The 57360-nt window shown below is 41.7% G+C and overlaps 2 protein-coding genes and 1 long non-coding RNA gene across 3 annotated transcripts; 1 reads left to right on the top strand and 2 right to left on the bottom strand.

Annotated features, from left to right (window-relative positions):
- Positions 1–1256: 1256 nt before the first annotated feature.
- On the bottom strand, positions 1257–3044 carry LOC135488513 (uncharacterized). The gene has a single exon (XM_064773150.1). The coding sequence runs from the start codon at positions 3042–3044 to the stop codon at positions 1257–1259; it is 1788 nt and encodes a 595-aa protein (XP_064629220.1).
- Positions 3045–3439: 395 nt separating this feature from the next.
- On the top strand, positions 3440–56445 carry LOC135488512 (uncharacterized). The gene is made up of 3 exons (XM_064773149.1): positions 3440–3845; positions 28986–29192; positions 51326–56445. Exons 1-3 carry the CDS (start codon positions 3440–3442, stop codon positions 52000–52002), a joined length of 1290 nt encoding a protein of 429 aa, XP_064629219.1. The 3' UTR covers positions 52003–56445.
- LOC135488645 (uncharacterized) lies at positions 23428–25362 on the bottom strand. The gene is made up of 3 exons (XR_010447004.1): positions 25220–25362; positions 24615–24696; positions 23428–23807 (listed from the first exon to the last, which is right to left on the bottom strand). It is a non-coding gene; the product is annotated as an uncharacterized LOC135488645 (long non-coding RNA).
- Positions 56446–57360: the final 915 nt, after the last annotated feature.

The raw sequence follows: 57360 nt of genomic DNA, 5'->3' as shown, positions 1-57360 counted from the left end.
GGCGACACAGTCACACCTTCATCAGTCAAAACATGACCAGTGTAATCTACCTCTGGCTGCGCGAACATGCACTTACTCAACCTGAACGTCAAGTCGTTTTCACGTGCTGTCTCTAGTGTTTTCCTCAGTACTTTACAATGGTGCTCAATGTCACCTGTGTGCAACAAAATATCATCGAAGATATTGGCGAAGTTTTCCATCCCAGCGAACATTTCTTCTATAGCCCGCTGGTATATCTCTGGAGCAGACTTGACACCCATAGGAAGACGTTTGTACATGTAGCGCCCCCAAGGGGTAGAGAAGCAAGTAAGCAGTTGACTCTCATAGTCCAACTGTAGCTGGAAGAAACCTTGATTAGCATCAAGTACTGAAAAGGGCCTAGTGCACTGACGTTAGGCCTAACGTTAATCCCTGGACCAGAATGTTAAAGGCTGCTGGTTTTTCACCCGTATGGCACTCTATGATCAGATTGTTTTAACTTGTTTTGCACCAAACTTCATTTTTAAAATTCATTGCTCGCAACAATTTGTATTATTTGTCCCTGGAAAATTCGTCCCTGGAGAATTCGTCCCCGAGGATAATTCGTCCCTGGAAAATTCGTCCCCGAGGAAAATTTCATCCCCGGAAAATATGTCCACTAGGATAATTCATCCCTGGGAAATTCGTCCTCGAAGATAATTCGTCCTCGGAAAATTAAACAAAAGTTGAAAGTTTCTGACATTAGTTTCTAGTAATAACTACTACTTACTACTTTCGACTTTTCTCATTCATTATATCTCTCTTTACTACCCTACTAGCTAGTTACCTACTCCACTCTTTTCATAGTAGGTAGAGGTAGGCAGGCGAAATAATTTTTTTTTTCAAATAAGTATTTTTACTGGTCAGAATGAAAGAAAAGCTCTAAATTCTCAATAAAATATTTCGCCTGCCTACTTCCACCTACTATAAAAATAGTGGGGTAGGTAACTGGCTAGTATGGTAGTAAAGAGGGATGTTACACTGAATGAGAAAAATCGAAAGTATTAGTTATTACTACAGTCCATTCGACAAGACTTAAGAGTCCTAGAAAGTAAAGTCAGAAACTTTCAACTTTGTTAAATATTCTGGGGACGAATTATCCTCGGGGACGAACTTTCCAGGGACGAATTATCCTCGGGGACAAATTTTCCGGGGACGAATTATCCTCGGGGACGAATTATCCTCGGGGACGAATTTTCCGGGGACGAATTTGCGGGGACGAATTTTCCGGGGACGAATTATCCGGGGACGAATTTTCCTGTAACCCTAATAGGATGGGTCTCTCTGAGCAAAGCCTTATTCAAGAACTTTGGATCTATACACACGCGTACTGACTTGCCATCCTTCTTATGCACTACATGCAGTTGACTACACCAGGGTGTTGGGACACCGGGTGGTACCTTGGAAATAATGTCATTACTCTCTAGGAAATCTATTTGTTTCTTGGTCATATCTCTCAGAGCTGCTGGTATAGGTCTACTACCATATGACACTGGACCATCTTTGTACTCTGGATCAATGGACAGATGAAACTCACCAGGTAGCTTGCCAACCCTTTCATCAGGAAACCTGTCTGGAAAGTCCCTAAGTACCTTCAAGATAGGTTCTGGTACTTTCTCAACATTTGAAATGCGCTTCAGGAATTTGTCATCAAACAATGGCTGGTCTCTGACATGGAATACACGCTTCACTAGGCCTAACCTTTCACTATCCTTTGCACCAAGAAGATTTGGCACATTGCCAGGTACAACCTCACACTCAATTGAGTGTGTTTCACCCTTCATGATGACATCAAATGTTGTTTTGCCAACAGGCACTACAGTAGTGTTACCAAAGGCAGTGATGGTAGATGCTGTGGACTTGAGCTGCAGGTGACCATGCTGTTGCATTCTGTCAAAAGAGGTTTTGGACATGGTGTTGCAATGAGCCTGTGTATCTATTTTCATTCTAATGGCACCACGTCCATTTTCATAGGGAGTATGCAGCAGTACAGTCCAAGTATCACCAGCACTGTCTCTAGTAGTTGATCTAGTCTTGATAGAGTATATGTGGAGGGAGTCCATCTCCTCAGTGGGCTCATAATCATATGACCATGACTGTTCTTCATCATAGTCACATTCACCATCGATGAAACACACGTTCTTTTTCAAGCACTTTCTCTCGAAATGACCATACATGTGGCAATGTCTACACTGTTGATCATAGGCTGGACACTGTCTAGGGGCATGTTGACGACCACACTTTTGGCATGACCCATGATACTGATTTTGGCTGTGGCTGCGACGTCCACGACCATACCCGCGTTGCTGAGCTACTCTTGGGGTTGAGCGTCCACGTCCATGATGTTGACTCGCAGTGGCACCTCCACGGGGATAGTTTGTGTACCCGCGACCCCGTGATCTAGATCGACTACCACCACGCCAACGATAGGCTGCGTTCACTTCCTTATCACCAGCAGTGTTGTTATGCTTTTTAAACAACCCTGCACTTTCAGCACGTAGTTCGAATGTCTGGCACTTTTCAATCGTTTGCTGCAACGTCAGATCCTCGTCCCACAGCTTCTTCCTTAATAGTACTTCGTCTTTGACACCGTTAGAAATCTGAACAGACATCATTCGGTCCTCTTTGTCACCGAATTCACACAATTTCGCTAGGCGACGCAGGTCAGTGATATAATCTGAAATTGTCTCATTGCTGGCCTGCATCCGCTTTTGAAACTTGGTAATGTGGCTTTTAACCAGTTTCTTTGGTTCAAAGTACTTATCAAACGCTGAGCAGACCTTGTCGTACTTGTCCTTGTCAGCGTCTGCTTCGAACACCAGTTCATTTTGAAACACTTTCATGTACTGCTTCCCCATTTGATACAGCAAGAGGGACACCTTCTGTTTCTGTGCTGCTGTTCCTTGCCCACTAGCAAGGAAATATAGATCTAGTTCGTCCCTGTATTCTCTCCATGAAGTGGCGAGCACTCCCATGTCGTGAGAGGCGGGGGTGAACTTAGGGGGAAGTATTCCCTGAACGGCCATTTTGGATTCTGCTGTGGTGAATATTCAAATGCACTACGAATGTACAACGATGTTCTCGGGCACTGATCTTGCCTCGACTAAAATCAGGCGGCACGCATAAATGTCAATAGGGGAAATCGAGTTTCTCACTTCTATTGATTCACCGATACTCTGCCTTTCTTTTCATGTCCTTGATTTGCGAATCCCACTTCTAGGACACCATGTAACGACCTCTGAAGTTAGGACGACGATAAATAATGGCCAACATAAGACACGAGTTGCGACTGACTCCGGAACTACTTTATTATAATGATGTATCAATACGCAATACACTACAGGTAGGCCCGGCCATTGCACTGGCTAGTGAGACCTGAGACCGAAGTCTGGTTGGGTGCGAGGCTGCTCTCGAGGTAGTAATGGCGGCGATCGGTGCTTCGCGTTCTAGAACGCAGCAAAAACATGAACAGATTGAGAAAATACCGATCTCAAACGCCACGAAAGTTGATGTAATGAACTTTTTAGATAGGATGTCGGGTAAAGTGGTGGGAGGAGGAAATCGTGGGGATTTTTTCTACACGAATTTCGTGGCTGTCAATGATGTTCGTTGCCCATTATCTGAGTGCTCTGAACGCGATCTACTGCCCGAGTTCTTTGCGGCACAAGATGTTAACGAGGGGGAATTGGCCTGGGACGTCTTCAAAAACTCTATTACTAAGTTACATATGGCATGTGAGGATGGCTATTATACAAGAGTGGACAAACGTCTGGCTGCTATCTTCGACTATATGGATCACTACAATGAAGTAGTAGACGAAGGAAAATGTAAGTACTACCCTCGCCCTCTCACCATTAGGGTGTTCAGGTCAAAATAAACCAACCCCCCCAAACCCCCTGGTTGGGACCCTGCTATAGTTCCTTCCGCCAATTTTTTGTTTTGATAGACATTTTTCTCCGTGTATCGCATTAGCAGTAACTCAACTCCATCGTCATAATAGCCGGCAAAGAAATGGAAAATGTCCCCCCCCCCGAAAGGTGTCCAGACTATCGTAGTCTGGGACTCTGGCAGATTCTAATGTAAAGTGCAAGCTCTATTGAACTCGCGCAACTGTCGCCATGGAGAGCCCCTCCCCCCCCCCAAGCCCCGTCCCTCTGACATGTTTTAGCCAGTGCATTGGGGGGAAGGCCCCCCCAAACCCCCTATTGGCCTCTCAATAAGTCCTTCCGAGCTGCTTACCCTGGGGCGCTCGAGTGGAACCCCCAAACCTTCATGATGGTGCAGTCCTTTGACAGAGCGAGGAAGAGGTACTCCTTGATGGTACCCTAACTGCAACCCTCAACCATCATTACCCTTCCTTTTCACTGGCATGATATTGGCAAGACTCCCACGAGGTCGTACTGGTGGCTTCCTTGAGGCAATTGCTTGTGGTTGTACCTGGGCAACCAATTCAAGGGGTCAGGGATCTAGGGATCAGGTTTTTCCCCCACCAACATGTTGCCGAATGGTTAATGCATAAAAAATTGGTTGGAAAGGGTTTTTGCTGGCCAAGAGACTTGAAGACACTTTACTCTTGAGGAACACCAGACTGATGAACAAAGAACTCAAGGAACATAGAACCCTCTTCATACCTGGGAGCATAAAAAGCCTGCTAGCGAATATTGATTATTCTTTAGAAAAAAACAGAAGATCTGCAAAACCAATGGTACCCCATAAAAACATGCATTCCTCCTTAAGGTGTCTTCGGATCCCACCACGGCCCATGTGGAATTCGTTCAAAAGGTTTATTGAAATCTCAAAATAACATTTTTTTTTCGGAACGCCTGCCCGTCTTTTGCTTCATTATTTCGGGATTATATCCATTTTAAGCATCTTTTGGATATCATTACTAAAGTCTCAAAAATCAAAACACATATGTCGGAGGGTAAACCCCCAGAAATTGAAGTTTGATTAAAAAACAGTGAGAATAATCGTTTGGCTCTCTCTCGGAGCTCAGAATAGTCGAGTTACTACTTTCGCGCGTTTATCTCTTCTGGCGGCCATTTTAAGTCAAATTTAAGCCATTTGAAACGAATCCATGGACTTGAGAAACATTGTTTACATTGGATGACGTCGTATGCACGTTAACCATAGTAGCGCTTCGCAGAAAAGCCTTCGGCTTTTCTGCTGCGCGCTTATAATTATTATTGCAGGCTATAATTCAAGTATCAGCTATTATGAGCATTATGGCTTTTACAGAATGGAAAAATTCCTGTTCAGTCCAAAGTTATAGGCATTTGAACTTGGCAAGATTGGGACATTTTGACCAGGTCGGGTCGAACTCGAGAACCCAGGTGCACTCTCAATATCGAGTGTAAGGTACCAAGATGCAATTCGTGAAAAATGCTCGGAAAAGCAAGTGTACTCGCTTTCTCGAGTGTTATATCCCGTGAGTCACTGCGCCGATCGCACTTGATATACCAGGTATACTCGCGTTATCGAGTTGTTATTAAAGAACACCTGCGGTGCTACCGTGCACTCGACTGATCGAGTTTGGAAAACCTTGCGAATTCGAGTATTTTATCCCACCATGCTTTGCAAGAGATAGTTACTTCCGCTCGATTCTCTTAGCAGACGACAAGCTCCGGTTAATTGGCGTGCCAACACGAACAGTGACTGGGGCCTGATGAGACGTTTTTAAGTTTCCGTTTCGAGTGTTTTTAATGCCTCAAACGTCTCAGGAGTTTGTTTTTTTTCAATCAAAGACAACTTTTGAACAACAATGTGTAACTTAATCTATTCATTTACTTGTATCATATATCTATACAGGATAAGTTATATTGTTAACCTGCTCCTCACCGGACTTCATCTCATTCAGTATCAACCAGTCATTACCGACTGCCCATTGTCTCGGCACCTGAAAGAAATAAACAACTGACTGAGACTCGAACCCGAAAATGCCTGAACATACATTTATTTCTGTACCGGTATGACACCATTTGTTTTCTGATGATTGCATGTGAAACACAGACTTAATTTTCAGCCTGCGAGTAATTCTATGTGACATATTGGAAACGTACTTTACTTCCTGTTCTTGATGGATAAATTATACGTTTTACACAAGTTGACATCGTGATTCGAGAATCATCAAAGGAATAGTCAATTATGGTGCCGACAAAATGCACAGGGAATGCACGTCAGTGCATAATGCAATATCACATGTCCTTTGATGTCCGAATACGGTGCAAAAACAAACCACGTATCAAAATCTTCAACAAAGCCCACTCAAAACACTTTGTCCTTCTACTTTATACACACACAATGATTCGTATGCTAATAGACAACTTATTTGATATACTTTGTAGCCGTAAAAACTCCTAAATATGGCGAAAAAACACGTTCTTCAAAGCAAAATATCTCTAGATTCCCACCGTCAATCCGAAATTCCCACGATCAAAAGTTCGCGTTCTGCATCTTCTTTGCGCAGGTGGAAGAACGTCATCGGCGAGTAAACCAATGGAAAGGGGGCTCACAAAGAAGATTCGGCGGCAAAAACTTGCAAACCCAAGTGCAAATAATGAAACTGCGCATGCGCGAACTCGGAAAGTCGAGTTTAGATGGCGCCACCGCACAAAACCTGGGTTCTCGAGTTCGACCCGGCCTGTTGACCAAGGGCTCCAAAGGGAAAATGCCTTACAAACAGGGTCAAAGGTCAAATGGCATCCAACATGGCTGCCGGGGTGAGAAAATGATCAGTATTTTAGCTGTAGGAATCTTATTTATGAATATTTTTCAGCAAAATTTATAGAACGGAGTCATATTATGATGACCGTCCTAACAAATCCAAAATGGCCGCCAAAATCCAAGATGGCTACCAATAATCCAAGATGGCCACCAAAACTATGCAACTTCGCAACCTTTTCTGTAGCTCCGACTCCCATTGCAAGCCAAAGGAGTAGTAAAACTTGATGATTATGGATCTTCGGGTTGGAATTCAATATGGCGGCATTCCAAGATGGCCGCCAAGGACAAATATTGGAATATGGCTGCTGGTAATAAGGATGTTGGCAGATATCATTTCTTAAACTAAGACACTGGTATGATATGCAGCTCGAGGTCAGTCAATCTTTATCCACTTTCATGCAACTGCCATCAGGCGGCCATGTTGAAACCAATATGGCCACCATTGAAACCAAGATGGCCGTCAAACTCTGCCAACACCATTAATATTCTAACCAGGCTTGTAGTAATATATCAAAATGATCGGATGAGAGTAAGGACGCCAATCGACTGTTTAAAATGTGGCTAATAACAGACACAGAAAGACTAGAAGCGTTATAAATCAAGTTCATACATTATTATTCAACTCATTTGCAAATTACAGATGAAGATAACCGATAATACATCTCAAGTACCATCGAATGTATTCGCTGCTGGACAACCACAATCCCTCGCTCTGCTGATAACAGACACAGAAAGACTAGAAGCGTTATAAATCAAGTTCATACATTATTATTCAACTCATTTGCAAATTACAGATGAAAATAACCGATAATACATCTCAAGTACCATCGAATGTATTCGCTACTGGACAACCACAATCCCTCACTCTGCTGAATCTGCCTCAATTCTCTTCATCCAGCCAGATCTGAAGATAAAGAATAATACCTCAAAATAAAGAATATTTTAATACCTCAAAATAAAGAATAATATCTTAGTCGGTATTGGTACTTTCAATTATATCATTTATGTCAATGAGACATCTCCCCCAAGGCTTTATTGGTTCAGAGTTACAGATGGTGCTATAGTACACACAGCTATAGCCAAACATGGCCTGGTCACTCACAGAACACTGCCACACTGTCACTAAAACCATGCAATGCTGAATGCATGAACCAGGAAATGAAAAGAAAAACATTGATATTTTCACCAAACTACCCAACAAAACCTTTAAATTTAGAGCATTCGAGTCTCAGGACTGTCAAGAACAACATTAGTCAACTGTCACGAGATAACAAGAATGAAAACATTGTCAAAATATACAATAAACCTACCCAAACTGACTGAAATCAGTTGATTTTCTGATGCTAATTTAATTGGAAAAGTGCCCGGATGTTACGAAAATTGGGCATGCGCCACCATCGGCCAAGTTGGAACTACAAAATAAATTATAAACTCTTGATTCCGCTGGAGATGTCAAATCATTTTCATCAAAACGGAGGTTTATACTTACAATTACCACTAAATCCCTTTAATTATCATTTCTATGAAATTTCAGAAGGGATAATTAGTTGTTGTTTAGGAGTGTCAAATCTTGAAAATGCCTAAAATCGGTAAATATTGACGGAATTTCATCCAGTTTTGGACGAACAGCAAGAGTTTCAGCAGTAGAGTTCATTTCCGGATAGATAATTTACATAGGTCATATGCCCTTTTGCGGAAAAGGCGCCAAAGATTTGACGAGCAAGTGACAGTTGGCCACGCCCCCGTGCCGTCCTCATTAGCATAACGTTATGGCGGACGTGATGATCGCCACAGCGGCCCAAGTTGTGCGTAATTTCTAATTTCTCCCCAAATACTCGATGAATTTCATTGAAATTTGAGAAAATGAAAGATTAGATACCTGTTTTCCTTGGGTCTTCCTGGTTTCTTCATACATCATCGATAAGACACCGAAATTAACCGATCTTCAAGAGGTGTGAAAAGTTTTTTTCGTCATTATTTTATGTGCGTGACGCGAAAATGCGCTTACGGAACGTTGAAAGTCACGTGACCTGAACACCCTATCACCATGCTCCCTGCTCTGGACTCCACCATGTCCACCACACATTCACAGGCCTCTCATGGCGTTGTTTTTGACAGGCCCTGTATACACCTTACTCCGAACTCAGGTGCTATTTTTAGCCCAATGCTAAATGCATTAGAACCAGAAGTTGTACATTGACAAGCCGATAAGGTGGCAGCACCATCAACCGCTGTCTCAGCCAATCAGCACAGAGAAATTGAGGTCAATCTGGGGTCAACCTGAGTTCGGAGTAAGGTGTATTGATTCCAGGATCTCTGTAATAGATCGAGTGCACCAGCGCTACGCAACGTCAGTTGCTATGTATTCGCCAGGAAATCAGATGCGCACGCACTTTGCTGAGTGGCAAACGGCGACGTGACGTGACGTGACGCATTTTGTGTAGGCTACATTTGTTGACACACATAATAGGCTATGTGTACATTCTGCCACTCGGCAAACTACGCATGCGCAGCCATTTCCTGGCTCTTCCTGGCATGGCTGGCATACTCGATCTCAACTTGGTACCCTCGGGTTCACCTTTTGGCCACCAGGGCGGCGGAGAGACCATCGGTTTTGGTTGGCGGCCATCTTGCTTATCTTCGCAGGGGGGCGGGCAGAAATCTGGGTGTCGCGGTCTTTGGGACTGATAATTCTATTAATAATTCTAAAAATACTAACCAAGACATACATCAAAAATATCGTTCAAATGGCATTTTTCAAAACATACATTTGATAAACAATATATTCATCATATAAGAAAAAGATTATTTGGCGTATTTTGAAGCAGTAGTTTGAACAGAACTTGCGCCATCAGAGATTCATCAATTCGGTGAGACCAGAAAAAATTTGAATATATGAATATTCATGAGCAATGGCGCCCAAGCAGAGCCAAGGTCTTGTCCGCCACCTAGCGGCAAGGCCGAGGGTACCAAGTTGACTCGATCTATACACATCCAGAAGGGGATGTAATGTATGTAGGGGCCTACAGCGACAAAAATCAACAATTTTCGTCCAAATTCATCGGCCGATTTCCCGGGCCGATTTCGCACCGATTCCAGGCCTACGTGAACATTAGATCCTTACGAAGACTTTGGATGCCCAGAATCCTTTTGAAAAGTGACCTTTGTCCGTATAAAGCGGAGTTTAATGACAAAAGTTTTCGACGGGAGTCATAGGCCTACCCAGAAAGCAGCGAGAGGGCGATTTTCAGCCAAGTGTGCAATAGCAAGAAAGACACTTTTCAAAAATCAAACCAATTTTTTCCTGATCATTTGGTTTCCAATGGCTTATTCAATGAATTAGTAAGTATTTTACAAGCCTGCAATGCGAATTGCAAGGTTATCTCTAAATTCTGAGAAAATCAATTTTCAAATGTTGAGGGTCTGTCTTTCTTGTTACCAGGGTCGTCTTTCTTGTTACCACCGTAACTCAAGTCAAAGGACTCGCATAGTATATCTATTCATTATAAAATGTAGTTAGTTGTCTTTTGATGATTGTTTAAAAAAATACAAAACTGCATCATGGTTAATGGGTTAATTCGAAGACTTTTATAACCCCAATATCTTTTCTGTTACCGCCTGTCTTTCTTGTTACCTTGATTTTACCCTGATTCTACCCACAATGCATCATAATAGTAACATGAAAGACAGTTTTTGGTAACAAGAAAGACACATAATGGAGCATTACTTGGAACCCTACAGACAGGTGCACTAAATTCTGCCCCTTAAATTGGAGCCAACATGGCCCATTACACCAATTTAAGTTCTCTTCTTCAGTTTCTTGATAAAATCACCACTATTTTGCGGTAACAAGAAAGACATGCAATTTGCATTGACACATTAGGAAGTCCATTTTTCCTCTGAAAACAACACTAAGATTTCATAATTGACTCCAAAATAGCTTCCTTAGGTCCTGGTCATTCACATACATACAAATACATACAAATAGCATTTATATAGCGCAAAATCCAATTAGAAAAATTGCTCAGCTGCGCTTAACAAAAACACTGTTCAAATAGTTTGGTTTTTAATCTTCTTTTGAACTCGCTGACGGTGGAGCTGTTGCGGGTGTTAGTGTCCAGCGAGTTCCATAATTTGCTGGCATAAACTGTAAAGCTTCTGCCACCAAATGTCTCAAGGCGATACCTGGGAGTCACCAACAACTCTTGGTTATCCGATCCCAGGGATCGCCCTGGGACATACGATGGCAGGATGTCCGAGATATATGATGGAGCCATGTTGTTTTTGGCTTTGAACACCATGAGTAAAACCTTGAAATCGATACGATATGGTATCGGAAGCCAGTGGAGAGTTCTCAATACGGGTGTTATGTGCTCACGTAGTGGAGTCCTTGTAATTATTCTTGCTGCACGGCTCTGCACTAGTTGTAATTTGTGCAGGAGTTGCTCATTAACCCCAGCTAACAGACTATTTCCGTAGTCCAAACGAGACATCACCAGTGAGTGCACTAGCTCTTTCGTTGCTGCAGTTGTAAGGAGCTTGCGAGCGCGACCAATATTGCGCAAGTGGTAAGTTGCAGATTTGACGATGTAGTTTATGTGTGATGCCATAGAAAGAGTTTGATCAAAATACACTCCGAGGTTCCGCACAGGGCCACTGGACGGAGTGACCTGGACGCCAGCGACTACAAGTGATTTAACGTTCAGTGAATCGATTACTCTCTGTGAGCCAAAGAGTTCGATCTCTGTTTTAGAAGGATTTCCTTTGAGCTTGTTAACAGTAAGCCAGTCATGAATATCAACGAGACAGATCTCGAGGTCGATGATCCTTGAAGCGGCCTGAGTGACAGGAAGTGCTACATACAACTGATTGGTCGCATGTCACAAACTGGGGCTCGATTGTGTTGCGTGCTAAAAAAAAAATATGTGGGAAACTTTTTATATGTTGTAGCCTTATATATTTTCTACATAAATATACCATCCAAACCCCAGGGTCATGTTTAGTTACCGCTCAATTCATGAGTTAGTACACCAGTGAGGCATTCCATATGAAATCAACCTATTTAAGAAAATCTTCCCAGGTCATAGTCTCAGAATTGGCTAATTTTTACATATTTTGTAGGTTATACATGTTATAGGGCCAATATGAAAAGTCCAAAATATTTTTGTCATATTCCTGACGGTTAGCCCCCCAGGAGGGTCCAAAAAAGGGGGCGTGGCACCTTTTGGGGGGCAGCCGCCTATTTCCTAGCCATCTTTGAATGGCTATATCTCAGAAAGTATTAGAGATACCCTTTTGATTCTTTCAGGGTGTTTTCTTCTTGGCCCAAGGACTGCTTTAAACCCATTAATTATATACTGAGACCTTTAGGATGAAAATTTATGGGGTTTCAATATTAGGTGATTTTTGACAAAAATTGCGTTTTTGGGGGCTCTACCACCCACACTATAACAGGGTGGGGACAAATGAATGGTTGTTTTGGAAGTATCCTGTAATGACATTGTCTTGGTGTAAAAGAAACATCCTGAAAGATTCAGAAGTGTCTGAAAAGTGGTCCTGAAGTTGGTCCCACCTCCAAAATGCCACATTTTGAGGGTCCAAAATGGCCAGGTAGGAATGGGTTAATGATGAAAAAAATAATTTTCCTCAAGAGACCTTGGTACCCTCTACTTGTGAGTAAAAAATCTTTTTCAAACCAGCACTCCTTCTAGTGGAAATAAATAGTTTCCCTAGTCAAGACTGGTATGCCACTCGTCCCTATATAACATGTACATTAATGTACATAAATGTACATAAAAACAATTTTTCCATATAATACTTTATTTATAACAGTAGGAACAACAGCTACAGTAGGTATTTGAATAGCCCTGGAAACACTGGATTGTCCTTAGCATTCTTCTAAGAACCATAGAACAATAAGTCCCATCTAATATACTACAGTTTGGTCTACATGTAGATCACAAAAGTCAGTGCATGAACCGCTGATAGCCTGCTTTTATTCTTGTTTCATCAGCTGAGGAAATGAAATAACTGCGTTCTAGACCACAAGTTGTTGGGGCATCGATTATGGCCAGGATGTGCTCTAACGGTACCCAGCAAACATCTTTTGGAGTTGGCCATATGATATTTGAAGCTTGACTCTGAGGAAGCATGAATGACACTTGTATATCACTATGTTCCTCAGAGCAGTCGGAGATGTTCCCAATCCACCATGCCCACCACTTTTTTATTCTCTTTGGAAATTTAGTAGTAGGAGTAATGACATAACAAAAATGTGTTGTATCATTTTCAAAATCATTTCCTTCATCATTTAAGCCTGACTTAAGGGGTGAAAGTGTCACCCCAAGGTTAAGCGCCTTGCCCATGGTCACAGTTGAACTTGAGTAGCACGAAGTATCAAAATCATTAACATGGCATTTATTTAGGGATGACTTTGATACTCATAATAAATTGTTTCAGTCCCTTTTCTGGCACAAAAGACAGCTTTATTGCATCAAATTTCGCACAAGGTAACGCCCGTCACATACTTGTAACATCCGTCACAGTGATTTGAACCCTTAGTGCCCGAGTAGCATCCACTTGGTCAAAGTGGTGTTAGCTGAAGGAAGCATGGCCGTAACGCCCGTCACGGAGCACTTTTTGTAACACCCGTCACGGCTTTTATGGGTTAACTACCAGAGGCAGGCAACTCAATGTGGTTTATTTCTATACCTAATGGTACACTAACTTAGGATTTGCATTGGCATAATATTCTGCCTTGGCTTGTGTGAGAAATCAAACTTTATTGTCAAAATCGTGACGGGCGTTACACGACCATTTCTGAATGCGGTGTCAAAAAGATGACATATTCTACCAAAAATAAGAAATAAGTTGTGGAAAACTGGTATGACCCATGGTAATATATGTCTTCCACTAACAAATCATCTGAAAAGATTATCTGTACCATTTGTTATACCTGAGTACCAGGGCAGCAGTTCAAAAAATAGAAATTTTGCTGACTGAAAATGACAAAAATTTGACAAATAGGCTTGTCAGTTGTCACGGTTACTAAGAAGTTTTGAATGGCGGTATCAAAAAAATTGTCATGGTTTTTGATAACCCATATAATATACCTTCAAAATAGGCAACTACTTTTATGAAAATACCTAAATGGATTTTGGCCTGCCATGTCCCTATTTAGATGGAATTGGCCTGGCTTAAGTCATCCTCCACCTCCTCCTCCTCCTCCTCACTCCTCCTCAATGGGAGTCCGCCCCTGCCAAAATGGCATCTCTTGCCTCCCCCTGCCACCAGCAAAATCTTGATGAAATTAAATTTCACCTATCTTAAAGAAGACATCATAAGGAAGAAATAGACACCTCATTGAAAAGCATAGGCCAATTTTTAGATATGAAAATCATGTGTTGAATCTGAAAATTGCAGTTGCAATGCAACGAGTCCATCAAATTCTTATGCCCAGTTTGTGACATGCGACCAAATATTAATATTTGCTATCTTTTTGACAACAAGTTAGCTATTTTCCCTCTTTGGAATGATGGTAACAAGAAAGACGAGGACCGATCCAAATTTGGAACGCAGCTATTTTTACTTTTATTTCCTGAAAGAAACCCAGGAAATAAAAAGAAAATATATCTTATTTGTGATCTAAGATATAGAAACATGAATAAGTTTTGAAAGTGATAAGCTTATTCAAGTTCGAAGAAAAATTTGTAATTTACTGAAAGTGACCTCACTAAAGACGGGTATCAAAAAAGACATTTGTGCCACAAAAGTCCCCGTATTTTGTCTAAAAATCACATAAAAGTATGCCAAACAATTTTTTGGAGCCCCAAAAATCATTTTCCAATTTACCGGTATATCAAATTGCTTCCTGGGCCAAATTTCATGATTAAAATGGGTTTTATGAGATGAGACATTTTTTATCCCCAATTTGCACACTTGGCTGAAAATCGCCCGAGAAAGCAGTTGTCGTCTATTATTATCCCAAACTCGACCCAGTGGCGTTTGCGACGGGACATTGGGACGTGGCGGCAGACACCACTGGAGGAGGTGGGTTTTTTCTGCCATTTTGAATCGAAAAAGTAGCGCCTCGATTATACCCATCAAAAACACATTTCGATTCCGCAACTATATTTGCCTTCTAAAGTCATTGCTTGTAATGCATGTAATGTCGCCAGTTCTGAGGACGTAGCTTTTAATGTCTCCACATTCGCCGTGACGTTATTTCTACTTTCCCTGACGTGGCGACATTAAAAGCGACGTCCTCAGAACTGGCGACATTAATCAATGACGTTACAATTACATGTTTATAGATATCAATTATGAAGAAAGGGTGAAGAAAAGAGTGAAGAAAGAGTGATCATAAACAGTTTGTGTGACTAGCTTTTTGGCTCACCTGTGGTGAGCCTTTACCATGACGCGGCGTCGTCGTCCGTCCGTCCGTCGTCGTTAAACAATAGTGGCACGTTTGGTAACCGCTAAAGCTATTGAACTCAAACTTGGTACACATGTGTCCCTAGGTGACCGCTACTCATATGATTCATGGTTTGGCCACCAGGGGGCCAAAGGTAAAACATGAAAATATGCATTTTCTCCCTTATTCCTGGTCCGAAAAATTTGAAAAAAATATGGTAGGTACTCCTACCAATGGGACATCACATATCCTACGGGTTTTTGATTTGACCTAATTTTCAGGGTCACAAAGGTCATAGTGTGTCGGCAGCACCATAGTAAGTCAATGGTGGCACGTTTTGTAACCGCTTCAGCCAGAGATCCCAAACTTTGCACAAATGTACCTCTGGTTGGCCCCTACTCATACACCAAATTGTGGCTTCATACATTTCACGGTTTGGTCAATAGGGGGCCAAATGTCGAAAGTGAAAATATGCGATTGCTCGCTTATTCCTGGTCCGAAAAATTTGAAAAAAATATGGTAGGTACCAATGGGACATCACATGTACTCCGGGCTTTTGATTTGACCTTATTTTCAAGGTCACAGAGGTCAAAGTGTGTTGGCGGCACTGCAGTTAGTCAACGGTGGCACGTTTTGTAACCGCTTTAGCCAGAGATCCCAAACTAAACTTAGTATGAATGTACCTCTTGGTGGCCCCTACTTAGACACCAAATCGTGATGTCATACATTTCACGGCTCGGCCAATAGGGGGCAAAATGTCGAAAGACAAAATATGCTTGCTTGATACTGCTCCTCTCTTATGGCCTTTACAGGTGAGCACATGGTCCCTGGACCATTTCATTAACGGTATTTACGGATCTACTTTGTGCGCGTATGCATCCGACCGATTTACAAAACAACGTTTAGTGACCATTTGTGAAGCGGTTTCAAGATGGCGGAGAGCCACCTGCGCTAGGGATTATTTGTGACGACCTCGATCCAGGACTGTGAGCAATAATTCCTAGGGTCAAGGTTGCTATATTATCCATCCAGAAAGTCAGTGTCCCAGATTGTTTCAACTTGTTTTGCACCAAACTTCATCATTTATTGCTCGCTACAAATTCTGGATTTTCAGACAAATTATCAGTTAAAAGATTTCTTTCAGTAATTCTAGTTAATTCAATGCACTGCGCTAATACCTTACGTCATGCGCAACGTATGACGCCATGTCGGCGTAATGCATTGAAATTTAGTGGAATTATTGAAAGAAACTTTTTAAATGATAATTTGTCAGAAAATCCAGAATAATACAAATTGTTGCGAGCAGTGAATTTTAAAAATGAAGTTTGGTGCAAAACAAGTTAAAACAATCTGATCATAGAGTGCCATACGGGTGAAAAACCAGCAGCCTTTAACATTCTGGTCCAGGGATTAACGTTAGGCCTAACGTCAGTGCACTAGGCCCTTGAGGAGTCGGATACAGGGGTAGAGGGCCTAAAAGAATGGGATAATCACAGTAAAAAGAGGAGAAAAGGAAAGAAACCACCAGGACATCCCACTGTTTTTGTGGCGCTACTGTATTTTAATTCAGAGTCCACCAAGAATCTTGGATTGGATGGTCGTTTGGTAGTTTGTACCTTTTTAGCTCAGCTGACAAAGTCAGCGGAGCTAGTAGTATAGCTGTTCAAATGGTGTCCGTCCTGCAATCCATCCATCTAGGGACCCATCTGTGGACAAAATTGGACATTTCTGACCGGGAAGGCCTAGCCACTTCGTTGACGGTGCTAAATTAGGAGTTGCCCAAGGTGAACTCAAAAAACGAAAAATCGGCGCGATCCGACCTGTATTAAGAGAATGAGGTCATTTCGCGTTTAGATTTCTTTCCCTTTTTACCTCGGTCCACAGAGCAAATATTGTTTTCAAATGTGGCTGAATATTTTTAAATATTTTTTCATTTTTTACTTTTAATGGAATTAATATAGTTTTCACCGCCAGTTGGCGCTGCAGGCACATTGCCTGAATTTTGGCGATTTCAAATTTGGCGGTGGCTTAACTTTTTAGCTCACCTCTTAGCAGAGGTGAGCTTATCCCATACCGTGGCGTCCGTCGTCCGTCGTCGTCGTCGTCGTCGTCGTCGTCGTCGTCGTCGTCGTCGTCGTCCGTCGTCCGTTAGCAGGGCACGTTTCATAACTGTCAGAGCTATTGAGTTGAAACTTGGTACACATGTACCCTTATGTAATGACACCTTGGAAACCAAGTTTGGTCCGATTCGTTTCATGGTTTGGCCACCAGGGGGCCAAATGTTAAAAGTGAAAATATGCAATATCTCCCTTAATAGTAGTCGGGAAATTTTGAAAAAAATATGGTAGGTACTTCTAGCAAAGGTGCATCATATATCCTCCGGGTTTTTGATTTGACCTCCTTTTCAAGGTCACAGAGGTCAAATGGTGTAAATTGGCCGTTAGGATGTAACGATGGCACGTTTCTAAACTGCAATGACTATTGATACCAAATTTGGTACACATTTACCCCTTAGTCAGGTGATCTCAGGGACCGAAGTTTGGTCCAATATGATTCACCACTTGACCACCAGGGGGCAAAATCCAAAAACCTTAAAAATGTGATTATTCCTTAACTTCTTGCCCGATTGCCACCAATTTGATATCATGGGTACATCTAACCACAATACAGTATATGTCACACAGGTTTTTAATTTGACCTTCTTGTCAAGGTCACAGAGGTCAAATGGCGTAAATTCGCCGTCAGGCCGTAACTATGGCACGTTTCTTAACTGCAATGACTATTGATCACAAATTAAGTACACATGTACCCCTTGGTCAGGTGATCTCAGGTACCGAAGTTTGGTGCGATCTGATTTGCCGTTTGGCCTCCAGGGAGGGGGCCAAATCCTTAATTCTTCAAAATGCCATTATTCCTAGTAATGACTTGCCCGATTGGCACCAATTTTATATCATAGGTACATCTAATTCTAACAACCATTCAATGTGTCACCCGGGTCTTCTTTGATTTGACCTACTTTTCAAGGTCACAGAGGTCGAATGTTATGTAAATTGGCCATTTTGGGGAAATTGTAATTGCTTGGACCTACATCAAACCTAACACTACATGACACAATACCATGCTCTTTATCCATCTTTCCTCCACATGAGGTGAGCACAATGGCCCTGGCCATTTCATTTGCAAGCAGTGCCGCTGATTGGCCGATCGATAGAAGAGATGCCACCATTAAAAATGGCGGTAGTCGCTGCTTCAATGAAGGTGAGTGAACTGTCTCATGTTCAATCGGTTGATACTCTTTTAATCAACATGACCATGTACCTGAAATTTGTTTAGGTACTGAAAAGAGTCTATATAATTCAGATTTATCAATAGTTTTTTATAATATTCCGGAAATTTTGTGCACAAATCAGCGGAAGTTGGTGCTCGTCTCATGTCATTTTAGAGCGAAAAATTTGTTTCCGTCGATCTCTACCACTGAAAAATCGCTTGCATAGCTTCGAATTTTTGTGAAAATAAGTATCTGAACTTGGTTTCAAATAGTCTAGAGAGTTACCTTTGTGGTGATACATATGGTATGTGATAAATATTTGTGGAATTTGTGAAATTCGGTTTTCAAACGTGCCGATGATGCAAGCGATCTCGGGTGAATTTTGCAAGTCCTGATATGTCGACCGGGTGTCAAAAATCACTCGCCTAAATTCAATTCAAAAGATCGAAAATGACATCTGAACTTAGTTTCAAATAGCCTACGCAATTATCATTTCGGTGATATATAATGCATGCATGTAATAATTGATTAATCTACCTAAAACGCGCAATTAAAACGGCGAAAGATCGTGATAAACACTCTGGTGGCGGTCGCACTAAATAACGACCGGTAGGGCCCGGCGTGTGGCGGAGAAAAAAAGGTAGCGCCCGGAGGTTGAAACGGGATTTTTATGCACTTTTAACTGTATATATATGTTGTTTAGATGTATTTCTAACAGTTCTGTAACTTTTATGACCAAGCTTGCACCCAAAGTTGGTAAAATTGATGCTTGTTTATGGACTGCGCTAGCGACCGGAGAATTCGCCGTCAGCCATTTTGGGACGGTCAACAAATCTCGCCATTTACGTTTTTAGAGCGAAAAATTTGTTTCCGTCGATCTCTACCACTGAAAAATCGCTTGCATAGCTTCGAATTTTTGTGAAAATAAGTATCTGAACTTGGTTTCAAATAGTCTAGAGAGTTACCTTTGTGGTGATACATATGGTATGTGATAAATATTTGTGGAATTTGTGAAATTCGGTTTTCAAACGTGCCGATGATGCAAGCGATCTCGCGTGAATTTTGCAAGTCCTGATATGTCGACCGGGTGTCAAAAATCACTCGCCTAAATTCAATTCAAAGATCGAAAATGACATCTGAACTTAGTTTCAAATAGCCTACGCAATTATCATTTCGGTGATATATAATGCATGCATGTAATAATTGATTAATCTACCTTAAACGCGCATTCTAAAAGGCCTTAGTCACAGTATATCATTGTTTCTAATACAAAATACATTACGCCTCGTTTTGATCGGAGCGGTCTTGGTATCGTAACCAATGACCGCCTGGGTAGGTATAAAATTCTGAATTTTAGCAGACGAATTATTTTCACCAAGAAGCAACGACTCAGCCCCACAAAACAATGTCAAGAACACGAGATTTTGAAGTATTCCCCGATATATTGGGATTTGTGAAGTAGGGAGGATACCCGAGGACTCTTTCGAGGTCGTCAGTCAGGATTCAGAAGAGGTCAAAGACGAGGAAATGGTAGAAATCGAGCTAGCAGACTGGGAATTCCCTTGCTGCGTGACGTCATCTTCACAAGCAACAATATGGCGGAGTTCCGGACACCAGGCTGGATCATTCTTTGACGAAAACGGAACATACCTTTCAAATCGTATTTAATTTGTTTAATTTTGAAACCTTTTAGAATAGAAATTAATACCTCGCTGTCGGTCATTGGTTGTATAATCAAGACCGCTCGGGTGGACCTCAAATTACGTCCAAAACCCTCGGCGAAGCGCCTCGGGTTTTGGACTGCATTTTCGGTCTACCCGAGCGGTCTTGATTATACAACCAATGACCGCCAGCTCGGTATTAATTCCTTAAATTAAAACGGCGAAAGATCGTGATAAACACTCTGGTGGCGGTCGCACTAAATAACGACCGGTAGGGTCCGGCGTGTGGCGGAGAAAAAAGGTAGCGCCCGGAGGTTGAAACGGGATTTTTATGCACTTTTAACTGTATATATATGTTGTTTAGATGTATTTCTAACAGTTCTGTAACTTTTATGACCAAGCTTGCACCCAAAGTTGGTAAAATTGATGCTTGTTTATGGACTGCGCTAGCGACCGGAGAATTCGCCGTCGGCCATTTTGGGACGGTCAACAAATCTCGCCATTTACGTTTGTTTACAATTATTTTGAAAGTCACATTAGGCCTATGACATCGTAGTATGAATTCCACTGCAGTTTCCTTACGCAGCAATGCTCATGTTTTTGGTTGGCAATCCTGTACTGTCTGTACACTGCGCTGTGCAGGCTTAGAGTATAACTCAGTCAACAGGCCCTCATGATTCATTTGATGGACACCTTATTTGATAGTAGGCCTACCTCATCATTAAGTCCACTAGATCCTGTTCTGTTACATGATAGACAATTTTCAAAATGTAGTACACCACTCGCTCACGGCTCACATCATGTGGGCACGGTTGGCTGTTGAGTGTTATGGTTCAGTCTGTGAGACTAATTCAAAGAGGTTACACTTTTATTTTGAATTGGAAAACAACCCCCAGGACTGACTTTTCACTGAGTGATAAGTGTGCCCTTCGAAGGTTAAGTCTCTTTCTGGATTTGCTTCCATAGATGCCTTGTTCAGGATATCATCTGACCGATGCCTGATCAAGCACAGACTGTATCCGGTGGTGTACATTTCCCCGTCTATGTCACCCTTTTTTAGCTCAGCTGACTAAGTCAGCCGAGCTTGTCAAATAAGTTGTTCAGTGGCGTCCGTCTGTCCATCCATCCATCCATCCATCCATCCATCCATCCATCCATCCGTCCGTTAAACCCATGGTGCACATTTTGTAACCGTAAGACCTAGAGACTTCAATTTTGCATTTCTGGATACTTCTGGTCAAACATTACTTTCAAAACAAAATTTGTCGCCATTCGACCTACTTCCTGCGAGCGAGAGTGCATGAAGGAAACTGGCCTATATCGGCCTAGGAGCAGCAGAATTAGTCGAAATATGCTCTAATATTAAGATAAAATTCTTAAAAATCTATTTTATTGAGAAAAAGTTCAAAATTTTAACAGGAGAGGGCGCTACCTGCCTTTTAATTATTTCTGCCGATTCAAATTCCCGCCCGATGACGTCAGCTATCAATGAAGTCTCCTATTTGCCAGTTCACAAAACATCATGGCAGCTACACAACAAAAGCAGTAGCTCCAGGAATAAATCACTGTTCACTTCAGCTTCGTAATCGATTGTACCCCCACTTTATTGTGTTTTGTGAGGTGTTCCTATTCAATCAACGATGTAAGGCCTTATTATGTTGGTTTTAATTGAGAAGGTGCATTATAAGCGGCGTACGAAATACCGAAGCGGAGACAAAATGGCGGCATGTTGTTTACGCTATGTGCAATAATCTTGGAGCTCAATGACACTCAAGTACCCAATTTTCTGCTTAAAAAGTAGTCTGGTAGGCGATATTATCACTAGTTCGTTTCAGTGGTAGTCATAAGGTCTTTAGGGACTCAATTCAGAAATTAGTTCTTGAATATTTGGCGACATTTCTGTGAAAACGATATCGGAAGTGCATGCTCTGTTCGCGATGACATCGCCGATGTATTTTGAAGTGGAGAATTCCCACAGTATGTGCAGTGAATCGGCATGATTCTGTTCGCCTATTATGTTTTAGTTCTACGATTCTTTCATGAGTAAAAAGTAGACATTCTAAGCAATAAAATAATGTCACTCCCATAAAAATTGATTGGAAATTGAGGGAGCTACGGCATTCTCTTCGGCAACTGGCAGCGCTGAAAAAATACATTGCATACTGTACAATACCAAATGGCACATTTTAAAAAGCGCTCATTGGACAACGTAGGGAATCACCAGAAATGACGTCATCGCTGGTCTAAATAGAAAACTACGGTGGCGCAGTAGGCCAGAGTCCTCTATTAAACCTTGTGTACATTACATGTACATTGTTGTGCATATGTTTTGGTAAAAAAAGTACACCTTGGACCAATCAATCTGCACAAAATTTTATACATGTCAAGAAGAACCCTTTGCCAATAGCATAATAAAGTTTAAAAAAATTCCAATACCGATTGCCTGAGAAAAAAAGATTTCCGTACACCATATCCATCAAAACGTCACTGGTGCATTGATATGGCCCTGTCAAAGTACAAGTTCTAAACTGACCAGTGAGACCACATTTTCTTAAATATATTATCAAAAAGCATGTTTCTGTGATGGCCTGACTCTGTAGATTTAGAATCAACCACAGATTGAGAATTAATTCCACTTTGGTCCATCCCAGCCATGTATTTACCACAACTTGACATTTTGATAAGCTCTATGTGACTGTGCCACACTTCCGGTCGCGGATGAATACAGGTCTCTGCCCTAGTAGAGAGCCAGTAATGGCCCCAGGTCAAATGTTCTGCTGTTTTCAGATTCCCCTAGATGTTCACATTACTGTGCAAAAGGAATTTTTGAATTATATTGAATAGTAAAATTTTTATTCGAGTTCATCTTCTTGCTATGTCCGGCATCAAATTCTATGTTGAAGTGATGTGGGCGTGGCAAATTCTTAAATACCCAACATGTAATATTTCTGTTAAAAATTATTAAATCCCTCTAAGCACTGTTAGTTTGAAATAAAGGATATATACATTATTAGAAATAAGAGTTTTTGAGTTCATATGGTCATTGCTGGATGTCCCAGGGCCAGGTTTCTAAGTTTGGGCAGTTACCATGACAACGGAATATAGAAATTGTAGAATCTCTACAACACTGAGTCTGAATTTTCAAAAAGTCACAATTCCAGATTACTTCAGATTCACACTTGCCTACCTATCAAGTTTAAACTTCATATGACCAGCAAAGAGCTTGTGTGGCCAATTCAAAGTGAACCCCTTTGACCCCGAGAAACCTCATTTACTCACATTCTCAACTTGAAAGATCAAAGGACACATGTGTATCACATGTTTGTTTTTCATTAGGATATGACTTCTGTTATGGCTAAGGTATTTGTTTATCTTAGCAGCTCATCAATTCAGAGAAGCACAATGATGATGAACCATCCCAATATCCTCAAGTGTCAACTAGGTATGCTCTGGGGGTCACTTTACATGTGGACTCCACAGAGTAAACTTCAACTCAAGATGCCTAAGCTAAGCAAAAAGCCAAGCCGTGGATTTCAAGTTGGTCACTCTTACCACTCGCCCTACAGCAGGACAATGCCTCCAGAGAAAACCAATGGTAGCTGGTCGCGTTTCAGTAATGATGATTATGACAATGTTGTGCGTGAGCGTTCGGATGGCATAATCTATGCACCGACGGTCGAGAACACAGTCAGCCCACTGAAGATACTTCGCCGGGGACAGGATGCTGCAAAGGACAATACGTATGTTATACCAACTGAAGATACTAATATTGTTGCCAGCAAATTTAAAATTCTTGAAATGCTGAATGGGTGTTCAGAGCTCCATTTCAACTTTATTGGTCATTGTGACATTCCAAAGTTTGAGATAGAACATGACATCAAGAAGGGTGCTAGTGCTCGCTGGGCACTGAGGTGTGCAAATTGTAATTTTGCTTGTGGGAAGCATTATTTTAAACTTTATAATGAAATAGAGAAGCAAGGTCGTGGTGCAAAGCAGGCTGAAATAAATGTTGCATTGGCACTGGCTTCTCAGGAAATTGGTAGTCAATCAAAGACTAAGACATTACTGTCAATCGCAAATGTTCCACCAATGTCAAAATCAAGTTTACAAAACAATGTCAATAGGGTTGGGATGGAAACTGTTGAACTCAACAAGGATGACTTGAAGAGACAACAGAATTATCTAAAAGAGGTGAAAAGAATGAGATGTGATCAATCAGGTGTCAGTGTTCAAATGGACACAGTCTATAATAGTTTTACTATTGCCAGACGAAGTAGGCCCGGTCAAGCCGCGACTCAAGCGGTGGGATTAGTTCGTGAAAATGAGACACCGTCCCACAAAATCATTGCAGTAGGTATACTTGACAAACTGTGTTATAAGGGGGCATGGCTTTTAGGAAGAGGGTTCCAACCAAAGTGTGGCACAGATGAAGCACATGATGGATGCAAGGCGAATCTTCCAGATTATCAAGTTCTCAGGGAATATGACATTGGTAATATGGTTGGGTTAGAGTTGGCAGCTAATCACTTACTTGTTCATTGCTGTACAACCGACGGTGACGGTAAATGTAGTGCTGGCATGGAGGATGCTTTCAGCACCTTTCTTGGGAAGGCCTTAAAAGTAGAAAGAATGTCGGATACATATCATTTGGGCCAAGCCCAATTTCGTAAAGGCATGAGAGCCCAATTTTCAAAGGGAATGTTTGTTGGTATGAAGGCACCTGATGCAGCAGAGGCGAAGAAATGTCTCTCCAGTGATATTGCAATCCGTGCATCCACAATTTTCGATACCCTGTTTAAAAAGTATCATGGGGACACTGACCAAATTGGTGAAAACTTAGCCACAATAGTGGACAATCTGATCGCTTGTTTCGACGGTGACTGCAGCCAGTGTTCAATCGAAACAACCGTATGCGATGGCCAAGGTTCTTGGTGGAGTGCATGCAAACTAAGCAACTTGGAGTTGTCAGCCAAGGACCTCAACATGAGTGATGCTGACAAGCTTCTTGTGAGAAGCATACTGGAGATGAAGTTGAGTAAAACATGTCTAAAAAAGATACGTCATGCGACAAATACACAGGCCTGTGAGAGTGCCAATCGGCAATTGAATTTGATTGCGCCAAAAAACGTGACTCACCTTAAAAACTATCGCAGTCGTGTTCATGCAGCAATCCACACCATGAACAATACACGGGGAAAGTCCATTCCACTGAAGCTCAAGAGACTTGGTGCCCGAGTTTCAGCAGCAGCAATGAATTGTCTGAAAGAAATGGACAATAGGAAGTGGTACTATAAGAAATGGGAAAGCGAGCTGAAAACTAGGATTAGACGACGAGTTGTAAGGACAATTCGAACGCGTGCATTCTATCAAGCAAAGAGAAGGGGGGTAGTTAAAGACATTGACTACCATAAGGACAGGCTAGAACTAGAGGGGGGGGAGGAGGAGGGTGGATTAAAGGAGAGAGCTAAGAGACTAGCAAGAGATTACAACCACCACTTTCGACAATACACAGCAATTTCATCCAGCTCAGAAACAATTTAAGATATCACTAGCTTCACTTTATACCCACTATTATACTATTTACCTCAAAACAAGCAGTCTTTTTTATCTAAGTGCCCAAAGCATTTCTTTTCAGCCAGGCAAGTCTTCCTCTGGTTGTTAATACCCCTAGCTTCTAAACTCAAGTGGTCAACATTGACACACAGCGCATTGTGGCATCTGTGAGAGACATCAAGTCCAAAAGGCAAGGGGCCACCATAATATGCAATATAAGCAAGCCTATGGGCCCTGTGCTTTTTGCTGCACCCGTCCCAAGGTAGTTTAAACCGTGTCTCCCCATAACGACGACTATACCCAGTCCATAATATACAGTTTACACAATTCGACTTCAGATCAGCTTCGCTGTTCCGGTTTATTTTAACTTTTAAGGTCTGAATCCATGATTGCTGCTGAAAAGGGTTAATATGTACAATAATGCCATAAATATTGGTTCAACTACAAGAAAAAGGACTGGAAAGGACGTGCAGAATAGAGAAAATAAGATAAAATGTGCGTGCAAGTGTCAAATTTTTCATACTTGGTCAACCATTTTGACTACTAGGCCAGAGTCCTCTATTAAACCTTGTGTACATTACATGTACATTGTTGTGCATATGTTTTGGTAAAAAAAGTACACCTTGGACCAATCAATCTGCACAAAATTTTATACATGTCAAGAAGAACCCTTTGCCAATAGCATAATAAAGTTTAAAAAAATTCCAATACCGATTGCCTGAGAAAAAAAGATTTCCGTACACCATATCCATCAAAACGTCACTGGTGCATTGATATGGCCCTGTCAAAGTACAAGTTCTAAACTGACCAGTGAGACCACATTTTCTTAAATATATTATCAAAAAGCATGTTTCTGTGATGGCCTGACTCTGTAGATTTAGAATCAACCACAGATTGAGAATTAATTCCACTTTGGTCCATCCCAGCCATGTATTTACCACAACTTGACATTTTGATAAGCTCTATGTGACTGTGCCACACTTCCGGTCGCGGATGAATACAGGTCTCTGCCCTAGTAGAGCACAAGAAAAGGTTTAGCATTAACTTCGTCATGCAAGCTTCAGCAACAAAACGATTTCTCATGAATGATTTATTTGATCATCATCAGCTTGTTTCCCCTGATAGATAAAAAAATGATTTACAATTTCCATCAAAGTTTCCTATTTTGTGTATAGTCACATGTTATTTAACTGGCAAGGAGCCAAGCAGTTTTGAATATTCGCGGGAAAATACTTCGTACTTGTAAACGAGGCTATGACAATGAGTATCCTCATTCATGGCATAAACTTCATGTTTCGGTAAATATTTTCATACAATGATTTTACCTGAATTATGGTCAGGATTGAGGAATGAACAGTGGCATAATTATGTCAACCAAAAACATTGGTACCGTAGTGAACGCAAAAGGATATCAAATACCATGGAGCATGCCATTTTCATGCATAATGAACTAAACACCGGGAAGATATTAATGATATTAACTCAGCTGAGCGCCAGGCCCTTGGGCCTCTTGTTATTCAGTCAGTGTTAATTTCTCTTCTCTTTTTTTACAGATTAACTGTTGTTGGTTATTGCAAGAGGAGTCGTTGGCACATTTCAAGTCCAGGAAAGCACTTGCTGTTCCCACATTCAGAGTAAGGTGTGCTAACTCGTTTTACTGCTTTCCATTCCTGGAGAGCGTTTTCAAATATCTGCCGCAAGGCAACAAATATCTGCCGCAAGGCGCTTCAATATCTGCCGAAAGACATCAAATATCTGCCGCACCAATAAAGTTCATTTTGTTAACCAACTCTTTATCTTCTTCGTTGCCTCATAATAACGGTACCGACACACACTTGACCCTTGCCTTCACCTATCCATTTCAGCTGAGCGCCAGGCCCTTGGGCCTCTTGTTAGTTTGCCGTAGCGTGTCACTGTGGGTTTTTGGCTCACCTGTGGTGAGCCTTTACCATGACGCGGCGTCGTCGTCGTCGTCCGTCGTCGTTAAACAATAGTGGCATGTTTTGTAACCGCTAAAACTATTGAACTCAAACTTGGTACACTTGTGTCCCTAGGTAACCGCTACTCAGAGACCAAATCGCGGCCTCGTATGATTCATGGTCTGGCCACCAAGGGGCCAAAGGTAAAAAATGAAAATATGCATTTTCTCCCTTATTCCTGGTCCGAAAAATTTGAAAAAATATGGTAGGTACTCCTACCAATGGGACATCACATATCCTCCGGGTTTTTGATTTGACCTAATTTTCAGGGTCACAGAGGTCATAGTGTGTTGGCGGCACCGCAGTTAGTCAACGGTGGCACGTTTTGTAACCGCTTTAGCCAGAGATCCCAAACTTAGTATGAATGTACCTCTTGGTGGCCCCTACTCAGACACCAAATCGTGATGTCATACATTTCACGGTTCGGCCAATAGGGGGCCAAATGTTGAAAGTCAAAATATGCTTGCTTGATACTGCTCCTCTCTTATGTCCTTTGATACAGGTGAGCACATGGTCCCTGGACCATTTCATTTATCTATGCAGTTCAGCTTTTAAGGAATGTCCTACTATGACCCCTGCTTCTGGCCTCATGTAGTCTCAGTAATCGCCTGAAGATGGCACTGCAATAGGCCTCAATGGTTAAGTCAAACAAAGGGTTAATCCAGCTGAAACCCAATTGAATCTTTATAGGAAATGTAGGAGACACATCAGGCGGAAAGGAAGTGTTTGCATTTAATTTTGATGAGGGCACATTTTGTTACACCCCCTCCAGGCCTTTCAATTACGTGGAGACCTCTACACCCTGTATTTTTTTAGCCTATTTTTGGGGACATGTTTTTTTGCTTTTTAGCTTAATTTGGGGACATTTCATTGTGCCAATTTGCCTCAACATTGACGTCATAAAACAAAGTTAGAGACCGATATCGTCTACACTGTTATACGGTGTAGGAATCATGTAATTGAGAGGCCTGCCCTCAAAACCCCCAAAATGGACATTTCATCCAGCTTTAGCGCCACCTACTGTTGCGCCCTCATTATCCCAGGTCAATTTCAATGGTGTAGATTGTGGACATCCTAGTGGATTGCTATCATGCATAAAGTAGCATGGGCTGTTGAGGGCGCAGTCCACAAATGCCTCAGATGTAGGTGTCAAATTCAGAAATTGTTGTGTTTTGAAGCACCTCCTTTAAGTGGCGCCCTCATCAGCCCATCGGCATCACAAGCTCACCATTCCAAAAATTTCAGTGGTGGAGGCATAAAACGACATGAGCATAAAAATTTTCTGTGAGTCAACGGTCGGTTGTTAGGGCACTGAAAAGGTTGTTGGAACGGATGCCATTTTGTAAACATTATTATTTTATTTGTTTCAGCAAATGGAGATGTGTACCAAATTAAGAAGAATATTGAAGATCCTAAATGCGTCTATGAAAGTGAAATGGCCACACTACTTGTCAACCATGTGCTGAAGCAGCTTGCACCTGATTGTCCATGTTATCTCGATGACCAGACTTCCCATAAGTTGACCGAGTGCTTCTGCGGCTGTGGAACCAGTATGAATTATATTAACACTAGTATTGGTGAGTGCTATACCAATTATTTGAGAGTCAATATCTCCTCAGATAAAACAGGGGATTGGATTATGTTGTAAAACAGGGTCTGGAACACCTCCGCACACAAAAGCGAGGCAACGTCATCTGCTCGAGGTAGATAACAAAAGATTTATGCAAACCCCATGACCCGCACATTTCGTCGCCCAAGGCCTGAGCTGAAACCCCTCCGCAAGAGAACAATAGCAATATTGCCGTCATGGCAAATATTGCTGAATTTTTGCCGTGCATTTGGCCCCATTTCAACCCCTTAAACTGAGTTTTCATGAAGAGATCAAGAGTGTGACGCAAAGGCCACCTAACTAAGTTCACTGTATTGCCCAAATGCATAAGATAGGCCCAGTTTTTGGCTCAGCTGTGGTGAGCCTTTACCATGACGCAGTGTCAGTCGTCGTCTGTCGTCGTTAGACATAGGTGCCACGTTTTGTAACTGCTAAAGCTATTGAACTCAAACTTGGTACACATGTACCCCTTGGTAACCGTTACTCAGAGACCAAATTCCGGCCTTATATGTTTCATGGTTTGGCCACCAGGGGGCCAAAGGTCAAAAATGAAAAAATGCATTTTCTCCCTTATTACTGGTCCGAAAAATTGGAAAAAAATATGGTAGGTACTTCTACTAATGGGACATCACATATCCTCCGGGTTTTTGATTTGACCTAATTTTCAAGGTCACAGAGGTCAAAGTTCGCCGACGGCACCGCCATTAGTCAATGGTGGCACGTTTTGTAACCGCTGAAGCTATTGAACTCAAACTTGGTACACATGTACCCCTGGGTGACCGTTACTCAGAGACCAGATCCCGGCCTTATATGTTTCTCGGTTTGGCCACCAGGGGGCCTAAGGTCAAAAATGAAAAAATGCATTTTCTCCCTTAAATTACTGGTCCGGAAAATTTGAAAAAAATATGGTAGGTACTTCTACTAATGTGACATGGTCATATGTCAGGAACTGGTCAGGCCAATAAAGTGGTGCTGTTGCAAACGCAATAATTTCCCTCGCTTCTTTTTTAATTTTCTTCACTATCTGACCAGGTATTGTAGCAAACAAGGTGTCATTCTTTTCCTTAGAATGTTAGCTTTCTAATGGTATCAGTGGCATTCATTTGCTGGCAACAGTTTGAGAGCAAAGATGAAAAAATCAGAAAATGGCAGGGGTGGTGCTGGAGGCGGAGGTGGAGGTGGAGGTGCCACAATGTTGAAAAAACTCATTTTGTCAGTCCATGGATAGACCATGCAAAATCTGCAAAAAGTGATAAGGTGGGGGGTCAGCGAATCTTGCTCAAGTTTTTATGACCTTTAGGCCTTGGGGTAGGCTGATACCTGGTAAAAGCTTTTTGAGAATAATCACACTGTTAATCAATAGGAGGCATTAACACTTTCAATGCATTATCCCTAAATGTTGTTATGACAGTTAATCATGAAAAATGATATCTTTTAAAAAGGAGACAAAAGGTTTTCTAACTCCACTATACATACGTCCCGAAATGATGAAGAGATCCATCTCTGTTCCTCAACCCCAACCACCATTCCCCCCTTCGCCCCTCCCCTCGCCCCCCCCCCCCCGATGCTACCGGCAGCCCTGGAATCGATGTCACTAGTTTACCACAGGAAACAAACAAACATGGCGGAGGAACAACATGGTCAGGGCCTGCAGCAGGCCATAAAATGTGGATTTTCAGAATTTTCCCCTCAATTTACTTGTGGTTTGATGAGGCAGTATCCAAACGACGACAGCGTGGTCTCATTGAAACAGTGCACCAAGGACATTCAGCCACATCTGAAGCGTGTGAAGGTACCTAAAGGTGATGTAGGTACTGAGTGCCAGAGTGGGAACTGATAGCTCTACGTGCAGGTCGCTTTGACAAAGGTGGTCAGGATCTGAACACCAAAACTATCTGCCCTGTCCACAGGTACAAGTTGGGCTTGTCTTGGCTTCCATCCCGTAAATGTCAACACCCTCTTCACGCACCTACATCGAAAATGAAGCCGCGGAAGGATCGAGCGGTCAGAGAGGCTGTTTCAAAGGAGACTTTCACAATCTGGAAAGTTCTTTTGCCAGTTGGATCAGGTGAGTGCAATCAATGTTTATCAGCCAACTATTTTGTCACTGCTTAGAATCATGCCCATGGCATGACTGGAATGCAGACTAGTTCTGGTAGGCCTAGTGGCCATTGCATTGCTCACGCTTGCGATCAATAAAACTCATTTACTTTGCCTTGTCATCTGGCCATCTTGGCCTGTTGTAATTTAGTGCTGTAGCTAACATTTGTCAGCTTTATATACAGGACCCCTTATTTTCAGGTATATGTAGGCTCTGCGAAGAAAAGCACAGGGAGGAAGTTGGAAGAGAAACCCCTGCATCCAGTGAAATGAGATCAGTTCCGACGATGGAGCCTCAGGTAAGCAATGCATGATGATTCCATTTCCTGTTTGGAAAGGGACTGCCTAAATACTGCATGAAAGGAGGTCTTTGCAGACTGTTAGTGCAAGTCTCTATTTATTCTTTCAGCCTGGTACATCTTCAATGATCCCAGAGTCCTCGGCACTGCCAGAGTCAACTGGAGGCGTTTTAGGGAGCTCTGACTCGGAGAATGCAGAGGTAAGTTCAAAAACTTCATGTACACGGACATTGAAAGCTTTGAAATGCTTGTAACCATAACAAATTTGTGCTAATTTCTGCACTGATCATTTACTTTCAGTCTGTGGCCTCTCCTAAGTCAGATGATAATGGCCAAGCAACTGGTGATAATGGGTCTTCTTCCGAGTTGTCATCTATCATAGAGGTGAGGATTTATTTCAACTCTTGTGTGAACATTTGAACTCTCTATGGGAGGACAATGTACTGGTACGGTACTAATTAACACAATTCTCAGGGCAACAAACCTACCAATGGTAAAGGAAGTCTTCCTCCGGTCTGATAATGCGGGGTGCTATCACAACGCATCCCTGCTGCTTGGTCTGCCTTGTCTCACAAAGGAAACGGGCATCAGGATTACAAGATATGACTTCTCAGAGGCTCAAGCAGGTAAAGATATCTGTGATCGTAAGATCGCCCCTATGAAGTCGCACATTCAGCGCTACATTAACGAGGGCCATGATGTAATGAATGCCTCCCAGATGCATGCGGCACTGGATTCCTATGGGGGAGTACGTGGATGCCAGGCGGCTGTCCTGACTTTAGATACACAATCTGTCGGTGAGAAGCGCTCCTGGCCAGGAATAACGGCATACACCAACTTTCAAATTGAGGAAAATGGAATTCGTGCCTGGAAAGGGTATAAAATTGGTGAAGGTACCCTCTTCCTTTACACCAACTTGATCGGCAAACAGCGGCCCCAGGGTCCTTCTAATGTGCAGGTTGGAGTTTACTCCAAGCCAGCAGTGGATACCGGTGTAATTGGAGCTTCAGCTAGGCAGCATGGTGTTGAAGAACCATGCCCAAAAGTTGGCTGCACTGAGGTGTTCAGGTCATATGAAGTACTCACAAAGCACATGGCAGTTGGTCGTCATGGCAACCAGCCACTTAGAGAGACAAAATTTGACGAGATTAAGAGAAAATGGGCAGGCAAGTTTTCAGTAATTGCAAAGCCAGGTGTGACCGGTGCCTGTGTAGCCATTGCTTCAAAAGAGATAGCTGTGTTGCAAGTGAACCCAGGATGGGCCCTTCGTGTGCAGAAAGGACACCGCAGGTATTCACCAGATGTCTGTGCCTTCCTCCACCAGGAGTTCATGAAAGGAGTGAACACCGGCATAAAGGAGAATCCTTCCGACACATCAAGGAAGCTGAAGGCGGTATTCACCAAGGATCATTGGTTATCTATTCAGCAGGTGACCTCATACTTTAGCAGACTGTCATCCAGGCAGAAATGTGGCCGTCTGCCAACAACCACAGCAACAAGTGTCATGGATGAGGACACTGATGTACTAGAAGTTGCTGTCCAGGATGCGCTGTCAAGGTACAGCTTAAGAAAAAGAGAGCAGAAAGAAGTTGGGTACTGACAGGCCAATGTAGATGTGGTTACAGAATGTGTACCGGTCTGAATGTATTGACAGTTCAACTGATATATTATGTGTTGTTTTTTTTAAAACAAGTTCTGCTTTAAATCAGCCAGTCAAATGTTTTGTGACCTTGAGTACATGGTGTCTGAATATTATGGTTTATTAGAGAGTGGGCGAGAGTTTCACTCACTCTTATTTTCAATCTGTTTGTTTGCCCCAATGACGTGGTAATGGCATGCCGGAATGCGTATTTTTCAAGAAATGTCAAAAGGGCTCGTTGGTATTGATTTTCACCGACAGGTTTGTTACCGAGGGTGATGTTGGGGGGGGGGGGGCGCGTGTTACAATTTGTGTTCCAAGTAATCAAGAACTCAGATTTTTCTACCTATTTTGCTACATGAAACCATTTTTATTGATTTGGTGCTGATATTTACTAATAAAATATTCAATTGCTCCTTTACTCAGTGGTTCATGGTTTTTCCTTTTTCCGCCAGTTCATGGTCAAGGTCGTCACAACCACACATACACAAATGAAAATGGAGAACTCTCATCAGGACCATGGCTAAATCAAGATGTCTTATTCATGTTATGAAGTGGCTTGGAGTTCACTCTGACGAATTACCCACTGACTAAGGGAATTGCTTAGCCCCATGGGAAATTGAAGTCATTCCTACTTTAACTAGGCCCTAGTGAATAATTCACCCCACCCCTCTACCGGGGTTTATGTTTCAACATCCAATACAAGTTACTATTTGGTATGAATTTCCTTTATCACAGTGGATCACAACCAGACTTGATTTTGTGAAGTTCTGGCAAAATACAGTTGCTAGTTCCAGCAACTACCAACAGGTGGCAGCACTAACATTTGGTGAAAATGCCGTTTATTCATTTGAATGCTACTCTCACCCCACAAGAGTTGACAAAAAAATTGTTTTTGATAATTCAAGTACAGGTCATAAGCTACAATTTAAGCCAAGTTTGGTGATCCAACTCCCTGCAAAGGGTGAGTTATTCGGGTCAGAACCTCCCTATGTCCAGATTCATGTTTGGGGGTAGGGGTACCCCAAAGCTGATTTCTTCCAAACTAAGCAATATATTCAAGTCATATTCAAGGTTCAGAGAAATAGAGCCTTATACTAGCTCCATGTAAAATATCAAATTTGTTGGGCCACTTATGGGCGGCAAAAAAAGAAACGCCTTGGAATTCACAGTAAAAGAACCGAAATTTACCAAAATTCAAGTTATGTTGATTACTCCGGAACCAGTGAATGGATAAGCCTAATATTTGGCACTTTTTCATAACTTGGTAGAAGGATCCTACACACCAAATTTCATTGAAATCGGTTGACCCCCACCTTATCACCTTTTGCATGGTCTATCCATGGACTGACACTTAACCTGTGCTACTACCTCAGTTAGGTTATTTCTGTCTATGCACTGTGACACTGTATTGATTTAAGACAAAGGGACTCCATTTGGGACAAGAAAAGAGTGCCTGGTGCAGATTTTGATGTAGCAACTTGGTGGCTTATATAATGAATATATAATCGCAAAACCTCTCACAGACATTAGCCTTGGAAAATATAAAGTTGACAGTGCTGCAGGATTCATAGAAACTAGAGGCCTGGTGAACTTTGTAAGAAGTATTGAGCTTAGTATTCATAATGCTTGATATTTGTATGCATTGCTCCCTCAAACCTGGGTACTCCTTCTAGTTTGCATAGTATTTGGCTCTACGTGCTGGGGGATATTGCCATGTAAGTCTAGTCAAAGTTCAAGGTGATGTCATGAACTGATGCATGAAGGGGTTAAAACAGCAATACATGATCAAAAGCAATCTTAGCGTCCTTCAGGGGTGAAGAAAAGTGAAAACTAGGCCCACCTTGCTAACATCATTGGTTGAAATCGGCAAGGACAATGAGGGGGGGGGCTGTTGATACCATGAGGATATGGGCGATTTTCAGCCAAGTGTGCAAATTGGGGGTAAAAAATATCTCATCTCATAAAACCCATTTAAGAGCCTCTGTCTGAAAAAGTAGCACTGGTTGTGGAAATGACCCCCCTAGAATTAGACAAAAATTTGTGTGTGGGTACATATACATGTTTCATGGAAAACCCCCAAATATTTGGGCCAGGGAAGGCTTAGTTTTGTCGCAGCGCCCCCTGGAAGAGGGTGAGGGAGGCCTAAAACGGGCTAAAACTGCAAAATGCATGTGTTTTTTGATGGAATATTGTGTGAGCAGTGTTCAAAGTGCCAGGCTATCTTTGATTGGTATGAATAACAAGATGGTAGAACTTTTATGAAAATCAGTCGCCACCTGGTGGGCACTTGGAGATCTTTTTTATTATGGCTCAAAGTTGGGAGAAAATTGTTAGGGTGCCAAAAATTTGGGGCTTCATTATAAAAATACTCCCAAGTTAATGCCATGGAAATTTCTACTATAAGGGAATGGCCCATGTTCACACAGTTAAAAAATGTAAAAATATTTGCGGCACTATTCCGGAGTGTCTGTATATTTGGCCCCAAAAGGCGTATGGCTATTCGGGGCCTACTTTGGGGTCAAATAAAAAAATACTCCAAAGAGATATTGGACTTTCAGACACACTGATTCATACCTTCTACCTCATACGAACATATGCAACAAAAAGTTCCATGGCACTCGGAGGGGTTTTCATGGTGGCCTCCGGCGAAGTTATCGCGACCCCACGAAATGGGCTATCTGTGACCACTTTTAGGGGCTGATAAAATTTTACTCCAGATAGCCAGACACTTGAAACTCCCAGGATCATCAGTTTCTGTCTTATCACAGAACAAGTGGAATCACTATGGCACTATGTACGGTTTTTGCATTATTTCATATAGTATCCTGGCCGAAACTGCCACCAGGGGGCTCTGAAGTCAATACCTCAATTTCCAGCATCTCCAAGGATGTGCCATGGTAAAACCTCTGCAAATGTTGTTCATTCACATAGCACATGGGAAAAAATTAAAAATCATGGCGGCACAATGATGGAGTTTTGTGCTATCCCTGCAGGGGGCGCCCCCACAGGGTAGGGTAGAAATAAAAATACTCCAGAGAGATGCCACGAGAAAAACTTCATGAATGTCACTGGTGACATCCATGGACCTCATAAAAGTTAACTTCACCATGGCACCTTTCTGGAGTATTATGACAATGCGTGTGTGAGGTGGGGTCTAGGTCCGTTGGCGGCCATCTTGGATTTTCCATGAAAACATGTCCTGACAAAACTGTAATTGATCTTAAAGGATTCCTGAGGCCCAAAATAATTTATCTGGACTCAAAAATTGTTGGAAATCTCTAACATACACATTTTCATGGCTAAAAACCAATATTCTATCACTCTTAGGGCAATTCCACGGTAACTCACATTACGGTTTGAGAGTTTCCTCAACCTTTACCCTGCCCTTATTTAGCCACTAATCGTCTAAGACAAAAGTTATTCTGTACATTGTTAGATACCATCCATATGCATGAATTGACAGGAAAGAAAAAGTGCTGCTTGGGTGGAGGGATGGGCGGGGCCAACAGCTCGGTAACTCACATTACGCCAAAAAGACATGAAAAAAGAGACTTATTTTCCCTTCAACAGTTTACAAAAGTTAGAAAAGATACAAAACTAGCAGTCTTATGATAAATGACAAACATATCATAGATTCATTTGCGGGTGTAATTGACAGTGCCCAATGCAGGTCCTTCTGCTGAGGACAAAATATGCCAACCATGGTTGGTAACTCACATTACGGTAACTCACATTACCGTAAGCTCAAAGGCATAAAACACCCACCATATATGGTCTGAATTGTACAGAAAGTGTGTTTTTTTGGTTTTATATTGTTTTTCTAATAAACCATTCAGAATAGGATCTCCTGGAGGGGGTTGGGCCTGGGGGGGGGGGGGTCCAGTGAAAGAAGGCACTTTTTATCGAGAAATGGATACTGTGCGAAGAATTCGCATACAAAAGTTATCCTTCAACAAAATAACATAGTCGTTGGATGCTGGCTAAGATTTTTATGAGTATTTTTTTTTTTAAAGTTGATACCAAAACTGGCCACCAGATGGCCCTTTTCAGCCACTATGGGACCACAACAGGAAAACTAGGGGTGGCAACTTGTCTAAACATGCTGAATATGATGTAGTACGAATAGTATTTCAATGTTTAATGTCAATGATGCTGCGCTGAAGGAAACATTGACTATTGGTAATGGGTGTACTAGGAGCCAAATTTCTTATAAAATGGACAACACCAGAAATTGCCACCAGGGGGCGATTTTTGGCCACTAGGTGGCACATTTTGTGTGAAATATTTTTGTGTAAGATTGGAGATGCAGTGCCCTCAGTAATGTCAGTGTTATGCTGTTGATTAAATCAAGAACTATCATGATTTTATGGTAAAACAATGAGATTAGAGGGGCTTAAACTTGGTAACTCGCATTACATTTTGGGCTGTGGTAACTCACGTTACAGCTTTCAGGGGCTCTGTTTTCACTTATCCTTGGCTTTTTGAATACATTTCTTGCAATGATTATTAGTGGTATGGATAAATGTTACCTTCACTTAAGGGGAAGATTTAAGTCATAGAGATGTTCAGTGGAGATTAAAATATTGATGTTTTTGGTAACTCACATTACATTTCCCGCTGCAATATTGGGTGGCAGCTCAGGCCGAAATGGTGAAAGCTCAACGAGATCGAATGTCATTTTCAGATTGGCGGGGCATTGGACTACAAAAAAGTATTTTGTTTTGTTGGCATTTCACAATTGCCAAGGGGTTTAGCTCTGCCCAAACTACACCTTTTTAGCCCTTTTACTGAAGCAGAAAACATCGTGAATGTGAAGTGGTTCAGTGCTAGTAGTGTTCCAGCAGTACAAAGAAAGCAATATTGGTTTTTGAGCCTCTGATGTCATACCTTGACCTCAAATTGGACAGAAATGCCATCAGTTCAATTTGATTTCATAGGTGCTGTGTCTCCATTCTCATGGAATTGCCCTGTAAATTTTGTGTACATTTTACACAGGGGGATATAGAAATTGGTAAGAGGCATAAATCATGGATGTTTTAGAGACAAAATGAATGTTTTGATGTCTAGAATTGGGTTTTTGGGCCCTAAGAATCTTTCAAGAAGGGTTTCTGTGTTTTCAGGATATGCGTTCTTGGAAAATTCAAGATGGCTGCTCTGTGCTAAGCCCCCCCCACACACTCCAAACACTCATCCTATGGATACTCCAGAAAGATGCCATAGTGAAGTTGACTTTTTGAGGTCCATGGATGTCAGCAGTGACATTCATGAAGTTTTTCTCGCGGCATCTCTCTGGAGTATTTTTATTTTAACCCAACCCTGTGGGGGCGCCCCCTGCAGGGCTAGCACAAAACTCTATCATTGTGCTGCCATGATTTTAATTTTGTTCCCATGTGCTATGTGAATGAACAACATTTGCAGAGGTTTTACCATGACACATCCTTGGAGATGCTGGAAATTGAGGTATTGACTTCAGAGCCCCCTGGTGGCCGTTTCGGCCAGGATACTACATGAAATATCGCAAAAACGGTACATAGTGCCATAGTGATTCCACTTGTTCTGTGATGTACAAGACAGAGACTGATGATTCTGGGAGTTTCAAGTGTCTGGCTATCTGGAGTAAAATTTTATCAGCCCCTAAAAGTGGTCACAGATAGCCCATTTCGTGGGGTCGCGATAACTTTGCCGGAGGCCACCATGAAAGCCCCTCCGAGTGCCATGGAACTTTTTATTGCATATGTTCGTATGAGGTAGAAGGTATGTGTCAGTGTGTCTGAATGTCCAATATCTCTTTGGAGTATTTTTTTATTTGACCCCAAAGTAGGCCCCAAATAGCCATATTACGCCTTTTGGGGCCAAATATACAGACACTCCGGAAGAGTGCCGCAAATATTTTTACATTTTTGAACCGTGTGAACATGGGCCATTCCCTTATAGTAGAAATTTCCATGGCATTAACTTGGAGTATTTTTATAATGAAGCCCCAAATTTTTGGCACCCTAACAATTTTCTCCCAACTTTGAGCCATAATAAAAAAATCTCCAAGTGCCCACCAGGTGGCGACTGATTTACATAAAAGTTCTACCATCTTGTTCTTCATACCAATCAAAGATAGCCTGGCACTTTGAACACTGCTCACACAATATTCCATCAAAGAACACATGCATTTTACAGTTTTAGCCAATTTTAGGCCTACCTCACCCTCTTCCAGGGGGCGCTGCGACCAAACTCAGCCTTCCCTGGCCCAAATATTTGGGGGTTTTCCATGAAACATGTATATGTACCCACACACAAATTTTTGTCCAATTCTAGGGGGGTCATTTCCACAAAGTATCCCAAAAGTGCTATTCTCTCAGACAGGGGCTCTTAATCATGAAATTTGGCCCAGGAAGCAATTTGATATATTGGAAAATGATTTTTGGGGCTCCAAAAATTTTTTTGGCATACTTTTATGTGATTTTAAGACAAAATACGAGGACTTTTGTGGGTCAAATGTCTTTTTTGTTACCTGTCTCTAGTGAGGTCACTTTCAGTAAACTACTTTTTTTTTCTTGCAACTTGAATAACCTTATCACTCATGTTTCTATATCTGAGATCACAAATAAGATATATTTTCTTTTTATTTCCTGGGTTTCTTTCAGGAAATAAAAGTGAAAATAGCTGCGTTCCAAATTTGGAACGGTCTTCGTCTTTCTTGTTACCATCATTCTTGTTACCATCAATAGCTAACTTGTTGTCAAAAAGATAACAGATATTAATATTTATGTGTATGACAAGGATCTAAGGAAGCTATTTTGGAGTCAATTATGAAATCTTACTGTTGTTTTTAGAGGAAAAATTGACATTTACTAATGTGTCAATGCAAGGTGTCACACCAATTGCATGTCTTTCTTGTTACCGCAAAATAGTGGTGATTCTATCAAGAAACTGAAGAAATGAACTTAAATTGGTGTAATGGGCCATGTTGGCTCCAATTGAAGGTGCAAAATTTAGTGCAACTGTCTGTAGGATTCCAAGTAATGCTCTATTATGTGTTTTCTTGTTACCAAAAACTGTCTTTCATGTTACTATTATGATGCATTGTGGGTAGAATCAGGGTAAAATCAGGGTAACAAGAAAGACAGGCGGTATCAAATAAGATATTGGGGTTAAAAAAGTCTTCGAATTAACCCATTAACCATGATGCAGACTAGTATTTGTTTTAAACAATCATCAAAAGACAACTAACTACATTTTATAATGAATACATTTATTCTGCGAGTCCTTTGACTTGAGTTACGGTGGTAACAAGAAAGACAACCCTGGTAACAAGAAAGACAGACCCTCAACATTTGAAAATTGATTTTCTCAGAATTTAGAGATAATCTTGCATTGCAGGCTTGTAAAATACTTACAAATTCATTGAATAAGCCATTGGAAACCAAATGATGAGGAAAAAATTGGTTTGATTTTTGAAAAGTGTCTTTCTTGTTATTGCACACTTGGCTGAAAATCGCCCATATAATCATAAAAATGTGCTCCATTGCAGCATCATTGAATTAGGTATCTTTACAACAGTTGAGAGACCTTTCCCAAGAAACATTTCTGTTATTACAGGTGTTGAAATGGTCTTGACAATAGGACTTAATGAAATATGGGTTAGAAATTGTATCCCATGTTCGATGTTGTGCAGAGCATACTCTGGGGTCTTGTTTGGTTTAAATTTTGTATTGGGTGGAAGGAGCATACTCTTCTGAGCATTTTGCATCAAACCCAATTAAATTTGGTTGAGAAATAAAAATTTGGTGCCTCTGTTTGTGAAAGAGGTCCAAATGGAGAAAACGGCAAAAACGTAATCGCAATTTAATGCATTTTCCTTTAAATCAGCCATCTTTAAGTGCTTATTTCTACTTAAAATCCTTTGAATTAAGGGAAACCACTTAGATTGAGTGAAAGGGCATGTATTAGCATTACCACATCGCGCCCGCATTCAGTCTTATCGCGACGTCACCAATCTAACACTGTATCATTGGATAGTGACGGATCTTTTCATCTATGTCTATCACTAAAATCGCCTGCACTATCTTGAACTCCACGGGAAAAAATAGGAAGTTTCATGTTCATTAAGCTGAGAAAGAGACCTTTCCAGTGATGCAAGACATGTCATAGAAAATTGTACAATAATCCATAGTAAAACCATTATTAAAACACGATACTCCTCAAAGAGCCGCGCAAATGACGTAATTTTCAAAAAGCGCCGTCAACGTTGCGTTTGCGGCTTTCTTCATTGTCGCACAAAAAATCCGACGTCTTCGGGGCTCCCCTGCTCCACTGGAACTTAAATAACCACGGAATTCCATGAGATACGTCATAGGCTCTTCTTAACCGATTAGAGGGGGGAAAATCCGCAAGATGCCGCAATAAGCGCGATGAAAATAGCTTCAGGGAATGCCGAGCTATGATCGTCCGGACCTAAATAATGTTTCAAATTTTGCAAAATGCGTCCTGCGGTTGAAAAATAAACACAGTAAGTACATTTTTGAAATCATAAAGAACATGCACATTTAATTCGTTTTGAGGTGAAATAAACATTTTGAAGCGTATTTTGATCGTGAAGTTGGGATACCAGCTTGAATTTTCATCGCATCCTGGATGACGCCGTTGTGCGGGCGAGTCTATTTTTGTATGAGCCGTGTCTCCCGTGACGTCATTTTAGTCCATGACGTGGCATCGTTTCTTTCTTCTCATTGGACAGCATGTGGCAGGATCGTAGGGAATCTCCAGTAGGGAGGGGTGATGGCTGTTTATTCGAATCAATCAGCTGGAGGGGATTTCCCAGGATTTCTTTGTTGATAGTGATGGATTTCTGGGTTTTCCCCAGTACTTACTCTATTTATGCACAGGATACTTCGTTTTCATGCGGTTCTGTGCCTTTTGGCACACTAGATAGGGTTTATCAAGGTGTTTCTTTGCAATGAAGACAGACTAGGCCTACTTTTTATGCTATTCCTTACTGCCTTCACTATGTTTGTTTACACTTTGTCTTTTTTGGGTATTTTCCAGCACCTTCAAGGAGCGGTTAGTAAAGTAATTCAGTTATTACTACTTGTAGGCCTTAGAGATAGTACATAGTAATAAATGTATTTAACACTGTGACATTTATTTCATCATCTATTTTCAGGTACTGGTAATGCGAAGGGTGTCAAAAAACATGAAAAAGAAGACGACAAATAGTGCCAAAGGTGCCGTCCAACTGTTCATGTCGGTCATATCCTTATTCTAAAATGATATTTTTGACAAAATTGTTTTCCTGTTAAGAATAAACCTTTATTGATGATCATGAAAGCATTGTTCTCTTCCATACCTTTATTTTGATACCTTACAACCTATACTTCTGAATACCATGGCGTGGAAGTCGCAAATTCCTTTGTCGGCCATCTTTGATTAAAAATGGCCACCAATGACCTTGTTTTGTCCTAGAACTACCTTGCTGAATTCATAATTAGGACATAACTAATGATGATACTCCTTATTTGCTCATCAAGATGTTACTTACCATAGTTGGCGTGTAGTTGTTCTCATGGTCTGAAAATCCAAGATGGCCGCCAAGATGGCCGCTTCAAAAGCGCTCGAATGACATCGACGATGAAAAATTTGGATTTGGCCAAAAATTTTAGAATAGATAGGTAAACAGCAACATTTTTGGTGAGTCAAGGCCAAAGTTGTCTGACAGTGAAATAAATAGCTGTTTTGCCTTAAGTAGGCCAATTTGAATGACGTGTTGCACCTTCACTATTTCCCTCTAGGATAATAAGAAAAGAGGGGCCGGCGGCCAACGTTGTTTCCCCTATTACTCGACAAGTTGTGGACCGATTTTCAAAATTCAAAAACTTTTTTCTCTTTTGCACATCCCTCTTTCATGAAAAAGTTGAACAAACAACATTTAGGGTATTCTAAATTTTGATGTGGTAATGCTACATGTATAACCTTAACTTTGGAGGAAATATTGGGTATATGACCAAATTTGCCTCGCAACACTTTTTCTGACCAGTTCCCGACATACGACCACATCACATATCCTCCGGGTTTTTGATTTGACCTAATTTTCAAGGTCACAGAGGTCAAAGTTTTCCGACAGCACCGTCGTTAGTCAATGGTGGCACGTTTTGTAAACAATTCAGCCAGAGGTCTCAAACTTGGTACAAATGTACCCCTGGGTGACCCCTACTCGGAGACTGAATCTTGGTGTCATACCTTTCACGGTTTGGCCAATAGGGGGCCAAACGTCAAAAGTGAAAATATGTTTCTCCTCTCTTTTAAAATGTCTAAAATGTCCTTTGACAACAGGTGAGCACATGGTCCCTGGACCATTTCATTATGACATTAAAATATGTTGCCCCGCCCCCCAAGTCGAAGTGCGGGCACTGAACCGTGGAGACACATCTTCCTCGTGTTATTGATCAGAAAGGGCCTAAATATCGCACCGTCTTTGGTAGGTAATTCTTCCAATGGGGCATCACATCCTCCTGGTTTGCCATCACGCAGCCTCGTTGTCGTCCGTCGTCATTAAACAATAGTGGCACGTTTTGTAACTGCTAAAGCTACTGAACTCAAACGTGGTACACATGTGTCCCTAGGTGACCACTACTCAGACAGTCCAGACCGATACCATTTTTGGCTCACCTGTGGTGAGCCTTTACCATGACGCGGCGTCGTCGTCCGTCGTCATTAAACAATAGTGGCACGTTTTGTAACCGCTAAAGCTACTGAACTCAAACTTGGTACACATGTGTCCCTAGGTGACCGCTACTCAGAGACCGAATCGCGGCCTCATATGATTCATCATGGTTTGGCCACCAGGGGGCCAAAGGTAAAAAATGAAAATATGCATTTTCTCCCTTATTCCTGGTCCGAAAAATTTGAAAAAAATATGGTAGGTACTCCTACCAATGGGACATCACATATCCTCCGGGTTTTTGATTTAACCTAATTTTTAGGGTCATAGAGGTCATAGTGTGTCGGCAGCACCGCAGTTAGTCTATGGTGGCACGTTTTGTAACCGCTTTAGCCAGAGATCCCACACTTTAAACAAATGTACCTCTGGTTGGCCCCTACTCATACACCAAATCGTGATGTCATACATTTCACGGTTTGGTCAATAGGGGGCCAAATGTCGAAAGTGAAAATATGCGATTGCTCTCTTATTACTAGTCCAAAAAATTTGAAAAAAATATGGTAGGTATTTCTACCAATGGGACATCACATATACTCCGGTTTGATACTTTGATTTGACCGTATTTTCAAGGTCACAGAGATCAAAGTGTGTTGGCGGCACCGCAGTTAGTCAACGGTGGCACGTTTTGTAACCGCTTTAGCCAGAGATCCCAAACTTAGTATGAATGTACCTCTTGGTGGCCCCTACTCAGACACCAAATCGTGATGTCATTCATTTCACGGTTCGGCCAATAGGGGGCCAAATGTCAAAAGTCAAAATATGCTTGCTTGATACTGCTCCTCTCTTATGTCCTTTGATACAGGTGAGCACATGCTCCCTGGACCATTTCATAGGAAACTTATTTACTGATTTGGAAATTGTTTTCCTAGTCTGGATATCAAAAATAATCAAGAGCATACTTCTGCTCTTGCACCAGTAATGTTTCCTGGACCTGTTATTGGAAATAAACTTTTTCCAGGAATGGAAAAAAATGGAGGTCAATCCAAAGAGTTCCTGAATAGGAAAACACTTTTGTATAAAACGAGCAAAAAGGCAATGGTAACAGAGGGTAACAGTGATCAGATAGTATGAGACTGATCCAGTAGTATGATCTTGAGAAGTGACAACCAGTCATGCCAGTGGCAATGTGGCAAACCACCGTGGCAGAACCAAAATAAGTGGGGAAAACATGGAGGTTTCCTTATCTGGAAATAAATTTGCACCAGTTTTCCTAAACAGGAAATAATAATGGTTTCCTAAAATGGTAACGGTCTGGACTATCAGAGACTGAAATGCGGCCTCATATGATTCATGGTTCGGCCACCAGGGGGCCTGTTAGGGCATCAGGGTCATAGATAAGTGGATAAATAGGAAGTACTGTTAGTTAACATGACCTTAAGACGACCTAGATAATACTACAGGGCCAAAGGTAAATGATGAAAACATGCAGGGCTCCCACCATTCCTATTTCCTATAATTCCTATATTTCTGGCCTTGGGGCTGGTATAATTCCTATATTCCTATATTTCCTATATTTCTTGCAATTTCAAGGATAATTCCTATATTTTCAGGCTTTTTACCCCAACCCTCACTCATTTCACTGCAGTGTGTGTCCAATGCACTTCATATTTTCCCTCAGACATGTCAGATCCCTCAATTTTTGGGTGCTCGCCAGTTTATTTGCAAGATCTTCTAACAATGTACAACCCGTCCCGATCATTGCGTTCCTCGGACAGACTGCTGCTGGTGCAACCACGCAGCAGGATGGCTTCCTCTGGAGACAGGGCTTTCGCTTGTGTTGCGCCGCGCCTGTGGAATGGGCTACCACAGGAAATTCGTGCGAGCAGCAGTATCCTTGTCTTCAAGAGAAAGCTGAAAACTTTCCTGTTCTCTAACTAGGCAGCAGTCTGTCAAAATGGCCAGCAGCTTATATTTTTTTGATTGGTCTCTCTGGTGTCTTTGATTACGTTTTTTTTGTGGATATAGGCACCTTAAATCCCAAATGATTGATTGATTGATTGATATAGTTGTAATGATTATCTCACGCGCCCATCAACCACTCAAACCCTAACCTGGCAATATTTCTGGACACACACCAGCATCAATTGATAGCCATAGATTTTATAAAAACAGCTTTCAAAATTTCTTGCTGTCTGAATTACTGGCTGCTGACATAAGTTCCAGGTTCGATAACAGTAAGATAGAGAACATGACATGGGTGACTGCCTTGAAAACTCATTTCACCTGAAAGTGATATCAAGGACAGTATTCATGTCAAAAGAGGAACTGACACGTTGGAGCTCGAACTGCTAATAACCCATTCAGTGTGAAGATCATGTGCATATAAATACATCCTGATAAAACCTGGGCTTTGGGGCTTTGTCCAAATTATTTGCAGCGATTCTGCGGCGAATTTGCAGCGAATCTGCCGCGAATTTGCGAGGATTTTGTCACAGAGGTCAAAGTATACTTGAATTTACGAAGTTTTATTTCTTCACTACCACTAAAGCTATTGACCTCACACTTGATACATATGTACCTCTAGGTGATGTTAACTTGTACACCAAGTTTCAATCTTGTATGATTCATGGTTTGGCCACCAGGGGGCGAGGTGTGAAAACACATTTTTTGCAATTTCCCCTTGATATTGGTCGAAGCTCAACCAAATTGTTATGGTGGATGCATCTAATGGTGGGACAAAACATATCCTTCAGGTTTTTACCTTGGCCTGCTTTTCAAGGTCACAGAGGTCAAAGTATACTTGAATTTACAAAGTTTTATTCCTTTGCAACCACTCAACCTATTGACACCAAACTTAGTACATATGTACCTACCTCTAGGTGATGTTCACCTATACAGCAAATTTCGGCCTTCTATGATTCATGATTTGAAATACATTCGAACGTTGAAATGTTCTCCCTTATCATTCATTTCCATGGTGGATGCATCTAATGATGGGACATAACATATTCTACAGGTTTTGACCTTTAAACCTACCTTTAAATGTCACAGAGGTCAAAGTATACTTGAATTTATGAAGTCACTTCGAAATTTTATTTTTTAGGCAACCAGTTTAAAAGCTATTCATCCCAAAGTTGCTACATATATCTTGGTGAGCACTGAATAGTCACATCATATTACTCACCATTGTGCCATCAGGAGGTCAAATGCAAAAAACAACATGTTCAGCTTGATTACATATTTTTAGGCCATACACTCAACCACCACAAACAATTCCTGCAAGTAAAGTTTGCCTGCTTTAGAAAGTCACATGCCCATCTTTTCTGGACTTCCAATTTAACATTCAGGTCCGGGGCATATGCCACGCCCTGCGTTGCTCTTGTTGAGTTATACGCGCACAAACTTTCCTGCCAAATGTCCTTGTTACATCCCAAGGACACTGTGCATTCATGTAGAAATGCATGACGAATCTTGCCATGACGTCAAAATGCCACGACGTCGTGGCAAGATTCTCCGAATGGCGCACGTAAGTTTGCGCGCTATAATTCGTAAACTACTCGGCGGATTTCTAAAAAATCAACATTGGATATTTCAGCTCAATGTATAGTATCAGGATCACACCTGTTTAAGAGGTCGGGACCAATTTTACTTCACACTAACCCCTTAAAGGGGAGGGGCTCCTCTATTTTGGGAATAAGCCTTTATTCTGACCCAGTGGTAATCAGTGATGATTCTTTGAAATGCAAGAGATTGTGATTGTATAAACGTGGATGATATAATTTCTTTTTATCAAAAGTAAAAATATGGTCAAAATCAATCATGTGTGAGCAACAATAAACCATCTTGATCCAAAAGTTACCATAATCGTTATTCATTTCCAATAATCAGGTTTCGTCAACTTTTGATCTAACTGCCGCCCGCAAAACACCCGTGCCGTTTCGGAGGTGTGGTGCCACCTTCAACGTTGGCGCTGAAGAATATTCGTGAGGTATTATCACAGAATGTGGAATTCCTATAGGTGTATGGAATATGGTACCCCTCCAATCAGGTTGCTTTTTAGCTCACCTCTTAGCAGAGGTGAGCTTATCCCATACCGTGGCGTCCGTCGTCCGTCGTCGTCGTCGTCGTCGTCGTCGTCGTCGTCGTCGTCGTCGTCGTCGTCGTCGTCGTCGTCGTCGTCGTCCGTCGTCCGTTAGCAGGGCACGTTTCGTAACTGTTAGAGCTATTGAGTTGAAACTTGGTACACATGTACCCTTATGTAATGACACCTGGGAGACCAAGTTTCGGTCCGATTCGTTTCATGGTTTGGCCACCAGGGGGCCAAACGTTAAAAGTGAAAATATGCAATATCTCCCTTAATAGTAGTCCGGAAATTTTGAAAAAAATATGGTAGGTACTTCTAGCAAAGGTGCATCATATATCCTCCGGGTTTTTGATTTGACCTCCTTTTCAAGGTCACAGAGGTCAAATGGTGTAAATTAGCCGTTAGGATGTAACGATGGCACGTTTCTAAACTGCAATGACTATTGATACCAAATTTGGTACACATTTACCCCTTAGTCAGGTGATCTCAGGGACCAAAGTTTGGTCCAATATGATTCACCACTTGACCACCAGGGGGCAAAATCCAAATACCTTAAAAATGTGATTATTCCTTAACTTCTTGCCCGATTGCCACCAATTTGATATCATGGGTACATCTAACCACCATACAGTATATGTCACACAGGTTTTTAATTTGACCTTCTTGTCAAGGTCACAGAGGTCAAATGGCATAAATTCGCCGTCAGGCCGTAACTAACTATGGCATGTTTTTTAACTGCAATGACTATTGATCACAAATTAAGTACACATGTACCCCTTGGTCAGGTGATCTCAGGTACCGAAGTTTGGTGCGATCTGATTTGCCGTTTGGCCTCCAGGGAGGGGGCCAAATCCTAAATTCTTCAAAATGCCATTATTCCTAGTAATGACTTGCCCGATTGGCACCAATTTTATATCATAGGTACATCTAATTCTAACATCCATTCAATGTGTCACCCGGGTCTTCTTTGATTTGACCTACTTTTCAAGGTCACAGAGGTCGAATGTACTGTAAATTGGCCATTTTGGGGAAATTGTAATTGCTTGGACCTACATCAAACCTAACACTACATGACACAAGACCATGCTCTTTATCCATCTTTCCTCCACATGAGGTGAGCACAATGGCCCTGGCCATTTCATTAAGCCTTTCATGCATCGATTGGCCTGGATATCTAGGTGTGCTTCTGGCTACGCTTACTACCCTTAACTCCAAGGGGGAAAAGAGCTAGTCTCTCACGCCAGACTTATAATGAAATCATAACGTCTGGCACACAACTAGGAAATCCCAAAAATTTGAGGCATCATGGGTATCAGCAGTCGACATAAAACCCGGTGCCTTCTACAGCTCATTCTGCGCAAATCAGCCACGAAATACACTATGACCGCTCTAAGATAAAAGAATTATAATGAAACTTACCAGTTAGCCCCTTGAAATCCACTCAGAAGTTGCAAAATCTGGTTTTGAGGCCAGTTTTGCAGATAATCCTCTCGCTTCGATTTCAACCGTCCGCCATTAGAGCCTTGAGTCTGAACCAATCAAAAAATTCCTTCCAGTCACGTGAACCGAATCGAAGGTGGATTGATGAAAACTGGCTCTATACATGAATATTCATGAGCTGCATTAATGAGCCACGTGTACCTCAGCCAATCAGCATCCAGACCGGATCCACGGTCTTATTAGTATTCACATTTTGCAAAACTCAAGTATTGCCCCAGGCGCTTGTGAGCGACCCCTTTCAGGTGCGAATCGAGCGGCTGGGTGACCGAGGCTAGAAAAGAGCAAGTGGGATCCCCGATAGGCCTACCCTTATTTCTCCTGTCACGTGGCCAATCGAAACCGCACATCGTGGCTATTCCCTTCCTACTCGCGTTCACTAAAGTATTTTTGCCCCGTCAAGCATAAAACCTGCATGTACGTCCTGCTTTGGCAGCGTAACGTCAGTATGGGCGGTTATTACCGCATAAATGGATCTCGCTTGATTTAGATTTTTATTTGTGTTTCTTCATATCTCAGCTGAAACAGATCTACCAATAAACAGATCTTCACGACTAAAACACGTTGTTAAGGCTCGTTTTTTATATCCGCGCTTAAGATCTCCCGCCGCGGCGCAATTGAAAGTCACGCGTGTTTAAAACTACCGGCGTGCAACTTTATCTTTTCAACGGATCTCGTGCTACAGATCTTCATGCATAAGACGTTTGGTGGCGCTGCTGTCGGGGCGGGTTTAGCCTCGTACCCATGATCTTTAAAAGCAATTGTCCCGATGTATAAGTATATCCCCCATAAGTCCGACACACCATATGTCCGACACCCCAAGTCCGACGAGAGAAATAATGTCTTAACTTTTCCCATCAGTCCGACACCCCAGTCCGACATCAAAGAAAAAGATGTCATAGCTCCGACGTCCCATAGGCCTAAGTCCGACAATTATAATCCCTATGAATGCCCTACTGTCGGATTTGTGGAGTGTCGGATCCCGGACTGATGGGAAAAGTTAAAAATATATTTCTCTCTTGTCAGACTAATGGAGTGCCGGACGTGTGGGGTGTCGGACCTACGGTGTGTCGGACGCTGAGGAGAGGGCGAAGGGGGGGGTATAGGGGAAAGGTCACGCACTGAGTGCGCTGGGTACGAGGTTGAACCCGCCCTGAGCGCAGCGCCATCTAACGTCTGATACACGAAGATCTGTAGCACGAGATCCGTTGAAAAGATAAAGTTGTGCGCCTGCATTTTTAAACACGCGTGATTTTCAATTGCACCACGGCGGGAGATCTTAATCGAGGATATAAAATTAAAAAACGAGCGCTAACAACGTGTTTTAGTCGTGAAGATCTGTTTATTGGTAGATCTGTTTCAGCTGAGATATGTAGAAACACAAATAAAAATAAAAATTAAGCGAGATCCATTTATGCGGTAATAACCGCCCATACGTCAGGACCCAAATTCTCCAAATGACGTCACGCTCAAGATTCCAAGGCGCGCTCATTGAAAAATCGCTGTTTGTGGGGTCCGTGCTTTTAACGCGGATTACTCATAACTGGCTGCATCGTTTAGACCCAAATTTCGGGTACATATTATACCAAGCTATTAGAAACAAAATGTCTTCACAACATAGCAAAATCTGTGCGTGACAGTTCCAAGTGTACATGGTACTGAAATATGGTACCGGTAGGGTATGTACTTCTACTTCTAAGCAATGGTACATCATATGTGCTTTTTTTGGCTCACCTGTGACTGTGAGCATATGGTCCATGAACCATTTCACTTTATGGGTCTTCATTCTTTGTGTGTGTCATCACAGAATTTTTTTTTTCACTTTCAGGCTGCAACCAGGTTTTTCATGGACGAATTGATGCTATTGTGGGTTCAGTTCCAATTGTTACAAGAAACCTTAGTGACGATGAAGGTGAAGATGAAGAAGAAACAAATGAGGATGAACCTCCAAGAAAGAAGTTTTGTCTGGGCCATCGTTCCTCCATTGCCTTAGAATTCAAAAAGGAGTATGGTGAAAATAAGGCAGGTCTTTGTGCAATGAATCAAGCTACAGCCATTTGTATTGTATTTTCATTTTATCAGCAGTATAATTCTGATAAGCGAAAGGTACAGGAACCTCAGACGGGACTGTGCCCTACCATCCTTCTCTCTAAAAAACAGTTTTCAGTTTGTCTGTATGATTCTGTAAATGACATACTCTTAAGGACTCAACCCATGCGTCTGCAAACTAATGGCATTCTTGAAAGGCATGCTCTATTCTACCTTTGGTGTGTCCTGAGTTGTGACTTCATATGTCCTGATGAACGAGCTGTGAAATTCAGATCTGGTTTCCATGAACGATCCTCAGGCATTCACCACTATCAGGAGCACCTTAAGCTGGGTACTCACTTTCACTCACGTCATAAGGAACAAATGGTGGTAAAGAATACGGTTATACTTTCAAGAATCCCAAATTACCTTCGTCCAGCAAAATTTACATGTCCTGCTAGTACATCATGTACATAGACACGATAATATTGCCTAAATGGGCTTTAAGGTAAAGCACTATGGCCAGGGGTATTTTCCCCAAGTCAGTTTTGGAACACTTATGAAATGAGTGGATAAAAAACCAATGGACCTGATCAAATATCACTTTGGCGTGAGTCTTTTTTTAGCATCGATGCCCAATTCGGACTCGGAGTCCGAATTTAGACTCGTAGAATTCAATTTCTAGTATCGAAAGGGACCGAGGGAATATGCTGCTCCGCGGTAGTAAGTGGAACATCTTCATCAATACTGCATACAATTCATTCCCACTTGGTAGGATCATAGTAGGGAGGGTAGGCTATCATCTGATACCACTCATTTTGCGGTTATGTAATCCCTAGCAACACCATAGCAACCCAGTTTGTATGCTGTATCTCAATCATTGTCAATACTGGGTTATGTCATCCCTAGCAACAAAAGTCCTAAATCGAATGGGATAGCCCATCCTTCCTGCTATCATCCTACCAATTTAAAATTATTTGTATACGGTATGTCCCACTCATACCGCAGAAAAGTGGGTGTTGCTATGGTGTTGCTAGGGGTTACATAATCCAGAAACGAATGTGATCAGATCATAGCCCAGCCTCCAAGCTATCACCCAAGGAGGATACCACGGTGACGTCACGGCTTTTCCAAGATGGCGCTGCATATTGTAAACAAACTCGATCCACGACCAAGGGAAAATCAAGTCATCAAAAAGTTAGATTTTTCGCATCAGATCAGAGTTATTAGTACTTTTCTGCTATGAAATAAGTCTTCAGACAATAAGCTATCATTTGAATAATGAAAAGTGCTGTTTTGATGGGGAAAAATAGGTTTTTTTTAACCAAATAGCCAGGCACCGATCTTCCAAAATTAGCGATGGTTTCAAAACAGTCTCCCAGATATGGGCAATCTCTTCATTTTCATAATGGGATTTGGAGGCATGTTTACAGATTTTACAAGTTCGCGACCTGTAGGACCTAAAACTCGCATAGATCCCCATAGATCCCCTCTATTTGTCGAGTTAGCGCCCCTGTAAGATCATGCATTTTCGGACAATAGAACGAAATCTTCCCGCGGATATCGCGGTTTCGGTGATGATTTAAGGAGAAATTGACTGTTCTTAGAGTTGTATGGGACATAAATGAGTTCATACTTCATGAATACATGAATATATTATGATATGGGCGGGCTTCTAAGTCAAAACAATAACAAACTCAACTGCATCTCTACTGTATATTGCGTAGTGCATTGCCTAGTGTATTTCGTAGTGTATTTTAGCGGAGACATTATTTCCGCACTTTGGCCACGCCAAACGTCTTTTTTATTCGTGGAAGTTAATCTGCTCTGTAAATTTTATTTTACACAGGAAGAATCCATACTAGGTATTGCAATATTTCATGTCTATTGGTGTTTTTGTGTACAGGAGCGCACCAGACAGTGAGACGTGGAGATGTGCTCAGTGCTGGTGCTGTCAGTAGACTGAATCTGATTGGCCATAGCGATCACTAATATGGGTCGGGATCACGTGATGTGACGTCACCGCGGTATCCTCCTTGGCTATCACCCAACCAAGTCTCAATGATTCGTATGCATCTATGCCAAAGATGTCCCAATTCTACCGCAAAACAATTGGGTTGCTATGGTGTTGCTAGGGGTTACATAATCCCAAAACAAATGTTATCATGTTATAGCTCAATCTCCCAGCTATCACCCTACAAAGTTAGAATGATTTGTGTGCATTATTGTCAAAGATGTCTCACGACAAGCGTTTTGCGTGTCAAATTCCTATGAATTTAAGGACTTTCACTAAATTTTCTCAAAATTGCAGCCTAGACTTTTGAATTTACAACCATCATTTTTATGCAAACATTCAAAGCAATCTATTGATTGTATGAGACACTTTCAGATGTGCAGCGTTTCTTCTCGATGGGCCGTTTTTTGGGAAGGATGCCGAATTTAGAAACGATCAACGTTTGTAAATTCGGACTCTGAGTCCGAATTCGGACTCGCAGCGAGTCCGAATTCGGCATCGATGCTAAAAAAAGACTCACGCCGAAGTGATATTGCTCCTTCGTGGTTTAGAGTTTTCACAAAAAATCATTACTGGAAGCTGTAGCATATTGTAATATGTCCCCAAATAACAGTAGAAATCCATGAGAAACTGCAGTAAAAAACAGCCCCGTATGTCTTAGGTGAAGTCATTGCAGTTAGTGACAACCTTTCACGTTGACGTTTCATTGAATAACTAGTTTTCTGCCACTTACTTTCTAACACACAATTTATGCCTTGGCAGGAAACCGATCATGTGTGAGCCCCTCTTACATCAACAATTATTGGCATATTTTAGACTATTTTAGACGAAGCTTGCAGACCGAGAAATTCAGCTTACCTAATCACCAAGCCTGCACTAGAAATCATGCCTAGCACCAAACTAGACTTTCAGACGACCTCGATACTTCTGACTGACACGACATACGTGCGCCTTGGTATTTTACCTCAATAAAGCCATCCTTCCTCATGTTCATTGTGAGTGAACGTACATTTTCCTTCTCAAAACAGGCCACATGTATGTATACTTTAATTCCTTGTGAATAAGATTAGAACCTCTCCTAGCCATAGCAAGGCCTAAGTAGTCCCGCCCATCATGTGAAATAATTGTGCTTCGTTTGAATACCTAACATTTGATTTGACCATATTCAGTACACACACATGTCTCATTGCATCACAGCGGAAACCACAGATTGACTGTCATCCAATCACTATTGGTAGGCCTGGTTCGCTCAGTCTATTTGCGAATGGATGGCAAGGGTGGTGGTTACATACTTCATGACTTTGGTGGATCTGCCCGGATAAAAATGGCTGCTGGTTCTTATTCGCAAGTAATTAGTATTTTTAAAGCATCGCTATTTGGCTAATTTTTTCACTCCTAGTCTTACTGAACCGCCGCCTACAATAGTTTTTCAGGGTGACTTCAATACATTATTCTTTCAATCAAATCCAGCAATGTGGATTCGGTGGGGTGCAGGCTACCTAAATCATCTGTTTTGCATTTACCAAAAAGGCTAAACTGGTTTATTGCTCGCAAAACCAGGCAGTCTCCACTGTTATGAAGGCCCAGCCGACTAGGCCGACTGAGTCCAAGGTGACTTTGGTCCAACTTCAGCTCGCTGTAATGTCAAGTAATTTTAAAAGGGCATGTCACCTGAAGGAAATCACCCAATCTGAAGACATGCTAAATTTCAGTTCTGGGCCATAATGATAGATAGCAGCACCAGTTTACACAGTATGAACTGGTGCTGCCAGATCTATCATTATGGACAATAACAAGGATTAAAAGCGGGTAATTTACTTCAGGCAATATGCCCTTTTTTAAGAGCCATTGCACGAGAAATCCAGACAATATAAGACAAATGTAACTGTTGACCCACTTGATTGAAATAATCTACCTGTTATGTAGTGGGGGAGGATACCCAGACTTCACAACCAGACATGACAGTGGCGCCCCCTGGAAGTTTGGGCCTACTGTGCTGATACCTTTCCATTATTTTTTGTAAAAACTTTGTCTGGATTTCTCGTGCAATATAACATGTATATAAATATAATATAACAGTAACAATTATAAACACTAACTTCAGTATGATTGTAATATCTATTATAATAACTACCGGTAGCGTTTTATACCCGTCGCAAATTGTAGTACAATCCTCTAGGCCCGGATGTAAACCGATATAATCTCTCTAGCTTATCGCTTAAACACCATATACTGTAGAACAGAATAATTTCGCGCCGTTAAATTTTCACGAATTGCTGATCATAGGCCTATTCGTGACAGGATATTTTTGCGAGACAAGGGCCATTTTTTTCCAGATTTTTTCGATGGCAATATTTCCAGAAAGGTGCTGTTTAGAATTCCCCTAATTCGGCACATTGCATAACAAGGACAATGGTTTCGCAAGCACTTGTGTCAATAATTTGAGTTTGGCGTCCCTTATTGAGTTATTAACTGAATAAAGGGGCAAATTAGGCCTGCGACTAGGCTACCAAGCTACCGAATAGGCTGCTTGGGGGACCAAACAATGGCTTCTGATCACGGAATGAACTCTGATTACACGAATCGCTGCTGAATGAAATCAGGTTAAAAACAGAAGATTTTCGCGGCATAAAGTTTTCGTGACCTGGACCCCTCGCGTAATATGCGAAAATATCCTGCACGCGAAATTTTCCTGTTTAAAGTACATTGTAGCCTCAAATTACGCTTGCTTGACGGAGCCGGAAAGGTCCTCAGTGAAAGAGGTAATATCTGTCATAATATCTGTCAATCACTAATAGTTATTCTTCTCCTTGACCAATAGAATTCCTTGATCAACCTGCACAATGTCATGGCTTGAGCAGTACTTGTGGTTTATGAATATAATCCTGTTTATTCCATTCTACTATTATCTGTGAATTTAGTTTATTTGGTGGATTGTTTTAACAGCTGAGCATTAAATAATTGAGCCTTGAACCTTTCTGACCCTAAACCCAAACTTCTGAATGGGATCATATTTCTTTAGGCCAAAACTGTAATTTTTTTAAGCATTCCTTCAGCGCCTTCATTGGCACAAGGGCTGACGACAGAGCACTTTCACCATGGGGAACCAAATCCAGGTTCGAGGCTATATTTTGTCTTGGTTTTAGACACAACCACCCCGGTCGTCCAAAAGAATGAGACAGCAGAGAAAGGTGGCGGTCATGTCTGATTTGACATATATCGCATTCGGATCTCCCAATGCAGTTTTATATCTCACGTAAAGGGCATGGTCACTTAATGACTTGAAGTAGACATGTTTTACCAAGTCTAATTTCAGATGGTTAGAGTTCATTTACAAAGCCAACAATCAATAGTAATGATAGATTATAGCTTCTAGTACATCATGGGCACTTGAAAATGAATTGGGATTGACCATCATTAGAGGAAGGGGGTCTTTCGATTTTGGTTGTAGCCCTACTGTGATTCACGGTTTGGCCAATATGGGGCCAAACGTCGGAAATACAGCTAGTACCATAAATAAGTATCACATCGTAGGCCGGCTTCAACGACACTGTTGATGGCGATGACGGGTTCAGTGGACTAGTTTGGAAAAAATACAACAGCTCCACCCTTTTAGTATACCCAGTTTGTGACTTACGACCAGAGGCGGATAGAGGATATTAGAAATGATTGTCAAAGGGTAAAGGTCAAATGGATTGCTCTAACCACAGAAATTTTACTTCATTGCATGTGAAAGTGCTGTAAGGATGGTGTACTTGATTTTGCTTTGTAATCTATGTAAATGAACTGATAGTTGCAATGGGGTTCTTCCCATTGAAAAT

This window comes from Lineus longissimus, chromosome 5 (assembly GCF_910592395.1).
Source record: "Lineus longissimus chromosome 5, tnLinLong1.2, whole genome shotgun sequence".
Lineage (NCBI taxonomy): Eukaryota > Metazoa > Nemertea > Pilidiophora > Heteronemertea > Lineidae > Lineus > Lineus longissimus.
Note: the sequence above shows the minus strand (reverse complement) of the source record. Positions and strands in the feature narration are given on the sequence as shown.

What these genes read in the sequence shown, in the direction of transcription:
- LOC135488513 (XM_064773150.1), bottom strand. Translation starts at nt 3,044, where the DNA reads ATGGCCGTTCAGGGAATACTTCCCCCTAAGTTCACCCCCGCCTCTCAC.
- LOC135488512 (XM_064773149.1), top strand. Translation starts at nt 3,440, where the DNA reads ATGGCGGCGATCGGTGCTTCGCGTTCTAGAACGCAGCAAAAACATGAA. An exon ending in AGTAGTAGACGAAGGAAAAT is followed by an intron (nt 3,846 to 28,985) that starts GTAAGTACTACC and finishes TATTTGTTTCAG; the next exon opens with CAAATGGAGATGTGTACCAA. An exon ending in TTATATTAACACTAGTATTG is followed by an intron (nt 29,193 to 51,325) that starts GTGAGTGCTATA and finishes TTTCACTTTCAG; the next exon opens with GCTGCAACCAGGTTTTTCAT.